This window comes from Amia ocellicauda, chromosome 13 (genome assembly GCF_036373705.1).
Source record: "Amia ocellicauda isolate fAmiCal2 chromosome 13, fAmiCal2.hap1, whole genome shotgun sequence".
Taxonomy (NCBI): Eukaryota; Metazoa; Chordata; class Actinopteri; order Amiiformes; family Amiidae; genus Amia; species Amia ocellicauda.
The window spans coordinates 22,883,866-22,955,954 of NC_089862.1; the positions used below are offsets into that span (position 1 = coordinate 22,883,866).

The 72,089-nt window shown below is 36.0% G+C and overlaps 3 protein-coding genes across 3 annotated transcripts; all 3 read right to left on the reverse strand.

Moving 5' to 3' along the window:
- Positions 1 to 12,840: 12,840 nt before the first annotated feature.
- On the reverse strand, positions 12,841 to 29,445 carry rnf212 (ring finger protein 212). Its single transcript, XM_066720986.1, has 12 exons — positions 29,387 to 29,445; positions 28,975 to 29,049; positions 28,525 to 28,581; positions 27,913 to 27,971; positions 27,758 to 27,817; positions 26,487 to 26,551; positions 25,258 to 25,309; positions 23,423 to 23,465; positions 20,997 to 21,060; positions 17,530 to 17,602; positions 16,073 to 16,313; positions 12,841 to 13,728 (listed from the first exon to the last, which is right to left on the reverse strand). Exons 1-11 carry the CDS (start codon positions 29,402 to 29,404, stop codon positions 16,079 to 16,081), a joined length of 801 nt encoding a protein of 266 aa, XP_066577083.1. The 5' UTR covers positions 29,405 to 29,445; the 3' UTR covers positions 12,841 to 13,728; positions 16,073 to 16,078.
- A 4,079-nt stretch (positions 29,446 to 33,524) lies between these two features.
- On the reverse strand, positions 33,525 to 36,542 carry LOC136767022 (transmembrane emp24 domain-containing protein 11). Its single transcript, XM_066720987.1, has 5 exons — positions 36,333 to 36,542; positions 35,743 to 35,834; positions 34,754 to 34,879; positions 33,914 to 34,060; positions 33,525 to 33,751 (listed from the first exon to the last, which is right to left on the reverse strand). Exons 1-5 carry the CDS (start codon positions 36,460 to 36,462, stop codon positions 33,602 to 33,604), a joined length of 645 nt encoding a protein of 214 aa, XP_066577084.1. The 5' UTR covers positions 36,463 to 36,542; the 3' UTR covers positions 33,525 to 33,601.
- A 2,572-nt stretch (positions 36,543 to 39,114) lies between these two features.
- On the reverse strand, positions 39,115 to 50,187 carry spon2b (spondin 2b, extracellular matrix protein). Its single transcript, XM_066720196.1, has 6 exons — positions 49,937 to 50,187; positions 48,874 to 49,104; positions 48,246 to 48,469; positions 46,569 to 46,760; positions 45,646 to 45,829; positions 39,115 to 41,213 (listed from the first exon to the last, which is right to left on the reverse strand). Exons 2-6 carry the CDS (start codon positions 49,094 to 49,096, stop codon positions 41,035 to 41,037), a joined length of 1,002 nt encoding a protein of 333 aa, XP_066576293.1. The 5' UTR covers positions 49,097 to 49,104; positions 49,937 to 50,187; the 3' UTR covers positions 39,115 to 41,034.
- Positions 50,188 to 72,089: the final 21,902 nt, after the last annotated feature.

Consider the following 72,089-nt stretch of genomic DNA (forward strand, 5'->3'; position numbering starts at 1 on the left):
AGCCTTCAGAAATCGATAAGATGTTAATACAATTTGGAACGTCTGTGTTAATTACTGGAGCTCGTTCTATTTCACATGGGCTATGAAAACAGGAAGTCAGTTGTCATTTACTCAGTGATGAGACAGACTGTCTTTAACCTGCTGTCTATTACTGTGGGTTTAAATGACCAATTAGTCCTTTACATTGATGGCTATATAATTAAATTACAAACCTTGATGCACACGGTTTTATGATTATACACATTATTTAATTAATTGCTTGGACTTGAATGGATTACTTACAGTACTGGGATAACTTGTCTCTGAAAAAACATTTTTTGAGTGGTTTCAGATTCAGCTTTCTTTATTAAATTGTCAGTACATAATTGTAATACCACTTTAGAATCTATGGAAACACTTAGATACACAAACACTACTAACTAAAATTACAGTTTTACTTTTATCAGATCAGTCCAGAAAAATAACTATGCAGCCAGAATACTTAAAAAATGTGAATAAAGCTTTCCCTGTCAAACTGAATGCCAAAGAAGATGTCAGTTTCTTGTGCGTGAGGACTCTGTGAATTGTGCTGTCAGTTCATCAACTACTTCCATTTTGCGGTTTAATTCAGTGGTAAAGTTAGGGGTAATGTTCACTCCAATCACAAAGAAAAGAGTACAAAATGAAATATCTGTGGATTTTCTGCCTGCCCTGGAAATGTCAACACTTTTGTCATCTTTCATTAAGCTGGGACTGATTTTTTATGGCTTTTTCCTAATTAAAATCATTCCTCTGAAACAATGGATGGCCATTTATAATGGAATTGCATGTAGCACACAGTAGAAAGGGAGCTAGAGTCTGAAAGAATACAAGTTGGTAGATATTTAAAACATTTTACTTCCTTTATATGACTACATCTATTTCTGATCAAACATGTGTTAATGCAGGGGTAGTCAATTATTTTGTGTCAGGGTCCAAATTTCGTAGTCAATGTATAGTCAAGGTCCAGACATCAGAGACGGCGGGGGGGGGGGGATCACACCTTCAAATGACCCTTTCCAACACACACACAATTCTATGCATTAGTAATATCCCCTTGGTTATATTTAGTACATTCATATGACAAAGTACAAAAGTAAAATGTTTTAATACATGTAAATATTAGTATTAAGATGGTTTGTACTAGAAATATGTGACTTTAATGGAAATCAGCTGTTTCCGCCGCTGATGTAGGAGTTTCTAGGTGAATACAAGCTATGGCACCATGCACCCCCAGGTCATGTGTATGCACTTTTATATTTTGCAGGCGAGGTTGAAATATGTCCACATGACAAATGATCCGCAGTTTAGCTGTTTATTTATAGAAATCAGGAAAACAAGCCGAATACCTGTTTTTGTTTTGTTTTTTTGTACAAACTGACGCTCTTGCCCCAGTCCAGAATGTGTATAGAGACGCCCGAACCAGGATTCTGCGAGCAATCAACTAACTAACGGGAACACGAGCGCTATATAGGACATCCCATATTAATACATAAAATCCTATTGGCTAATAACCAGGAAGGGCTGCTACTAGGTTCCACACAATAACAAGCACTGAGTGCGACAAACCTCCGTAACATTACAAAAAAAATAAAATTAAAAAAAACATAATTATTCTCGTGGTCCAACCAAAAGCGCCTGGCGGTCCACATTTGGCACGCGGTCTGCCTATTGACTAACACTGTCTTAATGTAACAACATTTTAATGGACCATCTTTTTTTAAACATATCTTATGTCCAATTCTCATCTATAATGTTGAGAACAAGAATCAATTAATGATGAACATCTTACAAAAAGAGCTCAGAAGCTTTAGGGTTAAAATGAAGAGTCTTGTTGGCCTACTTAATTACCACCATTCCCTGAACATGTTTAACTCCAGAGGCATAGGTTATATAGATTAAATTAATATAAACTATAATACCAAATGTACTTGGATAACAGACAAAACATACAGGACAGCTGTTCATAATTAATCGAATAGAGGCATATGCCCACTCTTAGCCATAAAGAGTGCTGCAGACCTCTACTTCTGCAGCCCAGTTGTTGGTGCAGCAAAAGAAGTTGTGGCGTCTTCCTGTTTAAAGGGATATTTTTGTATTTTTCAAGATCTATATGTATAACAAGTGACAGAACTTAATTAATAATCAATCTGCAGCCCCTCTAGCTGTGCAGGAAGAGGGAAATCCTCCCCTGCCCTTTTGCTCAGTTACAAACTAGCATATCGAAGGCAGAGCATGCTTCTCAGCTTGAACAGTATTTGCTCAGAAAACTCTCCAAAACCAGCAGAGGGATGTAAACATGTAGCATCATCCCACTCCAGAATTGTCCGGATACATATTTCAAGTAAAAGACAATCAGTTCACACGTACAGAAATTATATATTTTTTAAAGCATTAAAAACAAAGCTACTGAAACGACATCTGTCACCGTGGGCTACAACACTGACACGAGGATGAGCTCATGGTATTGATGCAGACCTGCAGGAACTAGTTGAACAGAATATTATTGCTGTTGAAGACATACCCGACGTTTGGGCAGCCTTCTTCATAACGTGCTGACTTCCATCCCTGCTGCATTATGCGATTGCGATGCAGCTAAGATAGCTTTCAAGATAGGATTTAATTCATTCTTTTGAGGGCTGGAACCCCTGAGGCCATAATGACAACTGTAACTCTACATTGAGAACTTCTTCAGTGAGACTCGGACCAATACTTAGTGGTGATCTTTGTTGCTTATTGTACAGTCTACGAAGCCTTGGAGAGACTGTCTTTATGCATTTTACTATCATTGGCTAAGACATTTTCTTAACAAGTACCATTCCATTGGGCTCACAAATGGTCCTCCTAATAAAGCTGCAAGCAGGGTGAGGCCTACTCCCTGGGGATGACAAGTTTGAATCAATTGCTGACTGTGGTCAGGAGTCCTGTCCTCCCTTCACACACACACACACACACAATGTATACATTCTAGTTTTTAGAATGGTAATCTCCACTGAATTTGGTGTGGTCTGAGCATGTGATAAAAACTAGATCAATCTTGTTCTGTGATGTGATCTCTGCACGCCGTACAGCTGTGGAGAGCAGAGAAATCTTGCAAGTCTCAAAGTTTATTTTTTATCACACAGCAGCATTTCTGTGGCTAAGATAAATGTATTAAGCTTCCTCTTCTTTCTGCTGTGAAAGGCTCATCACAGGCATTGAAAACATTCCAGTTCCTTTAGGGCATGTCTTGTATTGAACCAAATAATATACTCTGAGTGTCTGTACAACACAATTAAAGCATTGTTAAATCTCCCCTTCTATAAGGTTAAAAACCAACAAAATACTATAACAGTCTTAATGAACCCAAGCAACTGCAACCATATGTAGCCATTCAATCATGTAACTTTGCAAAGAACCACCACTTAATGGTAATATATACGTTACATTATACCTACCGCATTTTGATATTGGGTGTTGCAATAAATAGCTCCCCTGTGCCAGGATTGCAGAAAGGACTTTTTGTTTCTGCGTTCTCTTGGCACATTTTTGACTCAGGCTAATTTAACTTTAAAGCCATATTAGCTGTCTGAAATCCGTATTGTTAAATCCACTTGGATTTGCCAAGCACTGCAAGTAGAGAAAGGTTTGCCTAAACAAATAACACTGCCTGTCGCTCCGTATCAGGGCTGCATTTTGCTAATGAGCAACAGGTGGGCCTGTTCTCTGATTGCGTGCATTTTTGTGGCGATCATTACCATATGAATCTCTTTGTACTGACAGCAATCAAAGAAACGCATTCAAAGCCAGGGCTCTCAATGTTACTTGAGCACTTTCTGCTCCTGATAGGCTTTTTAATGGTATAAAATTTGTCGTGTGCTTGCTTTGACAAAAACATATAATTTGAAATCAAAGAGTGACAAAGTGCTATGACTGCAATGCACAATATTATGCCTGTTAACACCAGGAACTGTACAGCACACAATCACTTGTTTATTTAGTTCACTTTCCTGTCTAGCGTGACTCAAAATTTGACTGAGTTTGTATGTTTTCAGGTTAGAATAACAGAAGAAATATGGCAAGCCAAATTATCATTTAGAGATATCTAAATAAGGTGCTTTTTAAAGATATCTCTAAAGGATTTGAAGATATCACTAAAATATTTGAAGATATCTTTAAATGATTTAGAGATATCTGCAAATCATTTAGAGATATCTGCAAATAACTTCCTGTTCATTTAGAGATATCTTCAAATGATTTCAAGATATCTGAAAATGACTTCCTGTATTTTGGCTGAGATTATCACATCCTGTTTCCTAATTCAGTTACATAGAAATTAAGTTAACAGGAAGTGATAATCTTGGACTACACACCGGAAGTGATTTGAAGATATCTCAAAATGTAATTTTAAATGAGATATCTTTAAATGATTTGCAGATATCTCTAATTGATTTGTAGATATCTTTAAATGATTTAGAGATATCTCAAACTTTTTGAAGATATCTTTAAATTAATTAAAGATATCTCTAAATGATAATTTGGCTTGCCAAGCAAGCAATCATATAATAATATGAATAATAAGAAGTCCACATATTAAAACCAATATTGAAACTAACTGTACTATTATAGATCATATGTTTCTTAAAAAATATGACAGTTACTAGCTTGGCTAAGTATTGTTTTTTCCATTAATTAATAAGCTACATATTTATATATACATGTATTTACTTTACCATTAAGTCAATATTATACTTGGTATTAACATTCACATTATTCAATATATATATTTAAAAAAAATGTATCCAAATCTTTTAACTAATACACTTTTATGTTCAAAATCTCTTCCTTTTTTATTTATATATTTTTTCCTTTTTCACTTTCTCTGTTTTCTTTTCACCTATATCCAGAGCTAAGATTCTCGCCACAATGTTATAACACCAAACTTAAATTCATATTTTTGACAAAGTTTTAAAAAGTTGTAGAAAGAAACAACTTCAACCCATTGAAACAACTTCCAGATTATTATTATAAAGTACAAGTGGATATTGCTTAAATACATGAAACAATACACACCTGGCAGTGGATGACATCATAAAAGGAAAAGAATGTCTCCTCTTAAAAATGATCTTTACTAAATGCAGTATATTACTTAGACCTACTGAAGTTTAAATTGACCATGACATGCCTCACCTATATTTTAGTGTAATGATAACTCATCTTCCATAAGCTGTAATAATCATTAAAGCTTCATTACCTGTCAATACCCTAGCCAAGATGAAATCACAAATCGTAAGTAATTTTCCTCTATACATTACAGTTGGTTTTGTTTCATTTATTTAGTTATTTATTTTTTGCGAGCAATGGAATAGACTTGTGTGAGCTGGGAGCACTAAAGTTTAATTTTTGGTATTTGTAAAGACACCCTGTGGTTTATTTTCAAAGCGTGCATCAATGCATCAATTTTTCCCCTATTGGATTAGAGGAAGCTGGTGCCTGAACAACTAGCATATCTTTATCAATGATATGATAGTATGCTGCTTGTAGGTTTTAAGGTCTAACTTTTAAGACATTTTTTTTTCTTTCTTTCTTTCTTTATTTTTCTTATTTTTTATCCATTCATTCTTCTGAAACCATTTCAAGCTTATTATTAACTGTTTTGTTAATATTTAAATAACCTTTGTTTTTATAATGATCATTGTTCTGTATGATGTACTGACACAATAATTTAGTGTCCAAATCTCATACATTTCAAGAAAATGTAATTTGTAAAATGTTCTAGTTTATGTATCAGGAAATTTTAAATGAAGATAAATACTCAACTAATTTGGCTTCTCGTCATTTTGGCTATTTATTTCTAAAACACAAAAGACTTGTTTTCTATAAAACAATTACTATTATATTTTGGGTTGAAACACTCAATGTACTTGCATTTTGGTTTCTGGCATTTTTTAAACAAAAAAAACCAAAACTTTTTATTCAGTCCAGCACAGCACAGCACAGCACAACTAAGCTTTAAAGGTACATTCAGTCTTTCAACACAAAAGGCTAAACTATATTCATATATGATTATATTAATGAATCTCTTATCTCTAACAGGACTAAATGTACAAGGTGTAATAGCCCTTATATACACTGGTTAGAATGGATCTGATTACAGATAGCAAATTAGTTCAAATGTTCCCTTTTAAGAGCAAAATATAATCAGCACCACTCTTTTTAAATTAAGTTAGTGAAGACGTCTGGAGCCATTCAGTCCAGGTTCGTGCTGGTTTCTGTAATTTACCATGCAAAGAGTAAGTAAACTTGAACATTTTGGATAGAGTTTTGATGAGTCATATTGGTAAATTTGTAGGGGATATAATGTGGCATGTGGTTTTAAGTTCCCGTTAATGCACTACGTGTAATGCACTGTCCATAAAACTCCGTAAATAGTGCTGCCAGCCTGTTGATTTTAATACACATTAACATGCTATGGTGCAACATGATTACATGGAAAGTCTGTGAGATTAAAAACAAAAACTGCATGAAAATTGATAAAATCTAGAATCTTCTACTTTGGAGGTATTGGCTAATGGTTTGGTCTGATGAGGCTGTGAAAAGTAATTTACCAAAATAGCATTGCTAATTATTTTATTGTCATTTGTAACTGTATGCCTGTGCACTTTACTCAAAGAAACAATCACCCCAAACTTGGGTCAAGATTGGCTCCTGAATACATTTCACAGAAAAGAAGAAAACTGTTCAATCACTTAAAGCATTACTGTAACTTCCATTTTGCTTGGATTCACAAAATTCACATTAATCTCTGTAGCTCCCTAACACCTGGGACTACTAGGGTTGGTGAAATGGCATGCTTTGTTCCTTTCGTGCTTCCTGTTAATGCGCCATTAGTACTTGATGGCTCAAGCCTTAAAATGACTTCACCCTAGACATTCCCTTCAGGATGTTTAGTTATGTCTACAATTATGGAGGATCCATCTTCTAATGTAATCAAGAAAATTCTTGTTTATCCTTCCAAAGGCCATGTGATATACCCATTGAAAAGCTTGTTAATGATCTCTCACAGCAGACTGAGTAATTATAATTTGAATGGCAGATCTATTTCTTCAACCTGCTTTTCCTAACTTTAAAAAAAATGTTTATGGAAATACATGCAAATCAAATTATGATGCCGCAAAATTGAGATGGGATGCGGGTGGTTGAAAAGATGGAAGAATGACCATCCAGCAAAGGATTTTAAGGCATGAAACATTATGAGGAAGTTGAAAGTGGTGGTCAGGATAAATCCACAGCATTCGGAGTGACATCATTAGGAATTTCTCTAATGAAATATGTGCTGATCCCATTTTATCAGTTTTTTTATACCAAGTACCAGTCCTTTGAAAATAACAAGGTCATAATGTGTTTAGTTTCTGTTGAACATCATTTATTTACCATGGTTTACAGTATGAAAGCAGTTTATTTCCATGAACTGAATAATTATGTGTGTATCTAATGCAAAAGAGCTCTTTATATATAATATTTGTTTAAATATGAAACATGCTCTCTTTCACTATTTGATTCCATATTTCATTTTCACATCTTTGAATTCAGTCAGTATTCACTAAATACAAGTATTTTCCATTCATATTGAGTTTTGGAGAACACTTGTTATTAATTGACTGAGGAAATACAAACAGGTAGAGATATACATATTATTATTATTGTTGTTATTCCACAGTAAATCTTAGTCAAATTACTTGATTTCCAATTAAAAAATACCTCAGGGTATTTGCTTTTCTTTCTTTCTTTTATTGTGCTTTAGGTCCAGTGTGCCCCCTGCCTCCTCCAGCAATAATCAGTTTCATGTTTTCAGACAAGTTGCAAATGGAGAAGTAAGCCCCCTTGAAAAATCAATCAAAGCACCGCAACTTGAAAGTGAGTACACTGAAGTGCTCTGTACTGTGTTATTGACAACAACAGGAGTGTGTTTCGCCAGAGAGCAGAGGAACGTGATTCTCCTAGTTCTCAGGGTCTGATGCTTTGTACTGGTGCTTCCACTGAGGAACACATGAAAAGGATCATGCCATAATGCACATTATAATCAGAAAGGAAATTAAACATTGATTTATAACTATAACATTTTTCAGTGTCAATATATTACGTGAATTTGAAGAGAACAGCAAACACGTCTCAGTCGAGTGAAAGAAACTTGGAGTCACACACTGTTCTGTTTTATACCTGTTTGGATTTTAGTGTGTTCACCGCCTTTGGAATTTCCTCTTTTTTCTTAACCTCAACATGGCTTTATGACGTATGGGTTATTCTGGTGAAAAGTACACTTGTAAGAACTAATGAAAGTACACATATCCCTCATGTGAGTAAAAAAACTGCAGATAATTGAATTGCAAACCAAGAACATATGAACAAGGTCTCTAGAGACTGCTGTTGGACCTATGTGTCACAAACAATTACTAAATGCAGCAGTGAAATGCAGGTAAATATACTGAGCACCACAAAGCAAATCTTCTCACCGTGCTTCACTCATACAGATAGTCATGATTTGAAATGTTAACTCCTTCCTTACTTTATGCCCCCATAGAAAACAGCATCTGGGTATTCTGGTGATAAACTTTTGCAAAGTCGTCCATGAAGCAGCAGCAGCAATCGGAGGAATTAAATTGAAAAGCTCATTATATATATATATATATATATATATATATATATATATATATATATATATTATCTCAATGCTGGAGAGGATAAAGTGAATGAGATACAACACTGAACACTAACAATTACACTTCACTGTAGAATTTAAGAAAAACAACCTGTTTAAAAACAAAAACTACAACATGTGAAAACCTGACTGAGCTGGTGGAAGCTGTAAATATAAAGTTGTCAGACTCACACGTAGCAGTCTGCAGCCAGCACTCAGGCCAGTCCTTTTACCACTAAAACAAACTGAATCAACCATAGTAATTATAACGGAATACAGTGGCATTTAAACTATTTTTTGCTAATTTGAAATTAGCTCATTATCCTTCCCTTTACCACAAAAAATGCATTTCTGTAATGGCCGTTGCCAAACCTAGTTTTGTTTCATTATGTGCTGTATGTGGTATTGGAAGTCACCAAGAAAAAATGCATTGTGGGGATTAGAAGGAAAAACAAGCATCCCACAAACAGGCATCCCAGGGCACTGGTATGCGCAGTACGGACGTATCTCCTCCGCAGTTCTGGCTCTTTCCTAGCATTTGCCTGGCTGGGCTTCCTTTAGATTCTTTTTTTTTTTAATGAGCATCCCAATTACAAGTGGTGTATAGCTAGTGGGTACACTATATGGGGCAGAGGCTGAACTCTTATTCTACACGACAAAGCTTACAAAACTGTTTAGTATTAATCTGGTGCTGCTAACTTGGAGGCATTAAAAAAGTTCATCTTTAACAGCACCCTCTACAAAACTGGTCACAGATGTCTAAGACTTCATTTAAACATACGATGACAAATCAACTTAGATAATTCAAACATATAAGGAAAAATCTGCAGAACTTATCAAAACTTAATAAAATATTAAATAATTTATACACAGCTAAAGGCCAAACTATCACCTTTAAAATATTGTCTAACTATACAATCCAGTATCCTGCTGATATCCACTGGAAACTATTACAGTCCAGTTCAGTTAGGCACAGGTGCAGTACTTACATTAGGCCTTATCAAAGATTTATTAAAGGTAAAGTGTAAGACAGGCTGGGCACAAACACAGATACAGAGTGTGAATGAGTACGGCACACAGCTGACACGACTTGGTTTCAGTAACACCTATATGAAGCGTTGTACGATTGAAGACTCAATTACATGGATATCTGTGAATGCACTTCATCCCACTTGTCCTCCAGGAATTTAAATGTAGAACTCAAAGGAAGCCCTTCACCATTTGTCACACAGCATTAATGGCCAGGAGGGGCGAATCTGAAAAGGCAAGTGGAGAAGATTGGCTTGTTTTGAAAGTGGGATGAATGTACTTATAGGGACTCATCTATGGTGGCAGCAATGCTGAATGTTTGAAGTTGTGTTTTTTGTTTCCTTCCTTTCATTTTATCCCCCACCCTTCCCCAAGTATATTTAGGAGAAATTCTTAAAAACTTCACAAACCCATTAATTTCTTTAATGCTCTGTATAAATCCATTCAGTGTGAAAAACCATGTCCCCAACCACAATCTGCTTCCTCATGCATTGAAGTGTGAGCTTTCCAGAGGAGATGTGGCTCCTGAGGGTTTGCTTTAACCACCGTGAAAACCTAAAAAAATTGGTTACACCTTTCATTGTGCTCCTTTACATTTGTCTCCCACTTTGTTTGCATACTAGATCACAGATGTTTATTTTAGATACGTAGCCCGGAGATTGATTTAATCTATGTCATATTAGGGCTTAGTCATCACAATAGCTACACACAACAACACACTATCCCTTTTTGTGTCACCAGAGGGTTCTAAAGGTCTTCGTTCCTTCTGGTGAACTCTTGAGTTCCTGTGCTGTGTGGCCACATTTCTTTGTGTGCGTCTATTTACAATTACACTGCTGTGAAAGTTACCAATGTTTTGGTCTCATCATGTCAAATGTGTGTTTGTAAAGTTAGAGTAGTAATAGTGATATTTAATTTATTTTATTTTATTATTCATATTAAGGACAATAAAAATAATATATTACATCTACAGAGAAATTAATCCTTCTCAGATGGTTATTTCTGAATAGCAATACAATTTCCCACTACAATATTAACTTTGAATGTGGAGAGGTTTAAAGGAAATACAATGAACTTCCATTAAAATACACACACACAATAGGCCACACTTGGTATAAGGAGCAAATGATCGTGGAACTCTGGAACTCTCCTGTCAATCACTAGTACCGTGTCTTAAACAATTACCACTTTTACATACTTAGTTATTACATTTAATTGGCAAACACTTTCAATATTAGTAACCTACTTCTGCAAATCTGTGCTTCATTTGTCTACACAACACAAGACAGTAGGCGTCAGAATTTATTTTTAACGAACATCCTATGAAGCTTGTATTTTTATTTTATTGCAGCATTACATTAAAATTGCTTTCAAAATAATATTTAAAAATCTAAACCAACAAAATAAATATCTGGAGGGACCTTGAATTGATACCTGACCAACCCATTAATCTTAAAATAGTTTTGACAGCCTCAACTAGTCCTCGTAAAGTTATTTCCTCCCTAAAGGCCTGAAGCAATCAAGAGCCATTGGAGGTTGTACTTAAACACTCATATCTGCCATGTTGTACAACCTATTTGAAGAAAAAACACAATTACCTCTACTACACCTCTTCAAACGATTCTTTTGTGATTAATTTCCTTTGAACATCATTTAAAGTAAATGCCTGGGAGGGACAGTTTCTACTGGAGAGGCGGGCTTCAATGTCTTGTTTTCGTCTCCCTCGGCTTTGTCCATTACCTGCCGACTCGCGCCTGTTCTCCTGAAGTGAAAGTGTCAGCTATACCCACACTTGTTAGAAAGTTGTTTTTGTAATAGATGCTCTCTACTTGTTTTGGCTTTTTTGTTAAATTATTATTATTGACTCTTAAAAAAAAAACTCACTAAAATATAATGGTTACCTCTTTCCAATAAATGCTGGATCTTAAATATTTTTCATACTAAGTTACTTCCTTAATCTTTTTTGTTTCCAATTGGAAGCTTTCATTCTCCGATATTTGCCAAACTTAAAACTGTTGTCTCAGGAGTATAATTCCTTACTACCTTAATAGTTTGTGCTGCAGTAACTTGCAAATGTAAACCCTTCAAATCTACACATTTTAACAAACATTTTCCATGACAGCCAATATCTTTAGTCTAGGAAATTATTCTTATAGAACATGAAAAGATTAACAAAATTAAATTAAAAACTAAAATATTATGCATTACGTGTAGAACACCCTATAGTGTTATAGTTTATAAGAGCAGTTCAAAATTCAGAAACATTATATAATTAAAACTGATTTGTTTTTAAAACTATTTATATAAACCTATATGAGTGTGTGGTTATGTTTTTATGAGTGTGTGTGTGCATGCATGTGTAGAAATTCAATTATTCCAGGTTTGTACAAATTTATATTACCACAAAATGTGCCATAAAACATTTTACAGACTAGGAAATCTGATAACACTATCGCTGCAAATTTCAAACTGCTGATGGCTTAACCAAGTCTCAAACACTGTAACTGTTCACAGGCTTTATGGGTTAAAACACAGTGGTTAATTATTTTTATTATTTTTATTTGGGCCAGTCAAAAAGTCATACAAAATTATTAAAACATGCACACAAGTCAGACACATGGTGTCCAAAGCAGAATGGCACCTAGAACAGCTATGCATGAGGCAAAAACCTACTGAACAGACCGAAATCATTAGGTTACCTACAACACAGTCATGTATTGGCAAATGTGGGAAAGCGTAGTGCTTTAGTCATTATTTCCTAGGATGATGTATGGTTCAGAATTTCATCCCCCATTGCCATTCTTTCAAAGCAGATCTTGAGTGCAGGTGTTCATATAACAAATATATTTGTGCGACTTAACATGTTCCCAAAACAAACTAATTATTCCAACGTTAAATGCCTAAGGTTACCATCGACAGTTCAGATACAGTTAAAATGAATGAAAGGAGGGTTTAGCAGCTACCATTACCTTAATAAAACCAGTAACAACAAACTGTATATTTAATGGATAATAACAAAATGTTTCTGAAGCATGGATGATATGAATTCCTATCCCAAGGGCTATTTCTAAAATGAAACCAGAATATTATTTAGTTCAACCAAATTTCTTCAAAAGCGAACAGGTGTCCAGGCTGATGCTGCTCTTTCTTCTTTGGAAAATGTAGTGAGTTACCCAGACAAAACGTGTGGGGGGAAACTGATTAAAAAAAGATTCCCTGTAAACCCACTTCATGAGACTCCCTTATAAAAAGTCTACAAAAAGGTACACCGGTATATTTTCATTCATTTTCTATTTCAGACAAACACTTTTTAAGAGTTATGAAGTTAAAGCAACGTGTTGAGGAATACCTTCTTCCACTGAGCTTAATGAAACAGCCGCAATGCGTTGTCGTAACACAGGAGTCTTTTCAATCAGTTTCCGTTTATTCATCATAGAACATGAAGTTCATAGGAGTCTATAATTTCTTTCAGCAGTGCCATTGGTTGTGACAGAGAACAGTATTCACACTCAGAAGATTGATACGTATATCCACAATCTAAAATATCTCGATTAATTATGTTCCTTTCTACTTCAAAAATAGATTGTATTATTTAAAGATGAACCGTTTCAATCAGTGGTTTCCAACCCTAGCTGAACTGAGCTCTTAACAGAACTAAAGATGGTCTTATTACAGCCTTGTCATTCATTGACAGCTCTAAAAACACGTGGAGATCACTCAGGTAAGGAGCTGACAACTGGGCTGGAATGAAGACCGGCCGGCTCCAGGGTCCTCCGGGACCAGGCCTGGGAATCATTGGCTGAAATAGCCAAACCTGTCCTTTACAAGAACACTTGAAATATATATAAAAATAAACTTTTGATATAATACAAAATTCTAGGTTTATAAACAAATACATGTCACAGTGTTTCTGTAGCTGTGCTACCACTTTCAACAAAAACAGAACATATTTCTGTTAATAATGGCCTCTTTTTCCCCTCTTCGTTTCACCATTGCTGCAAAGCCTAAGTATAAAAAGTGAAGAAAGCATTAGTTTTTTCTTAATTCTTAAAGCTCCAAAATGCATGAAATGTATAGTATATAGAAGCTTAGTATATTTTTTTATTACATAGTTACCTTATTGCATAACTTCCTTTTTGAATATTACTACATTGGATTTTGAAATAATCTTTCTAAAAGTCAGCTGGCACACCTTAAAAATAACACACTCTTACAGCAAACCTTGACTTCTTGGACTGTTAAAGGATACACATAGGAGCCAGACACCAATTTTCACCATTTCCTTTTCGTTTTTTATGACATTTCTTATAGAGTGGCTTTGCAGAAATGCATTACGTTACTGCAATTTCAAATAAATAAATAATTATATATATTTTTTAAATATAAAAATGTTCTGCTTTTAAGGTCTTGTCTCAATGCAGCCAAATCTGATCGAGATCTTTAGGGACACAAACATCTGCATCTGCACCTGAAGTGATACGCAAAAGTCTGAAATACATCCAGTTTAAATCTACATAAATACCAAAAGTGCACTCTGGTATTATTCATTAGAGACCTCTTGTCCTGATCATCACTTATTCGTGCAATTTATTATTAAGAATTTAAATATTTTTTGTCAGAATTATTTAAAATGTGAAACAAATAGACACAAAGCAAGAGTTCATTTTTTCTGGATACCCTGTACGTGTGGAAAAATCCTGGTCCCTATTCATTTATCCCTATTAAACTGCTATTCAACTCTTGCATATTAAAATGTAATCTTTTTAGATGTATGTTTTTCCCAGCAGCCACCGATACACAATGCTAATGAAAATATCAGAATTTCTATCTAGCATTTTTATAAAATAAAAGTAATACGTTAGGATAGAGTGAAGCACCAGAGATAACAGACTATTTCTTTACAGTTGATGGTTTCAACTACATGTATAAGAGCCTAACATTTGCAGTTTCTATAAATTTTGTTTCTTATATATACACACATTTAATTCCCCCCACATATTTGAGCTATATTGTATTCACTCTTATTTGGTGAGATGGAATGTATCTATACTTTCTTTAGTTCTGGAACAATAGGTTAATTGTAACATGTGTAATTTATTTAATGATACAGATCATCCACTCTCGCCTGTATCACTTTCCCCTGCCTTTTACTGTTCCCTACAGGAAGATAGCAAATTGCAGCAGCTGCAAATTCCCCTAAGACACGGTTTCTCCTGGATCCAATACCTTAGCCTAAAGTGTTGGAAATTCCTGCCATAATAGAAGTTCACCCAACTGGAAATGGCAGGACCCAAAAGCACAATGTAACTCAGAGGAGTTCTAGGATCCCAGGTTATACTGTTTCCAGGTTTATGCAGTCTATAAATTATTAAGTTATCCAAACCCCATTCTAAAACTTTTCAAAAACAAACCTCATGCTGTGGAACACTGACCACAAGTTATTGATTTTGTATATATGCTATGTAAGAACACATACTGCCTAAAGTGTGATTTTGCATGAACCCTTTGGATATACTCTTTGAAGGCTCTGTGATGTCATTGCTGCTTTTTTAAAGACTATTGATTCAGTTTTCTTTTTTTCTTACTTATTTTGATCAAAACTTATAGGCATCATGTTCATCGGTGAAAAACAGCTTTGAATTGTGCTTGAGTTAGGTGAATACGGTCTACTAATTATCCAAATTTAGAACTGTAGTTAAGGTAAACAGTCAAAAGACAAATACTAGCTAATATACTGCTCTTTGGCTCATACCACAATAAATCATAAAAACATGTTGTTAATCGAAATCCTTTGTGTTAAAATCTTATGTTAAAATGAATACAACAACTCCAGCACCATAACAGACACACTGTGAGATATTGCAGAAGGTAACAATGACCTCTGGTGCCTTCACACAGAACTGCAGATAAGAACTGCTGAATGCAAATCCTCATTTCACTTGCAATATTCAGCTGCCCATATGTAACCATGTATAACTTTCCACAGAATATTACATCTTCACTCTACTAAACAATACTGTTTGGGTCAACCCTTTATAGCCAGTACTGTCCTAAAACTGAGGAAAGATTATTATGAGAAATACAAAAAAATACATAAATGCGGTGTCCTTTATATTCTTCTTTACATAAACCACTAACTTCAGGCATCACAGAAATGCATTCTAAACAATCCTAAATACATCTAAAAAAAGACCTGCTTTCAAGACCGTGTTTCGTCATGTCCCCCTGAGATTCTCTCACTTTTCTGGGGATGGAAAACAATTCTAAGACTAGAAGTTATGTTAATCTTGTTAGCCTTTCAAGCAAATCTTCTACAGAACATGCAATCCTGAATGGAAGGAGACCTACTGGAGGTTATCTGCCCTGGTTGCTTCTCAGGAGGGCAGGGATGCTGATGGGAGTCCTAAGTGTCAGCAGGGAGGGCTGGGACGAATGGAAAGGTTGTGGGCCTCTCAAGCCAGAGCCTTCCCACGTCTCCCCACCTATGTGTGGCTGAGCAGGCAGCCCTACTGTCCGGTACTGCTGAGAAGATGTCATCATGCTCGTACGTTCACGGCTAGTGTCCAAGGCACCGTAAGATTTCTCTCTGCTAAAAGGCACAATGAAAACAGGTGGGGAATGGGCACATGTGGTCTTAATAGATGCCCAATACAAAATTACTTTTGGTATATCCCCCAACAGATTCCGATTTAAAAAAGTACAGTATAGAATGCAAATACTAGAGTTACGGTACACCTAGTTTTCAGTTTTCATTTCATACACATTTCTATTACTCTTCTAATCTGTTTAATTATTTTCACCCATTTGATACACTTACCCATATCACATAGGTAAAAATAGGTGAAGTGCCATTACTTATTTTGCTTAGCTCATCAGGAAACCACATTAATGAAGAAAAGTGTTTAAAAACCATGTAAAGATTTAGCTGATGCTGAGAGCATGTACAGGACCTTTACTTGTGGTTATGGATAAATTGACAAAACAGTTACTAAATCCTACACCTCTTCAGCTGTGCTTTGAAAACTTGTTTTGAAAATAAATTCACCTTCACGTACTTAAGTTTCTTTAAAAGAATGACACTGTTTTGCAAGTCCCAGCTAGTGCAGCTCTGAATCACCAGAAAGAGGTAAATAAAAGGCAAGAAAGAAGTATTATAATTTAGAAGAAATAATGTCTGTTGTCACACATGCTCAACTCTGCTGTACATTCTGCTTTGTTTCCAGATTAGCAACTATACAAGTAGTGAGGCGCAATATTATGCAAAATGTCTATTTGGCTGATAATTGGAAATACTAAGCTTTCAGAATGGGTTTAGCAATTATTGTGTATGGCTCTTAAACTTAAAATACTTCAGGGAACTGCTTTTATGTTCTTCATAATATGATTGCCAGTAATACGATTATGCTATAGAATGGCTGCAGCTACACTTTTTTCAGCAAATCTTCTTTCACAATTGCATACAATTATATTATTTTAACTGGGATTTGCAGTATTTTCACAAAAACCTTCAGCGTGAATTAATGAATGTTTAAAACTTTCCCTGTCAGAAATGATTTGCATACCCAGCTATACTAATTAAACTGGCATCTACTGCTCAAAAAATTCTCAACTATTTAGAATTAATTTTAACCTATGTATGGTCAAAGGATCTATAAAAATACAAATTTAAAAGCAATGGAAGGCTAAAATCACTGTCCCGATGAGGCATATTAAACAAGTCTGATTGCTTTAAAGAATTACGGGTTATAATGGGGAAAGCTAAAAAAATATGAATGACAATCTCCATTTGTCAAATGTGATGTTACCTGATGGATATGGATTGGCTTGAGTGTTTTGCTACCAGGCAGCTCTGACTAGCCACCTTGTAAGGGACAGCACCTGGAGAGCAAACAATTCAGCTTTTAAGTTACACAGGCATTTGCATTTACTCACTGGCTTTGCAATAATAATGAAAAAGCACATTCTTGTCATTGAAGTACGGTAACACAGATGATGTCTAGAGTTTCTGCAGATGGATATCTAGCACTGATGAAGATCCAGAACTCGTACACTAAATAATTTCAAAGAATGTGTAAATATATGTAAACAAATTACTTAAGAAACCAGCAAAAGTTTGTAATACTAGGAGGGTGTTGATGCTTGTCTGGGCTTGTCTGTAATATTAAAAGCTGTTGTAATCCAAGACACTTAATGAAGGATCCTGTATGATTCATGAGAAACATTAAATATTTTATTAAAGATTAGTGAAAGAATCTACACCTCAGGAGCTACACACCATTCATTTTCATTAACGTAGCCGTGCTGAACATCTAAACACACACGCACATTTACCGAGTCCCACATGTTTACATTCAGTTGGGTGGAAGTTCTAGCAACTGAAAAAAATGTTTTTTTATTCCAGCTCATACACCCATCCATTTGTTTACAAACACATAATCCACCTTTTATATGCAAAATAAATACCACAAACATTACATCTTAGTGTTCTTTCAGTCATATGTGCTGTTGACAGGCAATGCTATCTTTAGCTTATAAAAAACAAGTCCCTGGCTTATGACCCCGTGTGCTCCAATTTTAAACATCTAATGGATTGTGTTTCTTCAAAGAAGCAAGATTTAAAATTAGCTGGAGATTTGTATTTGTTTTAACAAATCAGTAATGTGTGAATGTGGCACTTGCCATTAATTCAAACGGTTTCAAATGTGTTTTCTGGACATTAAATGTTGAACTTTGTGGTGTATAAATCAGAATGTATTGGTAGTAAACTTACACATGTGAAGGTTTCATAGTTAGTATGCACTGTACAAAATGTGACAAATGTCTGCTGTAGACCTGTCCAAAACACTGCTTTTGAAAATGTGGATAATGGCAAACAGAGGGATCCTTAAAAGCCTAACATGGATAATAAGTACCGGAACATTAGAAATCAAAAGCATTTAACCGTGTAAAAGTCTTCAAACATTTAAAATAAACAACAGATAATTCCAGTTTCCTATTACAAACTGTGAATTATCCTAAGTCAAACATACTTTAATGTAATTTTCATCAATCTTTAATCAAATTTAGTGCTTTGATAATTGGGTAAGAAGGAACTGATTTTGTTGGTTAAGCCAATTAATAATGGAGTAAAAAATATATGTAAAGGACAGTAACTCAAAAAGAACATTTTCAGTCCTTCAGCTTTTTTTGTTTAATTTCACTTTTGATTACAATCAAAGCAGTTTGGCAACAGTTTTACCCAGAACTGTAACTGAAGTGACTCCCTCCACTATGAAGGATTATAGCACGTCTATTAGTCTTGCTTAAAGGCAAAGCAGGATTTCAGGTACAATTGAGACCATTTCATTTGGCAAGGAATACATTATTACACTGAAAAGCTTTTTCAGCCACTTGCACAATAAACAGTATTTTTAAGAATTCAATGATGAACAAGTTGGATCAAACAAGACTTTTAAAAGTGTCAATAGTCCAGTTTTAATTTACCCAAGTTTCCCTAAAACCCTTTATATATTTTATGACTGTATTCCAGCAAACATCTACTGTGGCTACGATCTTGTGATTGCATAAAATACAGTGAGGGAAAAAAGTATTTGATCCCCTGCTGATTTTGTACGTTTGCCCACTGACAACAAAATGATCAGTCTATAATTTTAATGGTAGGTGTATTTTAACAGTGAGACACAGAATAACAACAAAAAAATCCAGAAAAACACATTTCAAAAAAGTTATAAATTGATTTGCATGTTAATGAGGGAAATAAGTATTTGACCCCTTCGACTTAGTACTTGGTGGCAAAACCCTTGTTGGCAATCACAGAGGTCAGACGTTTCTTGTAGTTGGCAACCAGGTTTGCACACATCTCAGGAGGGATTTTGTCCCACTCCTCTTTGCAGATCCTCTCCAAGTCATTAAGGTTTCGAGGCTGACGTTTGGCAACTCGAACCTTCAGCTCCCTCCACAGATTGTCTATGGGATTAAGGTCTGGAGACTGGCTAGGCCACTCCAGGACCTTAATGTGCTTCTTCTTGAGCCACTCCTTTGTTGCCTTGGCTGTGTGTTTTGGGTCATTGTCATGCTGGAATACCCATCCACGACCCATTTTCAATGCCCTGGCTGAGGGAAGGAGGTTCTCACCCAAGATTTGATGGTACATGGCCCCGTCCATCGTCCCTTTGATGCGGTGCAGTTGTCCTGTCCCCTTAGCAGAAAAACACCCCCAAAGCATAATGTTTCCACCTCCATGTTTGACGGTGGGGATGGTGTTCTTGGGGTCATTCCTCCTCCTCCAAATATGGAGAGTAATGTTGATGCCAAAGAGCTCGATTTTGGTCTCATCTGACCACAACACTTTCACCCAGTTCTCCTCTGAATCATTCAGATGTTCATGGGCAAACTTCAGACGGGCCTGTACATGGGCTTTCTTGAGCAGGGGGACCTTGCGGGCGCTGCAGGATTTCAGTCCTTCACGGCGTAGTGTGTTACCAATTGTTTTCTTGGTGACTATGGTCCCAGCTGCCTTGAGATCATTAACAAGATCCTCCCGTGTAGTTCTGGGCTGATTCCTCACCGTTCTCATGATCATTGAAACTCCACGAGGTGAGATCTTGCATGGAGCCCCAGACCGAGGGAGACTGACAGTTATTTTGTGTTTCTTCCATTTGCGAATAATCGCACCGACTGTTGTCACCTTCTCACCAAGCTGCTTGGCGATGGTCTTGTAGCCCATTCCAGCCTTGTGTAGGTCTACAATCTTGTCCCTGACATCCTTGGACAGCTCTTTGGTCTTGGCCATGGTGGAGAGTTTGGAATCTGATTGATTGATTGCTTCTGTGGACAGGTGTCTTTTATACAGGTAACGAGCTGAGATTAGGAGCACTCCCTTTAAGAGAGTGCTCCTAATCTCAGCTCGTTACCTGTATAAAAGACACCTGGGAGCCAGAAATCTTGCTGATTGATAGGGGATCAAATACTTATTTCCCTCATTAACATGCAAATCAATTTATAACTTTTTTGAAATGCGTTTTTCTGGATTTTTTTGTTGTTATTCTGTCTCTCACTGTTAAAATACACCTACCATTAAAATTATAGACTGATCATTTCTTTGTCAGTGGGCAAACATACAAAATCAGCAGGGGATCAAATACTTTTTTCCCTCACTGTAAATATCTGGTGACATAATAAACAAATAAAAGATGCATTGTGTGTATATCAATATTTAACATACCTGTTAATCCAATACTAATCCAAAACATGCTTAGCATCACTGACTTACCCATATGACCATCTTGAGGTGGACTTATTAACGTTAGCCGAGAAGAGCTTCTTGAAATCTCAGGCTGTTTTCAATGCAAAATAAAACATGAATAAACAATATAAAATGTCTATGATTTCATCATTTAAAATCATTCTGGATTTTAAATAATTACTTCAATAAAACACAATTTGCTGATTCTGCAAACATATAAAATAAAAACACATTTTAGCATATATTTCAGCACTTCTGAATTACAGACTACCTCCAGTGCAGATCTGGTAAAGATAAAGAGCTTCTTCGGCCATGTGTTTTACATTTTCGGGAAAAATGAATAAGTGTTTTAGTCCAATAACTGATGTGTTGAAAAAGGTAAATGCCTTGGATGTGTACCAAGGATTAAAAACACATGTAAACCTTAAATTACACTGCTGTGCCTTGTATATTGCTACTTAAACCTAGCATGTCATTACATAGAAAGTAACATTTCACAAAACTCAGCTTTTTTTTTTCCCCAACTGAACACCTGCTTCTAGACAACTATAAAAATGTCCACCTCTAAATACATATAAAACTTTTTCATGATGAATTGCTACCCAGTTATAATACTACAAATCAAATACCACAAAAAACATAGTTGTCCAAAATAAATACAGTGCTGTGCAAAAGTTTTAGGCAGGTGTGAAAAAATGCTGTAAAGTAAGAATGCTTTCAAAAATAGACATGTTAATAGATTATATTTATCAATTAACAAAATGCAAAGTGAGTGAACAGAAGAAACATCTAAATCAAATCCATATTTGGTGTGACACCCTTTGCCTTCAGCATCAATTCTTCTAGGTACACTTGCACTTGCACAAATAGATTTTGTAGGCATATAGTCAGGTGTATGATTAAACAATTATACCAAACAGGTGCTAATGATCATCAATTCAAAATGTAGGTTGAAACACAATCATTAACTGAAACAGAAACAGCCGTGTAGGAGTAATAAAACTGGGTGAGGAACAGCCAAACTCAGCTAACAAGGTGAGGTTGCTGAAGACAGTTTACGGTCAAAAGTCATACACCATGGCAAGACTGAGCACAGCAACAAGACACAAGGTAGTTTAGCTGCATCAGCAAAGTCTCTCCCAGGCAGACATTTCAAGGCAGACAGGGGTTTCCAGATGTGCTGTCCAAGCTCTTTTGAAGAAGCACAAAGCAACGGGCAATGTTGAGGACCGTAGACACAGTGGTCGGTCAAGGAAGCTTACTGTAGCAGATGAAAGACACATCATGCTTACTTCCCTTCATAATCGGAAGATGTCCAGCAGTGCCATCAGCTCAGAATTGGCAAAAAACATTGGGACCCTGGTACACCCATCTACTGTCCGGAGAAGTCTGGTCAGAAGTGGCCTTAATGGAAGACTTGAGGCCAAAAAGCCATACCTCCGATATGGCAACAAGGCCAAGCGAATCAACTCTGCACGAAAACACAGGAACTGGGGTGTAGCAAAATGGCAGCAGGTGCTCTGGACTGATGAGTCAAAATTTGAAATATCTGGCTGTAGCAGAAGACGGTTTGTTCACCGAAGGGCTGGAGAGCGGTACACGAATGAGTGTCTGTAGGCAACAGTGAAGCATGGTGGAGGTTCCTTGCAAGTTTGAGGCTGCATTTCTGCAAATGGAGTTGGGGATTTGGTCAGAATGAATGGTCTCCTCAATGCTGAGAAGTACAGGCAGATACTTATCCATCATGCAATACCATCATGGAGGCATCTGATTGGCCCCAAATTTATTCTGCAGCATGACAACGACCCCAAACATACAGCGACAGTCATTAAGAACTATCTTCAGCGTGAAGAAGAACAAGGAGTCCTGGAAGTGATGGCATGGCCCCCAGAGCCCTGATCTCAACAGCATCGAGTCTGTCTGGGATTACATGAAGAGAGGGAAGCAACTGAGGCTGCCTAAATCCACAGATTTTTTTCTTCTGTTCACTCACTTTGCATTTTGTAAATTGATGAATATAATCTATTAACATGTCTATTTGTGAAAGCATTCTTACTTTACAGCATTTTTTCACACATGCCTAAATCTTTTGCACAGTACTGTATATACATGTAAGTTTTGTAAATTTCTATTTAAATTGCTATGGGTATATAATCTTGAATATAATCTATTTTAAACACGTCACACACGTGGAACAGTTTTGTGTACTCCCATACACACTGGATTCTACATGCATTTTAACAGCTGATTTCATAACCTCTATGAAGTATATGTGTGTGTGCATTTGTGTGTACCACAAACTAAACTGGTAACAGAATTAATCTTAATTTTAAAAATAGTATTACTATAAGATATTTTTCAAATGTGGTGGGGCGATCACAGGACAAGCTTTCAGTCATTTGTAGACAGGACATACATAAAGACTGAAGATACACCAAAAATGGAAGACATACCTTTCTAAACTTATTTGGTAAATCCACTTCCATTTGTTCTGGTCTAAAGAAACAAACAAATATATCATTTTCATTATTCATGATAGTATACTGAAATACTTATGTTTTAATACAGTTTAAAGACAGAAACTACAAATCAATAAACTAAATACAACACACTGATTAAATTCAGTTTAATCTAAAATAAGAATATATAAAACCAGACAAACTTGTAAAAACACACGTCTGTGACATGTCTTTCAGTATAATTTCAAATACTTTATCAAAGGTTTATTACAATGACAACAACATGAACATGTTCTCCATGCTGTTTATTAAAAGAAAAGTAGCTTTGTACCTGAAAAAGGCAAATATAAGGGCTCTTAAAATAAGCCCAGACAACCGTCATCAGCTTGGATTCGAGGCAAGACATCATTACATCAATCTATGCCAATACATGCAGCAGGAATAAGACACACACCATTGCCAGGACATTACATAACCAAACCAACAAGAACAAATCACAAAATAACAGCCTTGTCAAATAGTCCAGTGTCAGCGAGCCACCAAGGAGTCCCACTGAACCAAAGAGCAACCCACTGGCCTAATCTGGTGGAGCAGGCAGGTAGACAGACAGCCCCACAGAGCTGCTGTGTTAAAAGACTGTACCAAAAGGAATATAAAGTGGCTGCAACAAAGCATACAATAAACAAAATGGAATGTGTTATATTGTGACAGCTTAAATTACAGTGTATACAGCATACATACAGTGCCTTTCACCAGGGGAGATGGAAAATAGTAATTACCCCACCAATGATTCAGGTAAACGTCCTCATTATTACTAAGTAACACTTGTCCAAACAACAGACAAAGCCAGTGGTGGATCAGCCGTGAGGTGCACACTTCATGCAGATGCATGAGCCCAGCATATTGTGTTACACTAAAGGATCTCTTTTCCCATCTGAAAGCTTGTGTATGCTCAAGGGAGCTGTACAATAAAATGCACGAGACAGCAACATTGCCTATAATTACTTTATTCTAAACACTACACGGTGGTCTGTAATTTATCAAGCAGCGATCACTGTAGTAGGATTCATACTTTTCAATTAAAATCAGATTTTGTGTTTACTAAAGCATTTTGATAATCAAATTTGCTACATGTTTTACAGTTTAGCCCAACCATGAAGCTGAAGAATGTGTTGCTCAATAATTGCAGTATGTAACTGGTAAGATATGTGATTTTTAAATATGAATTTCTCTCAACCTGGGCACTGGATGTCGACTATTGTTTAAAATTCTGTAAAACCTGAGGGATCCTACATCTGCTACAGTTTTAATAGTCATTAATACCTATTAGGACATTTTTCTCCTATTCCTTTTTACTACAGACTGAAAATTACTCTCTTGCTGGACAAAACTTTGACCAGAGGATGATGAGAACATACACAGACCTTACCAAATTACCTCTTATGTTATCCTAGGCTTAATTGAGACTAAATTGATTTTGACTATCAGTACAATGCAATGTTAAATACCAAGGATATCACCACTGGTAGCCACTACCTGTACCACCAAGGTTACATTGAATGAAGGACTTTAACTAGCTGATGAATTAAACATTGTGCACTGTGGAGTAGTGGTTAGGGTTCTAACTCATAACTCAAATCCCGGGTGAGGTAGTGCTGTTGTACCCTTGAGCAAGGTACTTCACTTAGATTGCTCCAGTAAAATGCCCAGCTGTATAAATGGGTACAAATGTAAGTTGCCCTGGATAAGAGCGTCAGCTAAATGACAATAATAATAATATATAATTATAATCCTCCATATAATTTCTAATCTTTGAAAGGTTTGCTTACATGCTAGTAGGTGATGGTCGTAGTTTCAGTGAGGCAAATGGGTTCTGCTTTGCTGAAAATGATACAAAGACAAACGCATTCAGATAACAGAACAACCCAATCCAAGATTTATATATTATATGATGCAGAGAAAGGAAAAATATACTCATTGCAATAACTGTTCTGTGGGCAATGTCATTTTAATACAAATAGAGCCAAGGGTGTGAGTAGTGAAAACCTCACTAGGAATATAAAAAAAGACTACTGGTCTCATAAAGTTACATGACATATAAATATATAGGAGATATACAACTGATCTTCAGAGTAGAATATGTACTGCACATGAACTGCATAGTTCCAAATGAATAATCCCTTTACACAGCACTACACAAACAATTTGCTGATAATATTGTGTTTTCAACATTCACTGTCAAGTTACTTCCTTTGGTTTGCTCAACATATTACTGGAAATTTCAGATAATAGCAGGAAAAAAACTGAAAATCAATTACCAGCATCACCTTTGATAATAATCATGATTTTTAGTAAGTTCTACTTAAACCACTTTGTTTAGAGAGGAACACATAATTCACAAGTGTTCTGGTCTGAGTATAATTATGAAAGGTTTGATGAAGGACTTTAACTAACTGACTACTTAAACTATGTAACATAAAAGAAGAGCTATACTGTAAATTGAAACCACAGATCAAAGCCATTTGGGATTTGTTTCCCCAGACCCCGATAGAAAACCAAAAGCATAATGCATCTTCTTTCCACTTTGCACCACACACAAATATTGTAGTCTAGAAAAGGTCAAATAGAGCATACTTCACAAACTCATTTTTATAGGCCGTAATTAGTCATTTAATGAGCAAATGTACTATTATTATGGTTCTTCTTGTTCAAAAGGATAAGTTCATATGAATGTTAGGAATTTTGGCAAAACATGTTTGTTTGTTATTTGAAATCAAGTGGATACTGAATTTACTGGGACCAAGAATCCAACAATCAAATTAAATTAGTATATATACGTCAGTAAATAGTGAACCATTAAACTGAATAATTTGCATTCCATGTTTATTATGGTTTATTATTTTTCATTTATTTACCTGCCTGTGAAGTTGTAAAGTGATAAATTAAAATCATGATTTGACTATGGCTTAAGTAATTTTGTTACCGTAATATGTAGGCCTATATCATTTTATTTGTATATAAAATAAACAAAAACACAATTTTACTATGCAAAACTTACTTGGCATTGGATTTAAGGTGGTAGGTGAGGAAGACCATCCACAGGGCTGCTGAGTTGTCCTCAAACTAGATAGAAAAGAAGACAGTATTCTTATCAGTTCATCAATTTATTTGTTTATTTGACATCTGTATCAGCAAATACAAGTACAAAAATAATTACCTTTTAAATGTATTATTAAAAGGTATAACTAGTGAACTTCCAAAATAAGCTAATTAACTCCGCTTCCTCTTCCATCTGTATGACATCATTGTATCATAATCTGACAATGCATATCAGAAATAACGCCACACTTCCAATATTGCAAATCAGTGTTTAGAGTACTGTATATCCATATAAAGGACTTTACTGGCTGCTTGAGGTTTCCGACCATAAGGTTGCTCGAATTCACTCATGGAAAAGGGATTAAGACCCATTGTCCCAAAACCTAGGAGAAAGAACCAGTCCACTGAAAGCAGCTTCGTTTGGACCTTTCAGAGACTATTTTTTAAACAAAAATACGGAATTTGGGAAGTGCGCCATTAGGGGCTTACAATCATTATATAATAATCAAATACAGAGAAGAGCAAACTGAGATATTTTATGTTTCATTTTTGATATGCACCAAATATAGGCTACTCTTTAATAAGAGACATTATGGAATAGCTAAACTATAGTTTAGCTTTACTTCCAAAAGCACTAGCTTACAAAAGCTTTAAATGTCATTAACAGAAGACATTAAATAATAAACCCAATAAGATGATAATCAGATTATTCTTTAGAACTGCTTTATTGGAATACCTTAATTAATGGCTATTATTTCAAATTTGCCCATGAACGTCTGAAGGGCATTAGTAAAAATTCAAATAAACTCCACATATATATCCATTGTCATTGTTATGTTTATTACCATTTAGAACATTTGAATTTGTAAAAAAGGTAAAAATAAATATAAATTAATTACATATAAATATAATTAATGACTGATGCACCCAAGAAGGGCTTAACTTCATCAACCATTAGTAAAGGTTGTCTCCTAGAACAGACTGGATTGTACTTGCATGAGGCGTTGGACAAACTTCAAGAAGCTTGGATTTACAAGGAAGTACAGAAGCATTTACACTAGAATTTACATACAATCTACACTAGAATCTGAATATTTTTCCAAGAACTGCAAAAACTAAACAAGTGAAGGGATAAATAAGAGGGAGGGAGGAAGTAAAAGTATGTAAACCACTGTTCTGCTTTGGTTACCAAAACAATTATATAGTTCATATAAGCTTTTGAAAACCTACCTTTGATGCTGCAAAGAACTCTCTAATTTTGAAATGTATGCATTCTGCTCAGCAACTTTTCTATGAAAACAAAAAAAATATATACATTTAAAGAGGAAAGTACATTTTAAAAAGTCTTTGCTCATTGACAAGACACCTATAAATGATTTCCTTACTTGTTCATTAGTTGCATTTCTTGCTTCATCTTCAATAACGTTGCTTCCAAATTAGCACTCTATAAAGAAGACTGAAATTTTCTTTCAAGAACAAAACCACAGAATACACTGTTACCAGGTTCTGTTGTTCTATAGTATTTTAATAACTTACACACATTTAACTGTGCATTTAACTCCAATTACGTATGAATGGACATTCAGTATAAAGCCATGAAAAGAGTAGTGTGTGCAATATCTACATATAGACAGTTTAATTAATTGAAGAATGAACTTGTGTTGTGCAAATCAATTTTAGTAAGACAACAAAATTAGTTATAACTATCTGCATTACTATATCTGGCATCTCCTTTACTTTTCAGATCACAATTTAAAAATGACCTTTATTTATTTTTATACAACATAAATCCTTACTTAGACAGACATTAGAGTGTCCCTGTGACAAGGTGAATGATGAACCATAAAACAGTATTTCTTGGCAAATGTTACAGTGACCATGATAACAAGGGGGATAGTTACATACAACTGATAAGGTCATGTATACAGAAAAACCACACATGTGGACAAATGTGTTTAGCAACACCCTGTTTCAATAAAAAGAAAATAAGAGTTTACCTTTTGTTTGTGGTACGCTAATAACCTCCTTCTGTGCTTGTCTTGAAATTCTAAAACCTGTGAGAAAATACAGACAATGTACATACTTACTTACAATAATAAAACCTTTCACTGGTTGGTCCTCATATCCTGACCGTCTGAGACCACTGTATACCTCACATTACAAAGTAGCACTACAACATGGATCTTACCGTAATTTTGTGTCTCAGTTATGGTGCGTTTTTTATAGCACCGTAGTGAACTGCAACACAAACTTCATGCTTTCATGAAGTCTATTGTCATTACTTTTTACCAGCATGTAGGCCTATACAACAGGCATAGTCTGAGACAAATTGTGTCCTATGACTATTTCCATTTGCCAATTAAAATCACTTTAAGAAAGGTTCTCTCTATATCCAGTGAATAATTATTAATGTTTTAACACATTAAGGCTTTAAAGGAAATGATTACCTTTGTTATCTCAGAACAGTATTTCTTAGAAACCGAGTCAACATCTGTGAAAAGAGCCTTGACTTCTGAGCTGCTCTGTGAAACAAATGGATTTGAAATGCACAACATTTTAAAATATTTTACAAATATATTTCCTTGATACAGACTTTATAGCAGAACTTACATCAAAGGTTTGATGCTTTGATGCTTTATATATTTTTAATTATACCCAGAATGCACTAAAACCAGGTTCATCTAATAAAATTGTCCCGGGAGGGCACTGTCAGTAATAAAAACAACCTAGTAGTTTATCATATGTACAGTTAAAGAAGTTAAAGAAGAATAAACCCAAGTGTAAAAAACATACATAAATTATATAACAGGCTATAACTGACTTTATACTAAGTGAACTAGAGGGAATAACATCACTTACTTTGTCTGAAAGAGGCATAAGTCGACATTTGGCTTTACAGATAAGGCACTGGTCTTTATTTCCTGTGAATTAAATAGATATATATAATAAAAAAAATAATCTGAAAAACTTTTTTTGATGGGGATGTTTACATTTGTATTATTTTAGTTTTAGTTTTAATAGTTACATCACTGCATAAGTTTAATATGGTACAGTGATTTATACATTTTTGGTATTTATGAAATATTACCACCAGAGGGCACCATTGGCTGTGTTTAAACATTACAATTCTGACTTCTATATAATTCTTTTAAAAAGCGACGTTTTTGTTCAACAGCTAACATACAATGTACTACAGAGATGCACATTACAAATGTAACATCGTACATTACAGTGAATAACAGTAAGGAGAAGGCTAGAGTGATAACGAAAAGCTTGACTGAATGAAAGAAGCATGAGTTTGATCACATACTCATCCATTAAGAAAGGAAAAACTAAGTTTCAGAGATGTAAATGGACTTGCAATTCTAGCATTTTTGAAATACCCTGTTGCATATTTCTGTATCAAAACCTGAGCCTCAATATGTTAAAAGTACAGAGAATGCAAGCATAGAATATGTTGGTTTTGGGCATAGTTAAACATTCTTGATGAATTTACCATGACAGATCCTGTAGATGCCAATTCACAAGAAAGTTTCAAGAAACAGAAATAAGAATGAAGTTATTACTAACGAGGTTACCAACAACCAGAGATCGATGAGGAGAAAAAAACGTTTTTTTTCATTTATAACCCTTGTTTATAGTATCTCCGCCAAGATGAAGAGTATACCAGGAACAAACCCTGGCAATTACAGCTTATCATGTCCCACAGGCAAAGACAGAGAGCACTGATCCCGACAATGTTGTACTCTCCTGTTAAATCAACAAAGAAACAAGCCTGCTTTATGCTGGGATTAATGTGTCACTAGTTTGTTTTATTCTGATTGACCTAAATGCTTTATAAAGGCATAGCTCAAAGACTTAAGGTTTGTAGAGAAGGTCACAGGCCATCCAAAAATGATTTTACTGACAGTTGTCAACTCGGCTTGACAAAAGATTCAGTCTTCCCTCTGCTTCCAGTGACAGATAATAATTACAGACATAACATAGTACATTCCCTATAATGTCACAAAAAGCTTTTTATTATATAAAAAAAAACAGCAGCTTTAGATTTATGACTTAATCATCAAAATAGGCTTTTTTTCCCTGTCAGCTGAAGCACACTCATAAATTACATTTAGTTTTATTACTGTGTGCTGAGCTGTGAGAAGTAAGGTAAGCATGCTCTTTGATAGAAAAATAGGTCAGCAGCTGTCTAAACAATCTTTGTCAACCAATATAAAGCAAAAAAATTGCACAAGTTGAATTATACACTGGATTTTTAGTTTTAAATTAGCAACTAGCTTTGATATAAGAAAACCATTATGAGATCAAGATGTTTGCTACTTTCACTGGCTAGAGAGGTACATTAAAGGGATCACAGACATTTTACCTTTCTGAAAGCAATTCTCACAAATAATGTGACCGCAGTTTGTAATTGCAAATCGCCTGTCTTCACTTGGTTGGTGAAAACAGACATTACAATGGATCCAGCTAGGCATCACCGCTATTCAGCCCTGACGACAGAAAGCAAATAGCACACGATGGGTAGCAATAAAGAAAGATATTTTCAATGATTGTACACTTTAAGGGGCTGAAGCCTACAGATCCATCACAGTACATACAGTGTAATACATATTCAATGCGGCTCCAAGATTTTTGACACAGTTTCATATCATGATTACACAGCTGCATTTGAGTTTATCTATAAGGTGATGTCAGTTTCTGTGCCTGCTTGAAACAAATGGGAAACAGTTTGCATATTATCATTTAAAAATATGAAATACATATAATGTGAGAAGACAAAAACACAAATACATCTATAAGTTTTGAAAACACAATGTTTAAAGTAAACAAAAAAGTAACTGGCTTACTTACAAGGGAGAGCTCCACATTGCACTGCCAATGTTCTGGTTACATTACAAAAAAGTTCCTGACTTTACTTTCATGACTGTCTCTAACAATTAACTTGGAAGAAAAGCACACTTTTTAAAAGTAACAAACTAAGAGTTTCCTTGTATAGATGTATTCATGTTTTGAGTTGACAAGTAAATAGCAGCCACATGCATAAATCCATGCCTCTCCTACTGGGAACAAAATTAAAATCTTGATTTTTATATTTCATGTCAGGTGAGTGCAATATTGTGATAAATTATTTAAAAAAAGTCTGGAAATGCCAAAATAGATTCCTATTATATATATTTTTCATTGATACATGTGTATGATGTCAAGTCTGGGGCTTGCTTTTTACATACAATGTTTCCTGTGAATGTTTGCATCTGATGTCACTGTATTGCTATATATTGGAAATGCTAAAATGGCAAAGGGCCAGACACGCTGCCACATGTACAGATCAAAGATGGACAAGGGAGGATATCGAATGGATCCCAGGAGATGAAAAAAGGCCTAGAAGACCGTATACAAGATGGAAAGATTAAATAAAACACATGGAAAAAGGAAGCTGTAGATGGAAGGAAGTTGAAACATCGTGGGAGGCAGTGGATCCATAGACTGCTGCTGCTGATTTTTATATGCAAGTTAAACGATCATTCAGATACTTTTACTGTGTGCTGCTATATCAGTTGTATCATGATTGATACATATCGTTATCGCATTATAGTTATGTTTCAAATACATTAGGCCTATTTTTTGTATTCCACCTGCTGAAGAGAGATCACCATTTTATTATCAATAAAATACACCGAGGAGGAGATCGAGACGTGAAATAAACACACAGGCACCCAACACGGTCAGTGCAGGACGTTTTTCGTTTTTAGAGTTTGTATTGCTGCCTAAATCTTGCAATGGGGGGGATGAATAATTACAAGGCAAAACAACTGTGCATCAAGCATTAATTAATTAATTAATGAAAATGTATTACCTGAGGGGAAAGTGCGAGCTGGGGTTGCGCGCGCAGCTCCTGGTGTTTCCGTTAGTACTCGGCTGCGCGTGACCGCGGGAGAGATGTAAGCGGCTATCTACGTTTGCGCATGCGTACGCGCAGACAAGTTGGCATGTGTCAATATGTTTGCACAGCATTAAAAATACTGAAGTAAATGTAGCTGCATGTAACCTATTTCTAACAACATGGCGTTTGTCAGTAGTACGCACGTCATCACGCACATTAACTGCTCTTAGGTACTTCTGAGCAGAAGAGTGTGGCTGTACCAGAGACAGGTGAGTGACAATCTGAGTGTTATACTGTCTGATCGCAAGTAGGTCATTAAACTGCTCACTATACATTACCATAAATTGAGATAAACTGCTATATTGTCGTATATATATATATATATATATATATAAATGTATGCACTGTTATAGTTGACCATGGTGACATCTGGATTATCATTAGATTTTTCTTCTGACAAATAGAGAAGTTTGCAGTACCTTAAAGTTGTCATGTGCTTTTGCATTTAGGGGGTTTGTGACAAAGCATCCTGGTAGTGAATGCCTTTGAAATGTGCATGCAGCAAAAATGGTACAAATCCTAATTTACAGCAGGAAGGCTTCTGGCAGTTAACAGTTTATTAGTGAAATGCTGATCTGTAGTCTTTGGAAAGTGTTAGGGAGAATTGTATATGTCAGTGAGTTAAGACAAGGGATGTGCTTTGTATGGGCATCATTTTGTGATTTGTGATTATATAGTAGTTTTGTATAGGAGTGACATTTTTATTTTTGTTCTTCGGGTCTGTAGTAGGTGAACCCTTGTATTGGAATAGCACATGTCTGGTGAATGGGTGTAAGAGAGATTATAAGGGTTAAGGACTGTTTATTACTTTTGAGAGCAGTGTTCTTGAAATTCAGTTATCAAGAGACCCAGTACAGCAAGCTTTATAGGTCTGTTTAAACCATTACTCACTTGAGGGTTAAATTGGTTCGGTTAAGTGAAAAAAAAGTTATATAAACAGCTCAAGTGGAGTAAAAATATGACTGTAGACTTTGAGGAGTGGATTTGGAAAAACCCAGGTGTTATAGTTCAACTAACAATAATAAAAAAAGAAAAAAGTTGTTTCTGATGTTGCTTTTTATATATATTTTCAGGCAGTAACTACACAGGTTTAAAATGTCTGCAGCATAGGTTGGCCGATCAGGAAGCGATTATACAAGCTTTTTTTCAATGAGGAATGCCTTCATTTGCTTCATTTGCCAGACTCCCATGGTGAGGAGTATTGTGGTCTGCAAGGCAGCCCACCATAAAACCTTAGTATTCGTGTCTTCACTTGTTTGCCTGAAGGTCTCCTCGCGTTCCTGTATAAAGAACAAGACATAAGTGCACTTAAAAAATTGATCATTCATTAAGGTTTTGTTCTGCATACCTGGAACAATTAAAGAGGAAACAGAAGCCCAGGAATTATATTTTTGGGACAGCTCTGTCACACCTACCCCTGTTTTAAAACGCACAGTACTTACCCTCTGGTAGTTCTGCTCCTTACTGATCTGCCGAATCTCCTGAATCAGATGCATTATTCTGTATTCTACACCTTTGACTGTGTCTTTGGTTTTTATGGTGGATTGGTCCAGTGTGTGCTCTCCGAACTGAACATCCAAATGGAGTTTCTGTATACAAACAGCCATGGCATATCACTTTGAAAAAGTGTTACACAGTAATTGATTCTACAACGAAAGATCAACCATTTTCATAATGAGAAATTACTTATTAAATAAAATAAATGCATTGTGGTATTTTTTCAGAATTCCATGAGTTAGGCTAATTCATAAAAGCACGGGGGAACTACAAGGTCTTTGAGGCATTATCTTGATGGATTTTTATTATGCATATGAAGCAAATAAACTTTCCAGTTTGCGTAAAATGATACCAATCACAAGAATGTATCTTTATTCCCTTGTTAGATGTTATCACTTCAATTGCCAGCAGATCTCATTCTGCTTTTAAAATATTTGAAACATTTGAATCAAGGTCTTATCAAACATACAATGATAATGTTTTCATAATCTCATGGTTCCTTTCACATCAACTGTCAGGATTGTCAGACCTCAAAATTAGACAGTGTTGCATTTGAGACTACACCTATCCATTATTTTAAACCATACATCCAAATTAATCCCTATAGATGTTCAGAACAGCATTAAATACATTTCAACATGCAACCATTCTGTTTTATAATTGTTTTACATACTTATTGAACATGTATTTCACATGTTTATTCTCTCTCATCGGTTTAGTTGTTGTTTCACCTATGGACAGACCTGATGAAAACACATTTTCTGTGTCTAATATGTTTAACTTACCATCTTGTCTCCAGCAAATACAGAAAGCCTTGTGGAATTTGATTTTAAACAGATAAAATGTTGGCCTGAAGTAGGTGAAGTAAATGTGAATTTTCCTTTCTGGCCATATTTCTTAGTCATCACAGTCTGTAAAAAAAAAAGTTACTTTTTATATGAAATCAGACAAGTTAGGATTACTTTCAGGGAAGAATACAACAATTCAAGCCTGAAACCTAAATATGCCCAATGCAACTGCTAAATATTACCTTCAGTAGTTAGTATTAGCAGTTCATAATGGTGGTATAAGAAATTAAAACATTTTGTGCAAAAAGTAGGTTGAAATCATGTTTTTTTTTCATCTGGTGATAAAAACTGGAACATCGACACCATTAGTCAGATATGTGTATTAGAAAAGCATTGAGTATAAACAAAATAATCTAAATCTATCTAAGTTAGGTGTTGTTTGACAATTGTCTATTGACCTTAGCTAACTTTTTAAGCACAAATGTAAGATATGTAAAAACTAGAGAGCAGGAGTTTGCTTCTTTACTATCTCTGATAATAAAAGTATCTAATAATATCTATCTCCAGCCTATTCTATCCTTGAGGGCTGCTTCAGTCTGTTTTGTTCAGATAACAGCAAGCTGACACTTAAAAATGCAAGAAACGGAGGCAACTGTTGTGACTGCTTGCAGCAATTCCCCTAAAGAGTTATTTGTGTGTTATGGGCCTTAGGTAAAATATATATTTAAAATAAACCTATATATACATATATAGGTTTAATACTAGGCTATAGGAATTATGGGTTGTTTTGTAATGTGACAAGAAGTTAATTTATTGCAAAGCAATATATCTTTGTTTCTTTTTAAATATACAGGGTTTCTCAACTCTGGTCCTCAGTGCTCCTTTGGCAGTCCAGGTTGTTTTCTAGCTGGAAATCTAGATCTGGATTCAACATTAACCCAAAATATTGTTACTATGAAATTAAACAATAGCATTCCCCCCATTACCTGGTAGTTTGGATCTCTGACTGTAACTGTCAGGCCAAGGTCACTTTTAAAGTTTTGATTCCTGACATCCCAGTTCTCCATTTTAAAAATCCCTGTAGAGAAAAGCATTATATGTATAGCCTATATTTTTTCAAACTAGAGAAGGAAATTGTTTTAGACAGAACTATGTTTGTTCTTGCATTCAGTGAGAAATGTCTAGAAACTAATTATTTCAGAAAGGAAAATATGCTTAATGTGTTGAGGGAGCTTTGTGCATTATTTCCAGTGTTCTCTCATTCACGAGAGCCATAAAAAGGTCCTGGCACAGTTTTAAGATAATACACCCAGATTTCAACTGCAGACTTATGCCAGTCCTGCAGCACCACTTGCAGTCCTAGAGAGTTTTCCATCACAACCTGAGAGTTCGAGCTCATTCTACCATGATATTAATACATAAATCAGCCTTCTGGAAAAAATACAATAAAGTAACGTACAAATTTATAGCAAAGATCCTGACAAATGTTTTTGATATGTTTATACAAAGAATAACCTTTCTAGTTGTCCCAAAACATACCATTCCTTCTTATCATAATGTATTAGCATTAACTTACCTGTAACCAAGGTGTCTTGTGGAATGTCTTCTATTATGCACTTTTCCTCCCTTTCTCCTAAGTCAAAGAACATGGAGGATGATAAAGACAAGGAAGAGATTAATAACAATCCAACACTTGTAATGCACATTTTACAACACACACTGTATAATACTTCCAATATAAGATTTACTGTGGCTTCTCCGCAATTGCAAATTACCAATAATTTAAATCAGGACTTGGAAATTGTGAACAAGGGGGAAATCACACGTGGGAAACCAGCACCTGTTTTTTTCTTCATACCATTTGCTACGTGTCCAAATAAGAGTAGCTGAGGCTGATAAAAAAAGTCAGATAACAAGTCTATAAGTAAGGTCACCTTTTGATGATAGCAAAGAAAAATAAATGGTCTGAGTGTAAAAACATGTACCATTAATATAACATAATACTGACATAGCACCTTTCAAAGTGGTTTGCAAAGAATACAGAATGAAAACGTTAAACCACTACAAGGCCCAGCAAGATATTTAATACTGCTACAGGTAAATGCTAGCTTACATTTTAACATTTGTATAGCTTTCTTGTAGTTCCTTATTTGTTCCTAGTTTTAACAAGAATTGAAAGTATGAGAAGATACTTTGTCTGAATGTGACACTACTTTTTGCATAATGCATTACTGAATATGTAATATTTATATGGTAGAATGCAGGTTAATGTCAGTAGTTTTTAGTTTAGGCAAAGTAGTAGTACTTTGGTGACGAGTAATATGCATCAATGACCATCATAATATGTAAGTTAATATACTGTAAGTATATGAAAGTCACAAGCATGATACTACATTATGTATGTAACAGCCCTCCAACCAAGATAGTTCCTGCAAGTAACCCGACTTCACCCACCCTGTAAAATAATGTTTTATTTGCTTGAGCAGGACAAAAGTAGAGCAGGACAGAAAAATGCAAAAGTTAAATCTACTCATTGGGTGTACTGAACTCCAGTCTGTACAGTAATTCATATCATATAGGGGGGTAATAATACATATTCAAATGCCAGGTAAAGTGTTTATGAACAGGTAAACTGAAATCAACACTGCTCATACTTTTGCCTAGAGATGGACATTTACTTCATAAACCTCTTTATTGCAGTTAGTGTTGAATAAATACTGGAAATGTTGATATGTTTATGGAATTAGATCTACACACACATTCAGTACATCAGGAGCAATGCTATGTCATTTGCATGGCTATTAAGTGTCTCCATAATACTTAAAGAATGGCCTCCAGGAAGAGATGCCCCACATTTGTGGAATAGTGGAAGCATATTCCTATGGCATATTTTCTTCTTTATATCACTTTGTTTTTCATGATCATGTACTTCTCCATGTCTTAATGTCACTGATTTGTTTCATGTAATGACAACAATCCAAGCAAATGTTGATATTGCTGTTCAGCACAGCCATCATTTGTGCCTTTATTACCTCAAGGCTGCACATCTTGCCACTTAGAGATGATTCCAAAACAATGCCCAATCACACCAATAATAACTAACACACATTTTGTTCCATATCTTGTTTCAGTGATATTTTAATATAGTGAAATAGCTGGAGGTGGGGTCACTCAGAGGGTTTGAGTATATATTGAGAAAGCAAAGCAAAGCAAAGGGCTTGGAAGCACATATATTTTATGAAAACCAAGGGCGTGCAAACATTTTTTCTTTTTTTGTTTAATGAAATGGCAAGAATATTAACTTCAACTTGACTGCCTATGAGCTGTGTGGAACTGTGTAATACAAAATAATGAGGCTTTCAGATTTTTTTTTACAAATTCCATTCATGAAGGATAATTATTTATGTAAAAAAATCACAAACAGTTCATAGTTAAAAACAACAATAGAATAATATACACATTTATATAAACACTTATCTTTCTCATAACAGGGTTTTCATCTACTCATTAATTTGGCTGTGTAGTAGGCCTGAATTATTTTATTTTCAAACCATCATTAAATGTTTTAATATGATAATTCTTAGTTAGGTATATTGTTAATAGCTACACCGTCTTAAAACATGGGTGTCAAACTCAGCTCTTGGAGGGTCACAGTGTCTTGGTATTCATTCCAAATTGAAGTACTTCCTTAACACATTCATTATTTTCTCAATATGCTTTATTTAAGAGGTTTACTGTTTATTATATAGGCTATATTTTTTTAATTTTCAGTATGTAGCTTGTTGTTGACTCAAGATACTGTACCCAGAAAATACTTTAGAGCCTGGAGCATCATCTTCATCCAGTTAATCATGTTTCAGACCAATTAAGTTGATGAGAGCTGGACTGGAACTACACCCAGCATATACTGTTCCCCCCAGGAATTGAGTTTGATATCCATGCTTGAACATAAAACTGTCAAGTTGTATTATGTTTTCTAACCTGTAGTGCTAGATCTTTCATGTGTTTTTTTTCCTGATACTTTTTTAAGTGTAGTACCTTCCTCTCCCAGCTATTGATTTCCATCACCATTGAGTTCTGCTAACACTAATATTTAGGAATGTAGCCTATGCACTGTAGTTGTTGTAGTTGAATGGCTCAGTAATAATCTCTCTTTTTGGCAGGCTAGTAGTCATTCACTGGACTAAGTAGGGTTGCCCCCTGTCCCAATAATTCCAAGATGCTTTGATGCAGGAAAATGTCTTAATTTTGCCTCTGAATAAATAACACACGCTGAACTTAAAACGTTATCTTTTTTTATTGGATCTTAATTTTTTAAGCAAATATTTTTATTTTATGAAATCCTACCCTACATTCAAGAATAGATTGTCATGATGCTGCATAGTATTACAGCATCAGCATCAATTTATCAAAGGTTCAGTTAAAACATGATCATTATCTATTTTTAAATGTCCTATAGTAGTTTCCATGGTTTCCACTAACAGAATGGCCTAGTGTTCTTTTGTACATACAAATATTAAAAACAATGCATTTTGTTCCCCAAAAGATAAAATACACAACAGAAAACAAAAGTGGAAATGAATAAACATTTTATTTACATATTTTCACAAGGAATCATTCATACCTATCACCATCATAAATAAGCAATGCTATTTTGTATTTAGGTAGATGTGACACACATAATCATCTATGTCAATTTCAATACAGAGAAACTTAAAAAAAAAACAGTAGGAAGGTATTATATATTTGTGATTTTTTTTAAGAGATATTGATTAAAATATTATTAAATTATATCATAAACCTATAATCTTTTAATTTGGAGTTTAATACATTATCAAAATGTAGAGCCTAAAAAATACCTTAATAATGTACACATTAAATCCTACTACCCCTTCTTATATAAACTGTAAGGTCTATTAATAGATGGATGGAAATGTAAAACATCTTGCTAAAAAAATATTATTTTCCTCTGAACAGCACTTTAGTGTATATCATGTTTTTTGCTACATTTGAGAAACATAGAATGGAATGTGTAAGTAAAGATAATTGTACCTATGCTATTACACAAATTAGTGTACAAATGAGCACAGCAAGAATTTTGTTTCAGATTTTTTTTCCAAATGTGTATTGTCTTTATGATTTCATCATCATCACTATTCTCAAGATTATTAAAATGAAAAAATCTTATTTTTCCAGTAAGTTAGTAGTTCAAAGTGGTTAGGAGGGAAAATCACCATTTAAATTTGACCTCAGTGCAGAATATGTGTGCGCTATATTTGTTATCAAATAATGTGAGCCTCCACATTTATAAATAAGTCACTAATATATCAGGGAATGTAACTTTACACCAAAAGTGCTGATGTGAACTCTGATAATGCAAGTAGGTGTTATCAGACAATACGCATTGAAAGTGGAGGTTACAGAGTGTTATTTCATTATATTACTTTTTTGTCCCCGTTAAATAACTACTTGCACCGAAGACACGTTTTTATAATTCTTATTATTATTACATTTCTGATTCATACTTTTTTTTTTTCTGCCATGGGCTTTCATTAATTTAAGTACATAATATATTTACAGAAATTTGTTTGCCAAATTGAATCCAAACACACCATGGATTGTTTCCTGTGCACATGTTTCTGAAACTCAAGATGGTGGACCACATTGCAGGGTTGAACATTTCTTTTGGAAACGTCTTTAGGTTGTGTGAATGCCTGTGTGTAATGCATTTAGGCACTAGGTGGAGGTATGCCACAAACAAATAAGACTGCAGAGTCAGTGGATCCTAAAGGAAGCAATGGTAATAACAACACATTTAGGACAATGCTAGCTTGAAAAACATTAAATAAAATTAAATAAAATACAAATACAAAATCCCAGTAGATCCACATTGTTTCTGCATTATGTCATGCTTATTCATGTTTGTGCTGGTTAGTGATGAGATCCCCAGCAATTACAAAGGCTCAGACTGCAGAGGTGTCACCATGACTGTTCTCTGCAAAATCCAGGGGAGAGATTCCCCTGGATTTGGCCTGATGCTGTAAAGGTGACCTTTAAAAAGGGCATTACAAACAAAAGAAGAATGGGGCATTAAAAATAATTACCCGTCAATCCAAATTAAAAGTACCCCCCCTGAAATAAAATAATAGCTTTGTCTATGTGTGTCCCAGTGAACTGTGAGGCATACAGTGGCCTACATACGATCCTCCCTTTCATAACACCTCCATCAGCTGGAGATATAGGCCACCCAGGTACAGGTGCTCCAGTGTGGGCTCCCTTCACACACAGTTGTCGGGGTCACAGTCCTTGTCTTCCTCCAGGTCTGGACAGGGAGTTCCATTGTTGGCCGGCTTCATACGGATGTAGCGCGTTCTGTGTTTGATGCCCGGCTCCCCACACTTGCCTTTGCACAATCCCCAGAGAGACCACGAGGACACCTCACAGTCCAGCGGAGTATCTGGAAGCAGAAGTTATGTGGGTTAGCACACCGTAACCAACTTCAGTACCTTTAGTTCAGCCTGAGACATGAGCACTTGCACTGGGTGATTGTGAGGATTACTGCAAACATCCTGAGCTTCTAGATGCATACAAGGATTTCATTTGCATACTGAACAAGCAAAGGATTGAAGGTTCATCTGTAAGACACAGCCTTTAATGTGGAGTTTATTATCCAGTTAAGCACTAATCAAATTCTGTAATCATTTCCAAATATTTTATATTATTGAGAAAGGATAACATTAAAGATTATCATCATACATGCTATATTTAATGCTTCTACCATCATCAACATAATTTTTGGAAAAGCACATTAGAATATAATTTTTCTCAAATCAGCTCAGTCAGACAAAATGCTTGGGAGCCAGTGCAGAGCCTCATGCAATTATGTATGATTAGCAGTTATTAGTTCCTTTGATGAAGGTATATTTTGCAAAACAAATCCACTAGAAGAGAAACAAAATGCATTTTCTAACCAATTAAGAAAACAATCTTCCTTTCTAATTGGGTCCTGGTGAAACTGTTCCATTGCTAACTATTAGGCCTGCCAAAGGAGAACTTTTGCCATGCTCCTGTGATAATGGCAAGACACCAGTGCCTGTAAAGGAATAAAAAGTGGATTTTGTCAGCCCCTGGTTAATGGCAGTGGAAAAACAATCATTTCCATTATCATTTGCAATTGTCATCAAGTAGTAATTCGCTTCTAATGGTAATGAATTTTGCTTTAATGTCCAATTTATCTTTTCATAAGTCGTTTGCTTTAATGACGCTCAAACCTATCAGGGTTCAATCATTAGTATTAGTATTACTCTGCATTTCAGTATGAATTTCCCCTGAGTCCCCTATCCTGAAGGCTTACAACAATTGCACACAGACAACAATGGAAATTAAGAGAACAGATGATTGCATTTCTTTTATATTGCAAATTGAGAATAAAATACACAAAGGGGATTTGATTTGCTGGTGCAAAACCACTAGGCAGCTTGGCCGAACAAGGCCGTTTATACACCACAACATTTTAATTATTACGTACATATTATATTATATTTTATATTTTATTAAATGAGATTGGACACAATTTATAAAATGTTCACACTCCTTTTAAAAGTATGCCTTAAACTACCCTTACTTTTAAATCTTACTTTTTAGTTTTCAGTCACTAAAAAAATAAGAATACCAGAAAAAGAAATATTTCACAACAAATGATTGCTATTTACAGATAATCTGAGCTGAACAAACACAGAAGTCAGAAGGCCATTATTAGGGAACTGTGAAGAGACTTCCAGTTCAAATTAGTCTTGACTCATAGTTTTATAGTTTTATCTTGGTGTGGATGGTAATTTTGTAGATAAAAAAGGGACTGTCATAAAACAAATTGCATTCACTCATGCCTGAATAGGCTTTGACACAGCACCTTTGACAGTCATTTTTAGTGAATGTGCATGTAAATCAAAAGATGGTGTACAGTTGTTGTTGTTCAGATGACACAGCCCTGAACAAGCTGCCTTCCTTTTTGACCACTACACTACTAAAAATAATTGATAGCACTATTGTCTAGAATATAGAAATCAAACTACATTCAGAAAAGGAATCTGTGAAACCTAAAGATGGAATGGCGAGGTTCTGAATAATATAGCAGTATACATCACCACATATTACAGAACCTGTAAAAGTAAAAACCCTGTGATTTGTGATTGCTCATTTCATTGTTCATATTCTGACAGGTTTTTAGACTAAAACCTTCAATGCATTCACTTTTAAGACATCAGAGTGTATGCGTTTGCTTAGGGGGTGTGTCTTTGCCTGTCTGATGAATTTAACAGCTGCTCAACAAATAAAAACTACCTATATAATGTTCTTAATGGGAAAGTTGGACTCCTGCCTTTGTCACTATTGTGTTGCTATAACTTCACAATATATACAAATCAGTAAATTCTGTGGCTTAATTCCTAATTAGCTTGAACCAATGGCCACTGACACATGCAATGTGATCTTTATTAGAGGTCTGGATTGTGCATGGAAAAGGAAAACATTCAGACATGGACAAAAAAAGAAAACAGAACTAAACCTTTGAGCAATCATTTCCTGAAAGCTTGTGACAAACCTTTGCATTATGAACTGTTTGTATTATCTTGTTTGGGTTTGTTACTCTCCATGGCAACTCAGCTGTAGTTTACAAACTGAGAAGTCGGAGTACCAGGTCCAAGTGGTGATCAAGAAAACAAACATTCAGCCCTATATTATAGTTCAAAATAGTGTTGTGTTGGTATAATTCATATTATCTGTATTGACTGAAGATTTCAATGTTCAAGAAAATTTTAACAATTAAAACATTATTAAATTCAAAATATAAATATATTTCAACAGTAAATATTAATTAGGGATACAGATAAAGGTAGAAATTGTTGCTTTTAGAGTGTTATACTGAGTAATTTGTATAGATTATCCAAACGCACTAAAATGCCCTTTGGTGACGAAATTAGGGTTACATTTTGGTCCAGGTCAGAGTTAGGGTTAGGGTTAGAGAACCCATTAAACTTATACTTTGGGTAAGGTTAGGATTACATGTATACCTACCTACAGTGAGGGAAAAAAGTATTTGATCCCCTGCTGATTTTGTACGTTTGCCCACTGACAAAGAGATGATCAGTCTATAATTTTAATGGTAGGTGTATTTTAACAGTGAGACACAGAATAACAACAAAATAATCCAGAAAAACAAATTTCAAAAAAGTTATAAATTGATTTGCATGTTTATGAGTGAAATAAGTATTTGATCCCCTATCAATCAGCAAGATTTCTGGCTCTTTTATATAGGTAACGAGCTGAGATTAGGGGCACTCTCTTAAAAGACACCTGTCCACAGAAGCAATCAATCAATCAGATTCCAATCTCTCCACCATGGCTAAGACCAAAGAGCTGTCCAAGGATGTCAGGGACAAGATTGTAGACCTACACAAGGCTGGAATGGGCTACAAGACCATCGCCAAGCAGCATAGTGAGAAGGTGACAACAGTTGGTGCGATTATTCGCAAATGGAAGAAACACAAAATAACTGTCAGTCTCCCTCGGTCTGGGGCTCCATGCAAGATCTCACCTCGTGGAGTTTCAATGATCATGAGAACGGTGAGGAATCAGCCCAGAACTACACGGGAGGATCTTGCTAATGATCTCAAGGCAGCTGGGACCATAGTCACCAAGAAAACAATTGGTAACACACTACGCCGTGAAGGACTGAAATCCTGCCCGCAAGGTCCCCCTGCTCAAGAAAGCACATGTACAGGCCCGTCTGAAGTTGCCAATGAATATCTGAATGATTCAGAGGAGAACTGGGTGAAAGTGTTGTGGTCAGATGAGACCAAAATCGAGCTCTTTGGCATCAACTCAACTCGCCGTGTTTGGAGGAGGAGGAATGACCCCAAGAACACCATCCCCACCGTCAAACATGGAGGTGGAAACATTATGCTTTGGGGGTGTTTTTCTGCTAAGGGGACAGGACAACTGCATCGCATCAAAGGGACGATGGACGGGGCCATGTACCGTCAAATCTTGGGTGAGAACCTCCTTCCCTCAGCCAGGGCATTGAAAATGGGTCGTGGATGGGTATTCCAGCATGACAATGACCCAAAACACACAGCCAAGGCAACAAAGGAGTGGCTCAAGAAGAAGCACATTAAGGTCCTGGAGTGGCCTAGCCAGTCTCCAGACCTTAATCCCATAGAAAATCTGTGGAGGGAGCTGAAGGTTCGAGTTGCCAAACGTCAGCCTCGAAACCTTAATGACTTGGAGAGGATCTGCAAAGAGGAGTGGGACAAAATCCCTCCTGAGATGTGTGCAAACCTGGTGGCCAACTACAAGAAACGTCTGACCTCTGTGATTGCCAACAAGGGTTTTGCCACCAAGTACTAAGTCGAAGGGGTCAAATACTTATTTCCCTCATTAACATGCAAATCAATTTATAACTTTTTTGAAATGCGTTTTTCTGGATTTTTTGGTTGTTATTCTGTGTCTCACTGTTAAAATACACCTACCATTAAAATTATAGACTGATCATTTCTTTGTCAGTGGGCAAACATACAAAATCAGCAGGGGATCAAATACTTTTTTCCCTCACTGTACCTTTGAGATTAGAGTTAATGGAGTTTTTGTTTTGTTTATATATTTTTTTACAAGAGACAAAGTTTAGAGTTGCGTCAAGACACATTTTAACTGTAAAAGCAAAGAGAAAATGAACTCCTTTACACCTGGACAGTTGTTTTATATGAAGAGTAGTACAATCAAAGTGGGAATATTATACTTACCTGTAATTATACTCAGACCCTATAACTGTTTTTTTATATTTTTCTTTCTGGTCTCTTATACAACTTTAGGTGGGAAAGTGGGGGGAAGCTTACTTGCGATGGTGTCCTCTATTTCATTGCCAATAGGGACTAGGTTGAACTGGGCATAGGGCGGAGGCAGGCTGTCAATGTGGTTTCCCTTTATCTTTGTGATGGTGACTCGTGCAATGGGAGGTAGGTGCTTCAGTCTGGGGTAGTAGAAGGAGTTGGCTGGGTGGCTGGGAAACGATGATGTGATCTGCAAAAACAAGAACAAGCCTTTTCACCCATTCCCACTGTGGTAACAGTCTGATCTCCATATTTTATGAAGGAGCAGAAGTGTCCAGATGTGTTGTTTATGGCAGAAGTTCTTAATCCTGAACCAAGAGTACCACTGTGTCTTCTGCTTTGTCTTCCAGTTGAGCTCTTATATCAGTAGATCACACACATAACTAAAATTGGGACCTTTTTCATTCACATGGCAGCTGTTAAACAGTTACAACAGCTTCAGTTAATGATTTACTTCAGCTGGAAGAGCTCAGCCGGAACACAAATCAGCAGACACCTGCAATCCCAAGGTTGAGAACCACTAGGTTGTGGGATACTACTGGGATCACTTGCTGTTCATTTAATTTAATTCTTAGTGTTTAATAAGTGGGTTTGAACAATCATTAGCACATACACACCACTTACTTATAATGGAGCTATGGATAATGCTCTGTTGCAGGGTGATTTTAATACAAGGTTTAAAAAAAAAATTACTTGAGTAAGTTGAGAACTGAAGCCTATATAAAATGCAATTGAACTATCTAGCACTTCCAGTACCTTCAAATGTAACACAAAAACACACACACATAATATAATGTTATTTGTGCTGTAGTTACGTCCCACATAAAGCATGCTCTTGTGCACAGAACATTTAAACTGACTTCAAAGCCATGCTTGATTGCCTGTGGAAGCTCACACCAATAATTTGAAGGTAATTAGCAATGTATCACCTCTGTGACTTTTTCCTGTGGAATTGTTTCAAAGTTTGGAGAGGAGAAGGTGAAGCCACTGTCTGTGCCAGCATCATGTGGGTGTAGATCCAGGGACAGACTTTCTTTCCAGTGGTCTCCTTCACAAAGGTTCAGGCTGTCCACACCAACAAACCAGTCTGGACTGGGCACTATCCGCACAATGAAGGACAGCTGGGGAATGTGCAAGATGATACAGATTAGAGCAGAATGCATCTCCAAAGAGCGAGACTGCCTGCTGTGTCATCCTTGAGGCTGAAACTACAAAGCAGTCAGACATGGGAACGTAGTTGGGTTTTTATTAGTAGTTACGAGGTTTATACAGATTTTGCACAGATTAAACAAAGTGGCAATACACACAAAGTGTTCGGGGTGAATTAGACAAAAGAATAAAAATAATGTTTTTGGATAAATAGCATTTCAGTGTTAATTTGGTTTAATCAGCTGGAATCTGCAGAATGTCCTCAAGGCTAAACCACTTCTCAGATTGGGGATTAAACAAGTAAAGTATAGTGAACAATATTTATTCAACTGAATAAATCACAGAGTTTCAAATGAATAGTGAAATGACTATATGCCAGTAGGAAAAATACAGTTCATATTGTCTCCCAGCCATCACTGTGAGATGGCAAACCAAGAATTTATTTGTCTACCACACCCAGTCCTGTCAGTGCTGAACTAGTTTCTCCACTGGGGACTACCAGGCACATTCGGCAAGGGACACTAGTAAAGCAGCATACATTTACTTGTATAGTCCTTATTATTATTTGAGAGATAATTCTATTTCATGAAGGTTAACTAGAACTGAAGAGTGTTTTTGGATTTGCTCTTGAAGCCTGATCTTTCTTCACATCGATTAAAAACTGAACTTGGACACATGCATTGCTTTTTAAATTACTAATGAGAGCAGCACACAGAAAGATGAGGTCTTGTAATTACTTTTAAGTCAAATTTAGATGCTCATCCACTTGAAGGGAAAGTCTGATTTGTGTGAGTTTACTTTGTATCTCAAGCAGTACATTTGCATTGAAGGATCTGGCAGCTGTGTCCTTGGCTGTGTTTCGAATACATTTTCTACGAAGTCATACTGGAGTTTGCCAGTTGGCTATACAAAGGAAATTCCTAGGCAAATGTTGACATGTATGTGCCATAAATCAACTGTTCAGAGAGCACAACACATTTCCTCATTGTTTAAAAGATTAGGATAAGCAATTAAAAGTCTACTGAAGTGTAAGCCTTCATTTAATGTATTCTCAATTCTATTATTCTTTTTTTTTTCTTCGTGCAGTACACCGTATACCCTTTCTGAAACGTCCAGCAATGTTTTAGGGGAATACATTATAAACAAAGCTAAGTATATACCACATTAATGCAACTGATACTATTCTTAAAAGAAAATACCGTACTCTTCCTGAATTGTCTGCCATCAGAAATGCACTTTAATGGGAGTTGAACATTTACCGATTTATTCACATTCCAACCAATCCAAATACTGGATTTGGGTTTGGCGGAATGTTTTCATCTGTGGTTCCAACCCTTCTCTCATATTATAAACATTCTGCTATAAAATACAATTCTGACAATTCTTCCAGACATTTCTGTACTTTCTCAAATGTTTCCAATCTTTGTTTCAGCAGTGACCAAATGTAAGGAACTTACAAAGGAGTGCCTTGAGAAGACCTCAAACTCAGAGGTAGTCTGGCCCGTCCCACCAATGATGGCTGGGGCAGAGAAAACCCCATAGACACTCTGAATCTTCTCTCCAGCTGCCTCCACTTCCTTCATCAGTATCCAGGCTTCTCCTTTCTCTGAAAACTCACGGACTCCATTGCTGGCATATTCGGTCTTCCGCCATATGTGGTAGTCAGTGCTATGAGTCACAGCTGTTAAAATAATGTAAATAAAATAACAAAATCTCAGTTGTTCCCTACAAACTTGTGTACACAGACAATATTAGTGTACAGATGTAAAAGGACAATTAAAAAATGTGGTACCCCAGATGTGATCCATATATAGGTTCAATGTCTGTGTTAATGACATTCAGCATCACCTTTTACACTTTGAAACTAGACAAAATAATAAACACGTTTCTGCTTCAAAATTCTCAAGACAGTAGCTGACGTTTCATCAGCAACATTCACATTCTATACAATGTCATTCTTTCTAATGACCTATAAAGGACTTCCTGGAGTTACTGAGATTTACTCTTCAATTGCCCGGTTATTTCTCTAGCAGCTCTCGTGGATGGGGGGGACGGACTATTTTCGAATGGAATAAAACAACTTACCTATGACTGGTGACCACTGTGCCGGGGGTCTGTAGAGGGGATACTGCTTGGGGAAGGCAGTCTGGCTCCATTTGCCGGTGAAGACTAGGCGGTACTTGGCAGTGCCTTCTACTGTGCAGACAGGGTCTACATCTAGAGGCAGACTACAGACACAGCAAAGAAGGGCAAGTATGGCCAGCCAGCACTCTGCACTGTATTTACAAAGCAACATCAGCTTTTCCATGGTTATCTCTGGCAGAAAGAAAGAGGCAAAACTGATGTCAGGCTGCAAGGCAATACCCTTCCAATTACATGTTTGAAGAAACAAAAATGTACATAAACCATGACAATTTAAATCAGAACAGCCTTATGAAAAAGGTGGAAAGAATTTAAGTTGGGTTGGCTGAAATGCTGCAACAAGTAACTTGCATAAAGTTATAGTCATGCATAATAGTCATGCATTGTATAAATGGGTCTGTTACCAAAATTGACCCTGTATACTTTCATTATATATTGTTTTATGGATTATGTCTTTATATATTATTTAAAATATACAATTATTGTGTGTGTATATATATATATATATATATATATATATATATATATATATTGTATTCAAGTAAAACACTTCAAATACAGTTCAAATCACTTAAAGGCACAGAGCACTGACAGATGCATTATAGTCAGATTCTCATATTTTACACTGAACTGAACAGTCAGAACTGGACATTGCGCTTGCACTATAATTTGTAGCAATAAATAGCAAAAACACAAAACCACAAAAAACATGGTAAGCTGTGTTAAGACCCAGTAACTTTGGAATTTGTGGTAACACAAAACACAAAAAGTTTTATGATATTAAAAAGTTAAAATTAATTCCATAAATAAATTCAATAAATATGACTAATTCAAATTAATGTACACCTTTATTGTATGGCATTACACACACACTTTCTATATATATATTTTGCCAAAACAATCACTTCCATAATCTTATTACCGCCACCCACATAAAAGCCAAAAAATTAATTAAAAATCTATATACAGTTTCACAATAAAAAGGTATTAATTTTATGATACTCACTCAATGCAGATGCAGATGTTTGAGAGGAGCAGAGCTGAAAGTAGAGCACCTGTGTCTATGCTGGCAGGAGGATGGACTGCAAGAGTTGACAGTCAGAGCCGGCTATTTATGCCTTTTGGGAGTCCCTCAAGTCAACCAATTATGGTAGCCTTTTGACCTCCAAGCTTCAATGATGTGCACACCATACTTAGACTAATGACACTTTTTTTTCCTCCCTGTTGTAGCTCTCCCCCTCTCTGCAAATTGGCAGAACCAGATGCTTGTATTAAAAAAAGTGATCGGATGGTATGTGCTGTTAACTCTGGGCTGCCTGAGCGCGTTGGCTGTGCAGCGCTGGAGCACTTTCTTCTGAATAGAGCAGGAGGCTTGGCAAAGATCTCTGTCAGTTCCTTCTCACTGTAGGACAGCCAGCATCTCCTTTTACCCATATGTTAAACGGTGCAGCCTGCTGCTTTAATCATTTCCACATGTTCACTTTTTGCCACCAAAGCTTTTTTTCCCCCCAACCTTATAAAAAGCAGATACATTATGAACTACAGATTTTGAAATGTGCTTCTTTATTTGTAATTACTTGCAACAACAAATTGGGGAAGAATCAGTCACATAAAAGCAGTGGACATTACATTTTGTGTGACAATATTTAACAAAACATTGTGTTTGCTGCAGTTCATTTGAGACAAAACATCAAGTCTCATTTAATCTAATTAAACAGAACATTTCTAAGTGATGAATTAACAAGGAAGTTGTGCCAGTGGAGTAACACAGCATTTCATTTAAACAAGAGAAGGATGATATTTCAGCATAATAACACATACTGTCACAGTATGTATAGGATAGTACTTATTCTGCCAATAAGCTTTCTTTTTAAGGGTTGAAGTAACATATTTGTGAAGTGCACATGGTTGGCTAATGTAATAATTCTGCTAGCACGTGGTGAGAGGATCACTTTACCTCAGAGCAGGATAAAATAAAACAATTTGGATGCAGTCATGACAGGGAAACCATTGTTGGATTGTTTTACAGATTAATGAACAGCTGGATTGTCAAAGGATTTAACACCACTTAGACTACAGGTTTATTCTGGTGCAATTAGAAATTAAAGTATTAGATTTCTTATGAAAAAAATATCTTAAGTAAATACACATAAATTTCCATCCCTTCATATCTATCTTTAGTTTTTTTGTGTAAATGTGTTGATAATTCAGTTATCATACCTGATTGAATCAATTTGGAATATTTTGTTGTGCTCCAATGCAATATTTCACAGAGTAACAGGAAAAAGGACCTTTGATATTCAATTCAAAGAGTCATATTCAGATTTCCTGGAGCACAACCAGTTTGATTCAGTTTCTAAAGCTGAATCAATTTAATTGTGTTCTCAGGCCTGCTTCTGATCATTTTAATAGGCCAACAAAACCTGCTGGATTGTGGCCCTCCAAGACGGAAGTTATTCACCAATGAATTAGCTTGTGTGAATTCACAGAGAATTGTTATAATTAAAATGTGATTAGTCACACAAAAGTGTTTTGTTTCTGAATAACTTTTGGAAGACTTTTCTTGTGTTAATTATTTGACTGTATCTGCCATTTGCTATGGTATCAGTGAGACCATGTGTGAATATGTGTAGGGCCCAGTGAAGATGCTGAGATTTTTCAGTGTCACAAACAATGCAGGAGATTAAGCAGGGGAATCTCCTTCAGCTTTTTCCAACCCCCCTTCAAAAAATACAGTAGGTACCTCATTTAAATATAGCATTTCAATGTAACTGAGGTACAGTGAAGGGGGCAGAATGGTTGTTGTTGTTTGTTTTCTTGCTATGGGACCGGTGGCATACTGTGTATGACTCTGGTCTGAAACTGAATGTTGTAGAAAATCAAGTTTTGAAACAAGTAAGCAACTGCCCTGTCTGAGCAACTCTAGTGGTGCCAGCCCTGGTGCCAAGTAGTATAACAGTGAAAAACAAGCTTATTGAATTTGTGTACAATGTTTTAAAAAATGTATTTGATTTGTTAGTATATACACTCACCTAAAGGATTATTAGGAACACCATACTAATACTGTGTTTGACCCCCTTTCGCCTTCAGAACTGCCTTAATTCTACGTGGCATTGATTCAACAAGGTGCTGAAAGCATTCTTTAGAAATGTTGGCCCATATTGATAGGATAGCATCTTGCAGTTGATGGAGATTTGTGGGATGCACATCCAGGGCACGAAGCTCCCGTTCCACCACATCCCAAAGATGCTCTATTGGGTTGAGATCTGGTGACTGTGGGGGCCAGTTTAGTACAGTGAACTCATTGTCATGTTCAAGAAACCAATTTGAAATGATTCCACCTTTGTGACATGGTGCATTATCCTGCTGGAAGTAGCCATCAGAGGATGGGTACATGGTGGTCATAAAGGGATGGACATGGTCAGAAACAATGCTCAGGTAGGCCGTGGCATTTAAACGATGTCCAATTGGCACTAAGGGGCCTAAAGTGTGCCAAGAAAACATCCCCCACACCATTACACCACCACCACCAGCCTGCACAGTGGTAACAAGGCATGATGGATCCATGTTCTCATTCTGTTTACGCCAAATTCTGACTCTACCATCTGAATGTCTCAACAGAAATGGAGACTCATCAGACCAGGCAACATTTTTCCAGTCTTCAACTGTCCAATTTTGGTGAGCTTGTGCAAATTGTAGCCTCTTTTTCCTATTTGTAGTGGAGATGAGTGGTACCCGGTGGGGTCTTCTGCTGTTGTAGCCCATCCGCCTCAAGGCTGTACGTGTTGTGGCTTCACAAATGCTTTGCTGCATACCTCGGTTGTAACGAGTGGTTATTTCAGTCAAAGTTGCTCTTCTATCAGCTTGAATCAGTCGGCCCATTCTCCTCTGACCTCTAGCATCAACAAGGCATTTTCGCCCACAGGACTGGCGCATACTGGATGTTTTTCCCTTTTCACACCATTCTTTGTAAACCCTAGAAATGGTTGTGCGTGAAAATCCCAGTAACTGAGCAGATTGTGAAATACTCAGACCGGCCCGTCTGGCACCAACAACCATGCCACGCTCAAAATTGCTTAAATCACCTTTCTTTCCCATTCAGACATTCAGTTTGGAGTTCAGGAGATTGTCTTGACCAGGACCACACCCCTAAATGCATTGAAGCAACTGCCATGTGATTGGTTGGTTAGATAATTGCATTAATGAGAAATTGAACAGGTGTTCCTAATAATCCTTTAGGTGAGTGTATTATATAACAGGACTGGTTTCACTGTAGGTCTTTTCAACAGAGTGTCCAGTTATAGCTCAGCTAATTTCCCATTTTAAGTTTTTATGAGTCTTTGTTTGTCCATATAAGATTACTGTAGAATGATATTTACTTAACAAATCAGGTAGGTACTCATTGATATGTTTGTTACCATATGCCTGATTTGTATCATTATTGTCTGGCATTTAAGATACTTGATAGTGAACATCTCATTTAATATACTTACATCCTGCACTATGTCATGCAGAGACCACCAGAAACCAAAAACGAAGGTGTACAGATAAAACTAAGTTGAAATATGAGGACTTCTTTGGCCAAAATCTTACTTATTCAAAGAAAAGACCCTTTATGACAATCTTAATTCACTAAACAGACTAATTTCAGTTACAATATTTCCTTTGGGAAAAGAATGACCTTGATTAAACCGATGGGGTAGCATACATTTCACTAAAACACACACAGAAAACAAGGAAATGACTGAAGCAGTTGGTAGCTCTTCCAAGAGAAGATGTAATTTCATCGTGCAGTTAAACATCTGGATTAAGGTAGCCATATGTCATAGTGATCTCTGCTGCTCATATTCACTACACACACAAAAATGTATGCATTTAAAAAGATGTAAACATTCTGTACTTTTCCAGAATAAGGGATAGTAGGTATTTTAATGTATTATGACATGCATTTATTTTCTAATGTGTTTTCTCAAAACAAGCAATGATAAACATGAGTATGCAATATATTGGATAATGTTTAAAATGACTGCATTGTTTAATCTATCTAGTATTAGTTTAATTTTGGCAGAATACAATGTAATCATATAAGTAAATATGGGAGGGATAAACAGTCATGAATGGAAATAAGTTTGTGTTTGATTGGTATATTTAATTTGTAATCCAAAAACACCATCTTAAGTGAAAATAAATGTGAGAAATGAATTGCATTGATGTAAACAGTTTGCTGGTAGATCAAACAATGAGGTCATGGATTTGTTTTAAAGGAGAGTCTTATGTCTGCTTGATAGTCTTGTTATGCTACTGCACAGTAGTGTAATGGATTCAGGTGCTTCCTCTTTGTGAACATTGGTATGTTTTCAGCATCATAGCAGAACTAGAATAATTTTCTTTAGATTTGGCTCAGAGCACTCTCGATGTGTATGTGGGCCTGATATCCAAAGATATTGGATATGGAGATTGAGTGGGATTCTTCTGAAGTCTGAAGGTATTTGTTGTTGTTCTTCCCTCAAGTGGACTTTCGAATGTTGAAGATTATTTAGCGCTTCAGTCTAGTGAAATATTTTTATTAACAGTTGCACATATCATAGTATATAAATTAATGTTATATAGCCTGTCATTATCATAGTTACTGAATCGTACAAAAGAAGTCAGGTGTGACCGTCTTGACAACAGTCTGCTGTAAGCATTGATGGAACCCATACATCTACCTACATGATACTGAACCACCCAAAAAATACCTACAAGAGTAAATCAAAGAGAATAGTGAAGAACATATTTAAAGGCCTGACTTCAATCCTGAAATAGGAAATTAGGGAAGACACCACAAAGACCAAATTCTCTCTCTGCACTAGGAACTGCATTGCAGAAACATTAGCACAATATTGTTCAGGCCAAATCCCCTGCAAATCTGGGCCAACACCTTATTATTTTTTTTGTTTTAGTTTTGTCTGTTATCTGTTTAGTAATATAGTGTATATCAATTTCTTCCGAGTCATCCTTAGAGAAACTTTTTTTTTTTGTGCTTAATGTTCGATAGTAACCAAGGGCCTACCAGTACACCAGGAGAACAATGTATGGTAGTGCCAAATCTAAGTGAGTCATTATTTATTTAATGAAACAGATTTACAATCAAATCAATACTTACTTAGCTGATGTAGGGAAAAAAAATTGTTGACAAATTGTGGAAAGTCTCACAGTAATTGCATTTTAATAAATCCTCTAGTGGTATCCTGCATGACTATACCTTGAAGCTGTGCTTCATATAACTGGGCCTGCTAGCCAGATGGCTTTGTTTTATTTCCAGATGGGTATAGAGCTATCCAGATGGCTCTGGTTAAGCCACATTGAATATAGAAGAGAAAAGCTGGAAAATGCTGAAAGGGAAGAAAAGGTTAGACATTACTGTAAGGTCTTTATCTACAGTTCTCCTCTATGTGGAAAGATGTGTAGATTTGTTTTACATTAACTTGTTGATGTTCATGTACTTGTTTTACATTAACTGAGTGTCAGAAATGCGTGGTTTTAAAATGTAATAATAGTTAGTAGAGTTGTTATATTATAGTTACTATAGTCCAAAACTCTGGAATGTTTTTCCTGTCTCTGCAAGACATGATGAATGTTTCAAATGTTGTACACATATAACTAATACACACATTTAAGCCTATAAACAGAACTATAGCAACAAGTCTTTGTTTCTGAGCCTTTTCGTTTTCATGGATATTTATTGGCTTAATTGTAAACGAGCCAGTGCCTCGTTACATGGTAGTAAAGTAACACAATAGCACAGGACAATTGGATAGCCATTGGGTGTTGGGGGAAAGATTCAAAATGCACTACATCATAAACTTCAACAGCCTCCTTGTTTCAAGATGCAGAGTGATGATAGATAGCAATAGCATCTTAGACTTATTAATGCTATTGCTATCATAAGATTATATACTGCTATTTCACTCTCAAATGTTAGTAATTCTTCCCAGCTGATAGGACAGGTGCTGTGTTGGCTATGACTATGTTTCAGTACCTGACAAAGATACTCTGCACGGCACATTAAAGAACACAATAATATAAGAAATGATCAATGAGATACTGTTTGACTCATATGTCTGTTAGAAGCTCATTGATACAGAAATGTCATCAAACCATCTTGTTCAAGATACTGTCTAAAGCATCAACAAAAACATGGTGATTCAGAAGAGACTCCTAAAATGGATTGCTGAAGAGATTAGCCATTTTATGATTAATTATATTAATTCAAAATACACTTTAATGTTTTTTTTTTTTTTTTTTCCCAAGTGACACATTTTCAGCAATAGTCACAATATGTAAAGCTGCTGGGCAGTATAATCACAAAAGTGCTGTGTTGATCTGTATGGTCAATGACAGTAATAATGGCACACGATCACACAGTTGACTTCACTACTCAAATACTGCAGTTTAAAAGATGGCATACAGGTTATGTAAGATGGAAGATGAGTCTTTTGATGGCCTCCTAACTATTAGAGTGTCTGTCTGTCATTGCCGCCCCATGACTTTGATGTTCTGATGTGATGGGCATAGCTGTAAAGGTTATCATCCATAGTATTGCAGCTCAGTATTGCATACAGCTGTTGTCTCCAGTCCCAGGTCATCCTGGGAAATTGCACTCAAATTTACACATCAACTTATGTTATTAAAAGCTGGCAATCTCCCTCCCTTAAGGTTTAATAGGTAGAAGCTGTGCTTTCTTGGATTGTGTGTGGAAGTGAATTGCCAAGAGTTTTAAATTAAAAAAAATCTTGTTGAACCACGTCTCTAAATGTGGACAGTATAATGCAATTAAATTACCACATGACAGTATTATGCAATTATCTAATTCCATATACCTTAGCATGTAATTAAACAGAAGTTAGAATCAAGTCAATGAAGCTTAATTTTGAACCCTATTTTGAGGTTTACATGCTTTTAACAAATATTCTGCAACATTTTAGAAACTGAAAAATACCATTTATATATATTATTTAATTAAATTTACTACTACTATTTTGACATTAGGGTGGATATAGTGATGCAGCAATGAAAAATGTGTCATTGTCATTAGCTTTCTAATGTATACATATGAAGCCGATTCCACCAATCTATACCTTTCTATAAAATAACTGTGAGGGAAGACAGAATGCATTTTTTTTTTTAATTCACACAGATGTTTAATTTAAATAGTTTTCTTTGCAACTGTATTTTCATTGAGGACGTCTTCAACAGTCAAAAGGCTTTGTTCGTGGAAAAGCTGCAGTGTGATTTTTCCTGATAAGCAACAACAGGATTGTGGATATACTACACCTTCTGCTAATCCAACTACACTCATGTGAAGAAAAAGTTTGCGTAGATGGAATAATTACTCCTTGAACATTTGAAAACGTTTGTTGATTTTTCATATTAAAATGAATATAAGTCCCTCTCTAAACAGAGAAAGTAAACACTAAGTCAGGTGAAGAAAGTATTCACTGAAGTTTTTTTTTTATTATTATTTCTATAGGCTACTTGTTTTTTCTCTCGAGTTACATTTGTGAATTATAAAAAGAAAAGTGCACCTACGGACATCTATGGGCCCCAGAGGATATAATTAACAGACTAATTTACATTGAGACTAAGAATGCAGAGTTTAAAATATAAAAATGTTGTTTTCTGTAATTGTCTTATTGCTTCTTGTGTCCAGTGAAAAACAAACTATATACATATATACATTTCTGTAGTTATACAGTAATTATACAAGGGCTAGTGGCTAATGTTTTATTTGCAATAATTAGGAATTAGGTGTCTTTTCACTGCTGAAAATGTGTGAAGTAAGTTTTCCTGGAAAATACAAATATTTATGCAATGATATTTGTTTACAGTATTTTCCAGGTGGAGGCACTGCAGTATTAATTATTTCTATTAAGTTTAAGGAATCTCCTTATAATTTGAAATGTGCTAAATCTAGTGATCAGATGCCTTGTTAACACTCTGTGACCAAAGTGGGGTTACAGATGTAACTTTCTTGAAGTCTTCGCTGTAGTCCCCAAGGACTAGTAACCCATGTCCTTGACCCAGTGAAGTATCACACACTAGGAATGTGTTAGGTACATAAAATAGACAACAATAGCTATTTCAGACTGTTCATGCACTGTAATGTCACTGAACAAAATCTAGGATCTTTCAAGAATAAATTTGATGCCTTTGGGATAACTGTGAAATGAACTCGTGAAATGTGAGTTCTGTTGAGATGAGGGAACTTGTTTGTGTTGTAGAATATTTGAGTGTTTTTAACCTTGTGACTTAAATTAGCTGTTGCTGTCCAACTCTTATTTAGGAAGTCCTCTATCGAAAAAGACTTGGACTAATTTGTGGAAAAAAATTGTACATTTATCCATTTATGATGAACTGTGATATTTATTGTGAATTTTTTCTGTTGCATTTTCCAGTCTATTTCTCCAGTCTATTTTTTGGAACAGTACATATTTCCAGATGTTCCAGTAATTCCTGGAATCAGCAGATGAGCTAAAAGAAAAAGTTACATATCACTTATATGCATTTCACTTCTTTTTGGATTTAGCTTTAGCCACAGAGAAGACTTGCATTCAACATGGTACTCTTACTTTAAATGGCTTCCATGTACAAAGGCATACAATATGGATTTTTGTCCCATTAATTGTGGCAAATGCACTTCAGAACTGGTTTGTGAGGAAACACAAATTAATGTTCATTCAATTTTTAGAAAGCTTTCTTCAAAGAAACACACTTATCCCCTACTTTTCCAGTGTCACCAATTTATTTTGTAAAAGTGTTCCTAAGTGAAACAAAATAGCATTATTAATAGGCTAGAAAACCCTTTTGGAATATGGCTTAATGGAAAACAAACACTGTCATTAGTTCAGCTCTGATTTAAAGTAAGTTTATTAGGTACAATTACTTGATGTTTTTTTTTGTTTTTGCTTGGATTGATCAGTAATACCTAAGTTAATGCAGACCTTGTTGTTCACACAGATTTAGTTATTTAAACCAATAATACAATTGGAAAATAGGATAAAGACATAGTATCCTTTTTTCAATAAATATTTTTATAGTTATTTCTAATTGTCCACTTCTAAAATGCATAAACAAATCAATATGTAAATGCCTTCTTGAGTGGATTCCTTTCTAAATGAACAGACAATATGCAGTATGTGAAAGGATCTTAAAAGGAGGCCCCAGCAGGCCTTACAGCCATTATCTGTAAATGCATCTTTTATGCAGATTGTTTCAATTTGACATCTTTCAATTACAGGATCCTCAAGGAGTCATTAATATGTGCTTATACTTCTCTTATACAGATATGATTGGTTACATAACAAATTTCGGGCTCTCTGTCTTGCTGAATTGTCCACCAGCTAAAAGGGAGGAGTGGAAAACTGGGTCAGACATACTAAAGCATTGCGCCTGGAGCAACGTTTGCTCCAATTGTTTTGTTATCAGAAATTAAAATGTGCTGTATATTTGTATTTCCTTTTAAAATTTGGTACAGAACATCTTAAAGTATTCAATTATCTGCAGTTGCAAAGTAGAAGGATGACTCTATAGTCAGAGTCAGTTTGAGTCATGATCAAATTCTGGAGCTGGAGGCAGGAATTGGGGGTGCGTGGGGGTGCACCTTCTATTGACATAATGCAATTTTGATCCCTGTCTCACACATATCTACCACAGCAGGCACCTGCAAATGAATAAATACATAGAAACTCATATATACATGCATAATTATTAAAGTTATGTTAAAGTTTTATGCCAGGTAGGAAAGGGCACTACCAGAGCTATTTGACAGGTGGGGGAATAATGAGTTTATAGAATAAAGAAGGTGAAGGTGTTTCTCACTGAGACAGGGAATATACTTTATTTGAAGGGGAGGATGCAGAGGGAATTTGGGAAGGTTTGTTTTTTATTGTAAAACGTAGACCTCTTCATATTTTCTTTCTGTCTGGAGTAGCTGCGGTTAACACTGCTTTTTTCCAGGGGGGAGGTGAAATATTTTTTCTTAACAGCAGACGTATGACCCACTTACCTACACTTTTGCCATACATCTGTGAATTAACAGGAGGTATTGTATTCAAGGCTTTTCCAAAAAGTTCAGTTGGAGTGCCTTCCTTAATCGTTGCTTTCCTGTTCGCCCTGCTGAGAGTTTCCTGAGAACCCGCCTATTTGCACTGTGACGGGCTCACTCATGACCACCTCAGTCTTCTCTTCCGAGACCCATTATACTGAAATATAATACTGTAAATACACTATGAGTCCAACAGGACTTTGTGGTTTATGTAGATTATTAACTTAACCTTACTCTTAATGAATGAAAAACGGTCTTTCAGAAACCCACTTAAAGTAACAGTAAAGCTAAGTACACATAAAACTACTTTTAAATTATTTTTTTATCAGATAGTTTAGTTCTACCAATTGCTGCTTAGCTTAACATTATATGTTTGATAGCTCTTTATAACCTAATTAAAAATATTAATAATTTGTAGAACACCAAAGGCTAGTTTAAATTGAATAAGAGCCATATCCACAAAGAATGCATCATGTTTCCAAAGTTAACTAGAAAGCCACTGGCTTATTCTTAAGAAAACAGATGATGAAGTATTTGTTTAAACATGGATGAGGGGGTTTCCAATGAAGACTTTTCCACTCTGTTTGACAATATTAATCATCTAAGGATAGCCAGAATAGCAAAAGCAAAGTGTTTTACTAACCATTGTGGCTACAAGCATGAGAGAGAGAGAGAGAGAGAGAGAGAGAGAGAGAGAGAGAGAGAGAGAGAGAGAGAGAGACAGGAGGAATGTTCAGTTTCAGTAACAATGTTTTAGGATAGCAAATAATCTCAGATCAAAAATACAGAAAAGGGAATCAAGCAGACATGATATATTCAAATAATGAAGCAACTCAGAAGTCACATAAATGGGATAGGCAGCCACATGCACCACAAACATCAGCCACAGAGAAGAAGGTCCAATCCAATAATGAGATACAAATTATTAGACAGTGGCTAGGCAGCATGTTACATTTCCCTGTCATCAGCAATATGATCTGTACTAGACTGGGATTGCTGCACAAAGCCATGATACAGTATGAATTGAATTTCAGTAGTAGATGCTATATATCTATAGGCAATGGAAAACTTAAGAGTACGTTAAATTATACATGTAGAAATCACAGCATCAGACTAATGTCATTTAAAGCTATAGAGCGCTACCAAATGATGCCCTTTTCCAGCATGACTGATGCTTGATTGAAACAATTAAATAACTATTGAAATGATATTGTCTCTTCTGCCTGACACAAAATAATTTCTAGCACCACTGCAGAGAAAATTGACACAGTATTATGGATACATGAAAATATATAAGCCATTGCAATGTATTTCTTTGGGGGAGGTGTGTAAGTTAGAAAAACAAAATACCTGCACTATATCCTTTCCTATGTAGTACTGTGGGTTTACGATTGTTTACTACAGGAAACCTGTATAAGGGATAGAAATCACTGCACCTGGATATATTCTCCCAGATTAAACAGACCTTTTTCAAATGCCGTTTGTTGTACACAGGGGTCTGTACATGTTTAACATTTAACTGCAGCATATTTGCTCGGTTACTTTACTCTTGTATTTGCAATGTCGTCGCTGGCCTGTTTCCATGTGTGTTTTTTGAGATGTGGAGGGACTGTACAAAAATAAGTTTAGGAGAAAAAGCACATGAGATGGCTGTTTGTGGCGAATATAAAGGGCCCCAAAAAGGCACATCTGATTCCCATTTGCAATCGAGTTTTATGAGCAAAATTTGAAACCCACACCCACTGTTTTCATGGAAAGACTACATTCAAGTGACAGTGTGCATGAACACATGCTATTTCCACATGTAATAGTGCTATACAAGGCATTAGGGAATTAATCCGTTACTGTAACAACTGTGCATTGGCAGTGTGTTGAGATCAGGTACTAAGTGTTGGGTGTTGGTGGAGGATGTCTAGAAGTTCAATATCTGTGAGTGCTGTTCAGGAATGACATTCACTGTTCTCAGCCTGCACAATATGAGGCATTTAGGAAACTTCTCCAACATTGTATGTTGATCTGAAATACCTGTACTGGGTCATTTATTTTTTTCTTCTGAACTAATGGGACAAGCTTCCATTCTCTGGTAATGGATTAACCAAGATGCCATGTGTTTTGTAGAGTTTGTTTCTTGAGAAGGATACCATGACCAGGAGTAACTGTGACTGGGATATTTCATGTAACAGCTCTGCTTGAATTGGTGGGGGGCCTGTATATTTTCCAAAACAATCACACACTGACTCTAAGTAAGACTGTAAAACAGCGCATAGGAAAACATCCACTGAAAGTATTGCATGACTCACTCAGATTCTTGCCCTCAATCCCATTAAAAACCTCTGAGATTAACTGGAACAGAATCTGAAGACGACCGCAGAGACTAACTTCTCTCAATGCTCTAGAAACAGTTTCGGTAGAAGGGATGGAACAGTGTTACTGTAGTCATCTATCAATAGAATTGCATAATTCTTTAAAGCCAAGGGTGGAGCTTCAGCCTATTAAATACATTGTGAACAGCTGTGTTTTGTATTTAGTCTTTAATTCCAATGCTTTTGGTAATATAAAATATAAACAATTGCAGACACAAGTATTGGCATTCTTCACTGGAAATATTTTTAATCACAAACTCATTTAGTATTATAAATATTGATTATAAATAATGTTATATTTTCTAATTTGATTGAATGCTGATTCCAGTTGACCAAACTGAGTGCCAAATCTTATATCTGCAACTCCACAGATATCTGTACACATGGAATCATTACTACAACTTGCTAGGATGAATCATTGTTCCATAAAATGTAAAAAATATATAATTAAAAATAAATATATTTTACTAAAGAATTGTGTGAAAGCCGGACACAAAGGGGAGAGAGAGTCTCGAGTTCCGGTAGTGTCCGGGCTTTATTAAAGGTCAGGTCCGTTCAGGGGACACAGACAAATAGGGAAAACAAAAGCAAAATGAAGACACAAACGTCCACAAAACAGGGTGCTCCGGGCAGGCAGGGGTTCTACGAACAGTTCTCCTTCTCTCTGGTTAGCTGCCTCTGTCGGGGAGGGAGAGGGATTAAATAAACAGGGCACAGCTGCCGCTGACGTCGCAATCGGCTCGGTGCTCATTGCCCGCAGCCGTGAGTCCGCAGCCTGTTAGTGAGGGAGCGACAACACAGCTGCGGCACACGAGCACCTCATCAGCGGACGTCAGCAGCAGCCGTGCCGTGACAGACAGCGGGCTGTCACAAATTATTTAGCTATGTGAATTGGTGAATAATACTTGGTGGCAACACTTTTGTCAGTTACTGTATATAAATCACATATTAGGGCAACCTGGACCATCTAACTGAAAAACAACAGAGAAAGGACGAATCTACATAAATCCATTGTGGTGGCATACAGAGCCAAAATGATGACAATTGTGTCACTGTCCAAATATTTATGGACCTATCTGTACATGGAGACATACACTTTAAAATAAAACACAAGACATTGTGCTTTAGTAAATACTACAAAGCTCGTCCACAAAGTCAGTCCCCTACATAGAAGTGTGGTTTGGCAGTAGGTTATCGTATTATATTAAAGAAAGCAAGATTGTCTTAAAGTAATTAATTCAGCCAGGAACCACCACACTGTGAGTTAAATCACAATGTGAATAATGATGACAGTAAGCTTTCCTTTCACAGAGCCTTCACTGTGAACTTCAGTAATTGCTTCCAGGATGTTGGACACCCGCTCTTTAGTTTGCACTGTTGTTTGGTCCTGCTGATGGTGGAGGTGAGAACAGGCAAAATGCCTTATGTCCTCGTGCTGCCCTTGCCTTGGTTCAAGCTGAACTAGGCAATTTTTGTACAATCTGAAAGACTGCATGCAGTAAAAGAATAACCAGCTGACTTGGACATTAAAACCCAGTGTGTAAATTCTGGAGCATAAAGCCAAGACAACACAAGCCAGCAGGTCCATTATACAGAAATGTTAAAAACAGCATATTGGAAGGTATTGGCAGTACTAGGTAACCTGTATGGTGCACATGTTGTCTGATACCACAAACAGCGTTACACCGATACACTGTCAGACCACTTAATTAGGATCAGTGTTCACTACTGGATTTTCCTTCAACCTGAACTAGAGGAATACCTTATAAAATGACTAGGCATTGTGTTTGCCAATAACACACTAAAGGCCTGATAAATAGACTGAAGCAGCCTAAAGGGAAGACTGACAAAATGTACCCAGTCTGAAACTCTTCATGCATCATTTGAAAAGTCTTTACTTGGAAACTGGAAGTGTTTCCTTTTTTGATTGTTTGTTTTGTTTTCTGCATCAGTCTAAAGTGTGCATTTAGGTGTGATGTATTGTGTTTAACAATGCCCCTTCTGTAACATGAATACACATAGATAAATACACTGTAGTTAGCAGGGCTATAAAGGTAACCATAAAATAAATGTGTATAAGTGTATGACCCATATACACCGATCAGCCATAACATTATGACCACTGACAGGTGAAGTGAATAACACTGATCTCATTATCATGGCACCTGTCAGTGGGTGGGATATATTAGGCAGCAAGTGAACATTTTGTCCTCAAAGTTGATGTGTTAGAAGCAGGAAAAATGGGCAGCGTAAGGATCTGAGCGACTTTGACAAGGGCCAAATTGTGATGGCTAGACGACTGGTTCAGAGCATCTCCAAAACTGCAGCTCTTGTTGGGTGTTCCCGGTCTGCAGTGGTCAGTACCTATCAAAAGTGGTCCAAGGAAGGAAAAGCATTGAACCGGCGACAGGGTCATGGGCGGCCAAGGCTCATTGATGCACGTGGGGAGCGAAGGCGGGCCCATGTGGTCCGATCCAACAGACGAGCTACTGTAGCTCAAATTGCTGAAAGAGTTCATGCTGGTTCTGATAGAAAGGTGTCAGAACACACAGTGCATCGCAGTTTGTTGCGTATGGGGCTGCGTAGCCGCAGACCAGTCAGGGTGCCCATGCTGACCCCTGTCCACTGCCGCAAGCGCCTACAATGAGCACGTGAGCATCAGAACTGGACCACGGAGCAATGGAGGAAGGTGGCCTGGTCTGATGAGTCACGTTTTCTTTTACATCACGTGGATGGCCGGGTGGGTGTGCGTCGCTTACCTGGAGAACACATGGCACCAGGATGTACTATGGGAAGAAGGCAAGCCGGCAGAGGCAGTGTGATGCTTTGGGCAATGTTCTGCTGGGAAACCTTGGGTCCTGCCATTCATGTGGATGTTACTTTGACATGTACCACCTACCTAAGCATTGTTGCAGACCATGTACACCCTTTCATGGAAACAATATGCCCTGATGGCATTGGCCTCTTTCAGCAGGATAATACGCCCTGCCACAAAGCAACAATGGTTCAGGAATGGTTTGAGGAACACAACAACGAGTTCAAGATGTTGACTTGGCCTGGGTCAGGGCTGTTTTGGCAGCAAAAGGGGCACCTACACAATATTAGGCAGGTGGTCATAATGTTATGGCTGATCGGTGTATACACAGTATAAACCATCACCAACAGTAACACAAACTCCTGGTTGTTAACTTTATTTAGGCCAACGGAAACTCTGAATTCAGCAGTTTCTGTTTTGATTTGGAAAACATTGTTTAATTAGTGATTCATTATAAAGGAAGTCTCTATGGCTCAAGCTGGAGGCTTGGTAGACTTTCCATATAAACATGGGAATGCTGGATATCCACCTACTTGCTTATTGACTTTTATATGTTAATATATCTTTAACAACATTTGCATATCTTTTGCAACATTTAAATTCAATACAGAAGATTACAAAAAATATGAAATGTCTTTAACTGTGTGAGTTATTGCTGTAGACACTACTTCTTCTCTGAAAATGCAGTTAAAACCAGGCTGTTGGATTTAACCTTGACATTTCTCTAAATCAATGGTGCATGGTCTATCAGTGTCTACTCTATGGCTCATTGACCACTGTGTAGCTCAACATCACACGTGGGGTGTTTACATGTCATGAAGTAGGTTTAAACTATTAGGAACCACTTGAAGGAGGAATGGTTCAGTAATCCTATATGATAATACCAAGTGGGAGTCTTACTTATATTTCTGTTTTATCACGTTTTATTGATTTATTTTTCCTTTCTAATGGTGTGCAACACCAATGTTACAAATTCTACACTTATTATTATTTATTGTACTTTATGACTACTATTTAACAAGAAAGTCTTGAATTGTGTGTTTTCTAACAAAGGGAAGGAGCAGCCAGGGTCAATACAGAATGTGTACTTGTCATCATCCTATATGGAAATACAAGTATATCACTCTCCTGGAAGTCCCTAATTAAACTTTGGAGACTGCATGTGGTTCAGTATACATGAAGAAGCTGTCTTGCTGGCATGAGGTTTCTTTATGTAGGGTGGATAGGAAATCCCTGAAGTGAAGCTGTGAGGGAAGGGAATGGTAGAGAAGGAAGTTTTAAGATTGTCTACTTTTAGAATGACATCAGTAATTGTGCCTCTGAAAGACCTCAGAGGTTTTTTCAATAATACCTCCTGGAACAAGATACCCTTTAATTATAGTTGGCTAATTACTGGCGCTTTTCTAAAATGTTATTTTGGGTAAAAGATGCAAAGGTCCTGAAACAGTGAAATGCGTAAACATAAAGTATCACCAATCACCAATCCTTTGCAATCAGATCCAGTGCAGGTTTGTAGTATGGGCAAACGTGGTATTTTGATTTGGTTTTTTGAGAAGTTTTACTGTAATGATGGCCACAATAGGTCTTCTATCAGCAGCTTGTTTGAACTTGAACTGGAGCTTGTATCAGTGTTGGAAAATTACAACAGAATAGTTCATAGTTTTTATAAACATTTCTCTGTGTTGCTACAGATACATATTGTTATTGCTAGAGAAACACATTGTGCATTTCCATTCATTCATACATTTAAGGAGGTTTGGCGGATTTAAATCTTAGACCCCTAATGATACTTGTAAACAATCACATATATCATTCGCAGTATATGTTAGAGAGTGTAAGCTCAATATACACTGATCCTCAATAAATAACCTACTGTCATGTATAAGATATAGAGCCAAAAAAACACACACCATTGTTTTAAGATCTGAAGTATGGTGCATTAATTGTACTTAAAATACCATTATCACCACTTGTAAGCCCCACTACTAAAGTCACTGTACTGAGTGGAACAGAAACAAGTGTAAAGAGGTAAAGTAGTATAGTACTACTTTAGTATAGCACTAAGTTCATATGACCACATTCTATATATATATATATACGTATATATATATATATATATATATATATATACGTATATATATATATATATATATATATACATATATATATACATATATATACGTATATATATATATATATACGTATATATATATATATATATATATATATATATATATATATATATATATATATATACACCATTATTTTTGTTTCCTTTGTCATCAAAATGTATTTCTTGTTTTAGTCATTTTCATAGGAATATTTCATACAAATGCAAATAGATGTAAATCTGAAGTATATTATCTCCTGAGCAGGGTGTGTTTAACTTTTTAATTTCAAATTAAAATGTTTTACAACATTTTTAATCTTAGAAAGAATCAACCAAATTAAATTATACATTCTTAAAAAAAAAATGAAGATACGCTGCATACACACCTAATAAATATTCACTTGGGGGACAATTTGAGAGGTTGCTATGGAGTCAGATAACAAATCACAGACTAATACAAACAGAGATCTCTTTTAATTGAAAACATGCCATGCCCTGATAGCTTCACTTTATAATGGCTATCATTGCGCTACAAACTTATTTAATCTCTGCCTTATCATGAATATATGACTCAAAACAGCAAGGAGCTGTTCGGGTATTGCCTTCTATGCGTCTTCAACAAGGGAACTTAAGAAAGATATGATTGACTGCATACAAGTACAGTAATACTGTACAAGTGCTGTGCTTGAACCAGAAAACAGCCATCAATAAGACATTGACAACATTGACTAATGGAGTCATAGTGCTGTGTTTAGAACAGAAAGCAGACTCAAAGAGATCATGACTGGAGAAATGATGGTGCAGACAGGACACCACATGCTCTGTAAGCAGACAATACAGACTAGAAATAGGTATATAACTGATAGCATGTCACTAGCCCTTTTTTCCTCAATAATGGGATAATCATAGCCTGCTTGAGAACAGAAGGTACCACCTGTATTAAAAAGAACAGGAGGAAAGGTGATCACTAGGAGAAGATTAGTTGGTCTAATTTCCAACATCATTTCAAACAAATGAGATGGAGTTACTAGAGCAAATAGTTAAAATCTTAATGTTCAGAGATGCAAAACTTTACAGGTTGGTGTTATAGCATGCCATCAGTTAGGGGAGGATCCAGCTTGCTCTTATATAGTGTCCATCATATACCATACCATGCCACAGCACTTAAAGGGAAGCACGCACAGTTCCTATATTATGGTTTTATCTCATTACATCACATTTAGCTTAGAGGACCTTAAATTAGGGGGGAAAGGTGTTTTGCATTTTGTGAAGTTATGCATTTTATTATTATTTGTATTTCCAGGGATGCATATTAATGAAGACTTGAAGGCTTTACATAATATACAGTGTTAAATAATAATAGTGGAATGGGTGGATCCTTGAAAAAGAGTTCACATAAGGCAATGGAATGCGCATGTAATGTCAAAATGCAGCTCACGTCCATTTTCTTAAAAAGATACACTTGGGTGTACATTCAGCAATAAAATTGTGGAGTGATCATTTTTGAGGGTGTTACTTTATAATCCTGTAGGATTTGTTGCTAAAGTACAAGCCAGGACAAGTTTAGACTTTGGAGACCCATTGTGTCCCAAAATCTAGTGTATCAGTAATTGCTATACAGTGTGAATACTGGGATTATAATTTTGTGCTCTTGCCCAGTTTGTGGACACTGAAAACCCCCCGGAGCAGTAAAAGTAGAACTGTGCTTCTGTCGCCAAGCTCTGCTGTCACAGGTGTGGAGTGAAGCACCTCGATGACAACAGATTTATGGATATGTATATTACTGCATTTTTAAACATACATTTCCTTTTCTTAGACAGTATGGTACATATGCAATGTTTATGAAATGTTATACAAATATTGGAACTGGAGATGAAATCTAATTTGTAAATAAAAATCCTCTCAAAATGTGCGAATATAGAACAGAAATTTATGGTGGTGATAATGAACTGTATTAAAGTTTTTTTAACACAAATGCCTTTGTTTTACAATGTATTCCACAGTCAGACGGTCAGTAAGCTACATAGTTGGCGCAGTCTGGTTATAATAATGTTTCATGTGAACACAGTACGATATATTAGCATCTGTAGCATCTGCTCTGTATTGGCGAGCCATGATGTCATGTTGTTTAACCCGATTTCAGATTGGCACTATTTTATTTCATCTCTTCAGGTGTTACTCTACCCTTGCACACATGTCCTGCAGATGCAAGATTGGTCTCTCTATGAATGTCTTTAAATGATATGTTGAGCCTATTTTACTGTTTTTGTAATTATACAGTGAAATGTACATCAGTGTAAATCAATAGTCCATTTCTGACTTAAATGCACATTGGCACAAAACAAAGTTATTGGTCGATTTGTCTTTTCTTTACCAAGTTTAATATGTTGAATACTAAGGGGCCTCTAAGAGGATCAGCAACTCGGCACAACCAGACGCAGCAGTAATCCAAAGTTCACGTCTCACCTCTTCACATCTTGTTTCTCAGAGTCTCCTCTTTCCACCAGACATGACCCAAATGCAGTTTTCTATAGCTAGCAGGTCTAGTCCAAATACAGTAACTGGGTAAATTTTAATTCATTTAAGGAAACAGTACAGCAGGGATTTCCTCCATGCCTCAGCAAGGCTCATAAAAGAACAGATTCATATGCATTTGTTTTTATTCTATGATTTATTCATTCTTAAACTTAGTAATGCCCTTTTGATTTCATTTTATTTGTTTCTTGTGTGCTCTCTATGCATGTTTTACTGCTTGTTCCCTGTTGTAAACCTCTAGTCCAAAAAAATGTATTCTAATGAGACTAACAGCTTTTCTTCACTATGTAGTGTAAGGGTGAAGTAATAACATTGTATTGTTTGCAGATGGCCAGGAAAGATAGGACAGATATTGCCAATACCGTATTGTTGTTTCTCAAACGTCTTCATTTTACACCATGTGATGGAAGTTGAAGTCTTTGATTCTTTTTCATATGAAATCTGAAAGCCCGAACATGTAACGCAAATAACGAAAATGTACAGTGTATATACAGTGCCTTGCAAAAGTATTCACCACCCTGTGCATTTTCCACACTTTCGTGTCTGTTTGCAATCATGAAACTTTCAAACAGGACTTTATATTTAGAATCTCTGCAAACTACCCCAAACTGAGAAAGCCAAAAAAATTTGAAATTATGTCAATAAGTTAGAGTGCTCATTTTAGCCTGTGTTCGATGCTGTTGGGTTAACATAAGGGTAGTGTGCATGAGTGAGTCATTTTTCATTCATTTTCACAGTTTATTTGCACATTTATTCATGTTAGTAGTGTACTTGAGACCCTTGACAATTGACCACTAAATATACTTGTACGCTTCTAGTATATTAGTCTGCATGTCAGTACTCTTCCTGTTATTATATTTCTTAGCAGATACTGTTGCCTTACAGTATCTTTAATTATTATTATTATTAGTCATAGTAGCAAGTTCATTTAAATGTAGTGCGGCAAGTTGTTAATAATAATAATAATAATAATAATAATAATAAAGATAATAAGAGTTGGCAATTTGGGTTAGGAGTTGTATGTATCATTAATACTATGTAAAGGTAAGCATGTTAGTAGTAGTAGTGTAAAATTCCCATATTGATCTTACAGCGATAGAATGCGCTGCTCAAGGAATGGCATTTTGAGGGTTCCACCAGTGTTATCAAAGCGATTTGTGGTGTTTTCGATCGATTAAAATTCAATAATGATTGTATCATATCTGTATAAAAAGCACAAGCTGCAAACTAGGTATCATGGTGAACCACTGTCCGATGTTTGGTATAAAATGCAGGAGCTGGTGTTTAAGGAAACGTAATAATAATAATAATAATAATAATAATAATAATAATAATAATAAAGATCTTGGAAGAGATTAAGACTCTCTGAATGTTCAGAGGGAAAGCGGAGGGTTAAAACTTAACTCAATCATGATAAAATATACCTCCAAACAATATTGCACAGTCCAAGGCAACACAGGCGTAAGTTTAGGGGGGGACAGGTGGGACGCATCCCCCCCAGGGGTTGAGAGAACGTTAAATTGTCCCCCCTAATACTGTATGCCTGGCTTTAATTCACTTCTGAAATGAACCTACACCCCTGCAAGGCTATGTAATTCCATGTTATTATTGCTAGGTACAGTTTTGGATAGTGCTCACTTAATGGGAAACCATTTTTTCTACAACAACTATTATACATTTTTAGACTAGCTGTCTCAAATACAATAGGAAGTTTTCTGGTATTGTTAAATATATAATGGCATATGCATCATGATATTTACATTACAGAAGTACATTTCCATATTCCATTCAATAAAAAACAGATAGCTATGGTGCTGCTACTTCAAGACCCTGATCATAACAGCTCCATCTGCTCTTTTATGTTCAGAAGTAAATCACTGTGTTCCCAGCTGCCATTTCAGTTATCCAACATAACAATTTACATAAGACATGTTTCCATCCTCAGTGCCAAACTCCAAAGTCTTAAGTTATTTCTACACAATACAAAGGGAAACAATATGTTAGAATTAAAAACTAAATAATTAAATCATCTTGTTTCATTACCTGTATGAACATGTTAGGTAATAGTAAGAAGTGGGTAAAAATGAATATTCTTTGTTGTTATCTATATAAATGTTATTTATTTGTAATTGTTTTGCAATATAAAATATGACATGTTCATATTGTTTGACAATTTTAAAAAGATACTTCTGTCAAAATTACTTTCAGTTATTTGTAACTGGTATGGCCAAGCGATCTAAAATCCTTCTG

What these genes read in the sequence shown, in the direction of transcription:
- rnf212 (XM_066720986.1), bottom strand. An exon ending in ACTGTTCTGAGATAACAAAG is followed by an intron (nt 28,582 to 28,974) that starts GTAATCATTTCC and finishes ATTTTCTCACAG; the next exon opens with GTTTTAGAATTTCAAGACAA. An exon ending in GAAATGCAACTAATGAACAA is followed by an intron (nt 27,818 to 27,912) that starts GTAAGGAAATCA and finishes TTGTTTTCATAG; the next exon opens with AAAAGTTGCTGAGCAGAATG.
- LOC136767022 (XM_066720987.1), bottom strand. Translation starts at nt 36,462, where the DNA reads ATGTGCATTACAAGTGTTGGATTGTTATTAATCTCTTCCTTGTCTTTA. An exon ending in ACAAGACACCTTGGTTACAG is followed by an intron (nt 35,835 to 36,332) that starts GTAAGTTAATGC and finishes TTTTCTCTACAG; the next exon opens with GGATTTTTAAAATGGAGAAC. An exon ending in TCAGAGATCCAAACTACCAG is followed by an intron (nt 34,880 to 35,742) that starts GTAATGGGGGGA and finishes TTTTTTTTACAG; the next exon opens with ACTGTGATGACTAAGAAATA.
- spon2b (XM_066720196.1), bottom strand. Translation starts at nt 49,096, where the DNA reads ATGGAAAAGCTGATGTTGCTTTGTAAATACAGTGCAGAGTGCTGGCTG. An exon ending in TCTTCTCAAGGCACTCCTTT is followed by an intron (nt 46,761 to 48,245) that starts GTAAGTTCCTTA and finishes CACATTCCCCAG; the next exon opens with CTGTCCTTCATTGTGCGGAT. An exon ending in CACAGGAAAAAGTCACAGAG is followed by an intron (nt 45,830 to 46,568) that starts GTGATACATTGC and finishes TTGTTTTTGCAG; the next exon opens with ATCACATCATCGTTTCCCAG.